Raw genomic sequence first — 72,089 nt, forward strand, 5'->3', positions numbered from 1 at the left:
GCAGGTAGGGCGATTCCCTTCGGGGATTAGCGGGCCGTCAGACGTGGCGGCTGGACGGTTCCTCCATCCGCTGTTGGGAGGAACGTGTCCCCACTTTGGCGGGTGTGGGACACCACTCCATCCGCTGTTGGGAGTGTGATATGAGTTTGCCTCCATCCGCTGTTGGGAGAACACAAACTCATCCCGTAGGATAAAGCCTCTCCATCCGCTGTTGGGGGAGTGCTCCTTCGGGTATTTGATATACGCCAATGGGATGATTGATTGAATTTTGATCATGTATTTATTTTGATTTGACTTTTGGGGTTCCTACTCAGCATTGCTGAATTTTCTTTGTTTTTGATTTTCAGAACAGCCTCCCTCTAGTACTAAATCGGATTCCAGTAGAGAGCGAACCTTCCTCTACCGCTAGGTAGAGTCACTTGGATGACTCTTGAAGTTAACTTTTCTATTTGTAATTTGATGAATAAATGAATTGTAATAAATGGTTATAGATGATGAATAAAGTGATGCTTATTTATTTGGCCTGTGTGAAAATATATGAAAAAAAAAAAAATCCAGGATGTGACAGAAACAGTGTAGGTGGTGGCACTGCCAGATTAGGCGGTGGCACCGCCCAGAACTCGAGAACTTAGCGGTGGCACCGCCAGCCTCGGGAACCTAAGAGAATTCAAAATTTGGAGCCCAAATTTGAATCCTCTTGGGGCCTATAAATACCCCTCAATTCTCAGCAGAGAATACAATATTTGAGAAGTAAGAGATTGAGATAAAAGTCTTAGCAAAGCCTTTAGCAAGCTTTTGTTTTCAATAGCTTGAGTGTTCACATCCCTCTTTCTCTTTGAAAATTTGTAAGAGTGTGAACCACTTGTAAAAGGTTGTAAAAGGGGTATTTGTCCTTCTCCTTCAAAGTGATTTGCTAGTGGAAGTTGGGAGCCTCTTCGAAGAAGGCTTCGCAAGTGGATGTAGGTCATTTTGACTGAACCACTTTAAATTGGTGTATTCTCTGGTTTGCATTTACTTATTGCTATTTACCTTACTGCAAACCTTCATATGTGCTTTACTTCCTCATTACTTTTGCTGCACACCTTTACGGACACGCTTTCAAGATAAGCACTTCCGAGTTCGATTTTTTATCGTACGAAAGATTTTTCCAAAACCGAAGTTTTAATCCGCTACACTAATTCACCCCCCCCCCCCCCCCCCCCCCCCTCTTAGTGCCGCTCCGATCCTAACAATTGGTATTAGAGCCACGGTTTTCTACTTTGGTTTAACACCCAAATAGAAATGGCTCTTTACGGCTTTCAAGAGGGTAACTCTCTCATTCGTCCTCCTTTTTTCAATGGGACGGACTACACTTATTGGAAACTCGAATAAGAGTTTTTTTTACTTTCTTTGTATTTGAATTTATGGCACATAGTTGAAAATGGATTTGAAATGTCTTCTCTTCCAATGAACCATTGGAATGATTTGGAGAAGAAGATGTTTTTTTTAAACGCAAAGGCTATGAATGCCTTATTTTGCGCTTTGGACAAAAATGAGTTCAATTGGATTTCTATATGCGAAACGGCTTTTGATATTTGGTGAACACTTGAAAGTTAACATTTTATTGCATGATTTTGAGCTTTTTCGAATGCAACCAAGTGAGACTATAGGCGACATGTACACCCGTTTCACGGATATCATCAATAATCTAAGAGTTCTTGGTAAATCTTCTTCGAATTTTGATCTCTTAAGCAAGATCTTAAGATCCCTTCCAAAAATGTGGGATCCTAAAATAACCGTAATATAAAAAACAAAATATTTAAATATTTTTCCACTTGAAGAACTAATTGGTTCATTGATGACATATGAAATGGTGCACAATACATATGATGAACATGATGAACAAAATCACCTTCCAAAGAACAGGAAGGATTTGGAACTCCGGACAAATGAATACCACTTGAGCGATGACTCAAGTGATGAGGACAATGATGAATTTGAACTTCGAACACTAAATCTTAATAAGTTCATTAAACAAAAATCTAAAATAAACAATGAACCTGAATGGAGGTCGAGGCCAAAGAAGAGGAAGGCAACCAAGGCTGAATCAAGAACTTTCAAAGGTGAAACGACGAATTGGGCTTTGACGGGCTTCGACTACAAGGTAAGTAACTCAACTCTCTTGAATTATTTTGAAATTACTTGAAGTCTTTCATGAGTGCTTAATTTAGAATAGGAAATAAAAAATTATTTTTTAAAAATTATATTATGTTTTTCTTTTTAGCATCTTTGAAAAATTAAAAATTTGATCATGAAAAGTATATTGCTAAGGTTTCATGCATGTTTTGTTTTGAAATGTTGAATGATGTATGCAACATTATGGATGATAATTATACGATATGTGATAGTGCTTAGGATTAATCCATGCATGTGTATCTTGATGATTTTACACTATTACACGTCTTAATAACATGTTAGAAATTATGTGTTTTGGATACAAAAATATCCATGATCATGAGCATTTTTAACTTCATGATTGAATTTGAAAATCTATAGCAAAACCATGTCCGAATGCATGAAAGTGTTAAATTTTATTTTCGGATTTTCTTGATCCTAACAATTCATTTTTGAGAATCTATTGATCTTGATGGTTTTATGATAAAATTCATTTTTCGATCCTAAACGTTGATGCATGTTTTTATTTAACATAAATGAAAAAGCATGCTAACATGAAATCAATCACTTAAAATGAAATACTTAAAAAAGAAAAAAATATATTATTAATGAAATCATGAATCTACTTATGTTACGAATTTTGTGAACCATAAAAAAGATTTTTGGTGATTTAAATTTGAATGAGTTTTATCCAAAATCATGATCTTGATTCCGTGATTTTTACAAATTAAGATTTATTATGAATCAAGATTTTTTTTTATTAATCGATCTCCTAAGATTTTCTTTTGATTAATTATGAGTAGGTTTTTTCAAAAAGAAATCATGTCTTTTGGTATTCACATGTTCTAATCTTTCATGATATGATTCCTTGTATTCATGAAATGTTTATCGCATCACCCAATTACTTTCTTCTTGATATTCCTTATGTGGTGATATAAAATTATGCATGAAATACCCTTGATATTATTTTGATGCATACAAATGGAAAGTTATGATTATGAATGATAGGATGAAATTTGACAAGTTAATACCATCATGATTTGAAACATTTATGATTTGAAATTATGCATGCAATTGCTTTTTATTGTGATGATATATGCATATAATGTGTATCATGAATACTTTATTATCATACATGAAAATAGTGATAAATATTTTAAAAATAAATTTTTGTATCATGTTAGATGATTTTACATTTTGTGCATGATGAGTTGTTTTATAAGATTTTGCCTTTACGTCTTGAACTTTCATGCTTATCTTGATTTGGCATATAAAGACTAAGGCATGCTTAGATGAAGAAGAATCACTTAAAAAATGCTTTTCCTATCTGATCAAGATTAATGATTTCATGATATTTTGTGAATCTCGAAATTGATTTTGATGACTTGATTATGAGTTTCAAGTTAACGATTTGATTTGAATGAATTTTATCTAAATCATAATCTTGATCTTGCAAAACTAGAATCACAAATAATATCTTTTGGTATTCATGAATTGATACTCACAATATGAAAGTATTGGTATTCATGACTTGAATTTGATTGAAATATTGCATGCTTAAATTAATCATTCTCCTATGTTTCAAAAATTCTTTAAATGCCTTATGTGATGATTGAAAATTAATTTGCTTTATGATGAATCATGAATCATGACTTGATCTATGATATTGATATAGTTTTCAAAATTTTTTCGAAATTATATTGATTTTTCGAAATTTATAACTTGAGATTTCTTATGCACGAATCAAGATCTCCTATATTTCTTTTATCCACTTATAAAAAGAGATTTATTGAAATAAATCATGACTTATGACATTCATGAAAAATTGAGACATTATGCACCCGGAATCTATTGAATGGACCGCATTCTGGATTTCACCAAGTCGCTATGCACCCGGAATCTATTGAATGGACCGCATTCTGGGTCCCTGAGGGATTATATGAATGGTTGGCAATGCCATTCGGCCTTAAAAATGCTCCTGCAGTATTTCAAAGGAAAATGTACAACTGTTTCAAAGGCACTGAAGATTTCATTGCAGTATATATGGATGACATCTTAGTCTTTTCAGAAATAATAAGCACAAAGAACTAGAGAAAGCTTAAATTGCTTACAAAAGTTTGGGCACAGAGGTGAGTACAAGGAAAGTTCCGCTTTTTCTTTCATTCTGGTATCAGAGCCTGTGTACTGTTTTCAATTTAGTTTCCGCCCAAATTATCCTGACATCTATGCTAAAATATGTTTGATAATAATATCTCTTACAATCTAAATCTGTGAGGAGCCCGAGGAAGGCAATCAGGTCAGGGAACCGTAGTAAGACCTTTGACGCAAGCCCTCAAGGTTAAGAAAGTAAGTAGATTTAAAACAATGCATATTTAGCGTATGTCTAGACTTTGGGAAGAAGCTATTCAAAAGTGGTATACAGATTCTCATACTTCTCATCTTGACTACTTGAACCTAGCAGAAACCATAAAACCTACCAAGAAAGAACTAGCTCATAATCTTTCAGTAATCTACGACCGAACTTGTTTATCAAGCAGAGTAAACCTTAGAAATTTCAAACTCCTGCTTGAAGAAAACCAAAATCTTGAAAAGAGGGTTAGAAACCTTGAATCTTCAGTCAAAACTTTATCCTCTCTGCTTATTGAAAATAAGCCACTCACCAAATCCGAAGTTCAGAAATTAGTTCTCGAACTATCTAAGCAACCCAGACTCATTGAAGAAGAAGCTATAAGACTGTCACAAAACCTGGATCAAAAGCTCCAAAGAATCGAAGTTCTATTAACCAAAATAGAAAAACAAATTTTTGGATGAACCATATATCCTCAAGGAGTACTGAATCATACAGAGAAGCCCTTAGAGCAACTGAACCAATAGAACCACCATCACTCGGCTTTCTCAAACCAGGTGATTTACCAGGAACCATCAGTCATCAAATAGCAGTAATAAAGCAACACAACGTTCAGATCCAACTTCTGGTACAAATTGCTGAGGATATAAAAGGAATACGCACGGAACTACAAAAGATCCGTGAATCACAACAATCCAAGACAACACAATCTCAGGTGGTGCCGGAGGAACTCATCACTAAATTGGCAAATCTTAACCTAGGACCTACAGAAAGGCCTAAAGAAATAAAAGGAAAAATCCTAGTCTTCAAAGATCCCATAAAAATCTTTCAGGAAGCAAAAAGATGACTTCTAGAACGCAAACCCAAGAGGTATCTACATCAACTCCTCTTGTGGAGGATCAGATCCGCAACTACAGAAGGAACCAAAGAAGAATATTCAACGCTGGAAGACGTTTGAGACAACTAATCTCCAGAGATTCAGACTCAAGCACACAAATTCTTGAGCAACAAATAGACCCTCAGGCACAATTGCAACTATCCATGAGGGAGAGGGCAGCGATTGCTCCGGCAGAAGTACTTTATCACTCAAGGAGGGACGATGTGCATCATAGGGTTTACGTGCATCGCTCAGAAGAAGCAATGTTGGTCACAAACAATCAAGAAGACAGATCTTTTATACAAGAACAAAGTTTTGACCAACTGATCCGAAGTGGAATGAGATACATTCATCTCGGGATCCTTCAAACAAGGATTCAGACACTCCACCGACAAGAAGAAGGAACACTAGCACTATTGGTGTTCCGTGACAACAGATGGGCGGACGACAGGTCCATCATTGCAACCATGGAAGTAGATCTAACAAGAGGAAGCCAGCTAGTCTACGTCGTACCAGACACAATGATGACGGTAGGAGACTTCTACCGTAACATACAACTTTCTATACTAACCCGCGGTTACGACACATGGCAAAATGGGGAAGCCAATTTGCTAATCACCAGGGGAATGGTAGGGCGACTTTCAAATACCCCGAATGTTGCCTTTGCTTATGAAATTGCAGGGGTGGTGGACTACCTAACAAGTCATGGCGTAAGGGCTTTACCAGGCAGAAGGTACTCCACAGCAGACATAAGAGGAAGGGATTGGACAATCAGACCCACTCAGGTGTCAATCCCTATACAGCCTGCTGAACTCAGAAGCAGGAACCTCATTGACGGAAGGATCTCCATCAGTTTTGACAATTATAAGGCGGCTTCAACATCAAGCAGAATCCACTACAGCAACGCTGATGATGAAACCTTCAGCGATGAAGAGGAGATAAGAAGCCACGTGATAGCTGTTAACATCCAGCTATCCTATGAAAGTGAAAATGAGGCGGAAGAACTACAAGAAAACCTGAACTATTACTTCCAAAACATCTACACTTCAAATGAGGAAGTAGAAATGCCGTATCCACAAAAACCTCAGAAGGAATTAATTGCGGCAGGGCTAGAAGAGGACCTAGTTATGGAATACCCACAACTAGCAAAACTGTCACATCAGGTATACTCATCATCCGCCATCTCAAATTACAGGCCACCAGCAGACTCAACAATGGGGCCAGTAAACTACCCTCCAGCGGTAAATATTGAATCTACAAGTCAACGACCTGAATACGAAGGAGGCTCGAGACGACCAAGGTTCAAAGCCAAAAGCTTTTCTGAAGCCTGGAACCTTCCCTCAGCTTTTCAGCAACAGGGAGCAATCTTCATAATCCCTTCTCAATTGGGTATGTTTGACGAGGTATTTATGAGATGGGAATCTATAACAAAAAATTTAGTATCTTTACAAGGATTCACAGATCCCCTAGCAAAAATGGAGTTCATAGAAAATCTTCTCGGGGAGGCTGAGAAATTGGCATGGATCCAATGGAGAATGGCATACCCAGAGGAGTATCAATTACTCATAGCCAATGCAGATGGAACGGGAGGTACGCAAAATATTCTTTCCCAATTAAGAACAATTTTTATATTAGAAGATCCGTTCCAGGGATCTACCACGGCTCAGGAAGAGGCCTACCGTGATCTTGAAAGGTTGTCATGCACTAACCTCAAATATATCATTCAGTTCTTAAATGATTATATGCGATTGGCATCCAAAACAGGAAGAATGTTCTTAGGACCTGAATTATCTGAAAAATTATGGTCCAAGATGCCAGGAGAATTGGGAAAAAGAATTAAAGAAGCATTCGAAACCAAGTATAGAGGAAACACTATAGGAGTGATCCCAAGGATTTTATTTTCCTACAAATATCTGGAGGCAGAATGCAAAGATGCCGCCTTCAGACGAGCACTGAAAGACCTATCTTTCTGCAGTGAAATCCCTATCCCGGGATATTATAATAAACCGGAAAGGAAATACGGGGTGAGAAGATCAACTACATACAAAGGAAAGCCCCATTCTTCCCATGCAAGGATTGAAAAGAGGAAGCATTTACTAAGAAATAAGAAGTGCAAATGCTATCTTTGTGGCGAAGAAGGACACTTTGCAAGGGAGTGTCCTAATGACAGAAAGAACATTAAGAGAGTAGCCATGTTTGAACAAATTGATATCCCTGAAGACTATGAGATATTATCTGTTCAAGAAGGAGAAAATCAAAGCGATGCTATATACTCAATTTCGGAAGGAGAAGACATTGAAGACCTACAACATGGTATTCACTCCTTTACTCATAAAATCTTTGCTTTAATAGAAGATAGTAGGATATGGTGGATTGGACCAGATACAGGCTACAGGGCAAGAATACAAGTTTCCCAGAAACAAGCGGAATGCAGGCATATATGGGAAATCAATACTGAACTACCACCAACACTGGAAGAATGCAAGTGCTGCAAAAGAAAATCACAAAGGAGGCATAGGAGACATTGTCCCCTATGCAAGATAACGTCATGCGGAATGTGCAGTATCTACTATTTTGACAAAAGAACACCCGTCATGATAGAAGAACCACCAAGGTATGAACCAAAGAACCTGCTTCAAACTCAGCAAGACTTTATTAATCACTGTGAAGCAGAGATAAGAAGACTCAAGCTAGCAGTCGAGTTTGAATAGCAAAAGTCCAAAGAGCTTGAGGAAATAAATAATCAAGCTATAATAACAGCACAAGAGAATCTTCAGCTGAAAAAGGAGCTTTCAGAACTACAAGAGAAATATGGAAAATTGGAAAAAGAAATACTAGAGGTAGATCAACTACGACTGGAAAAGGTAGATCTACTAAGAGAAATACAAAAGCTCGGAAAAAGAAAAGCTGAAGAAAATGAAGAAGATGAAGAGGCCTTTGTCCTCTTAGAAGACGAAACTCAAAAGATCCTCTCTATGGAGACAAAAGAAACAGGAGGATCAAGAAAGTCCAAGAACATGCTCTTCAACCTCAAGGTACAAATGGAAATTTTAAATATTCCTCCTTTTGAAATAAATGCAATACTGGACACAGGAGCCACAACCTGTTGCATAGATGAAAAGGCTGTACCAAAGCTGGCACTAGAGGAAAATCCCTATGTAGTTCACTTCAGTGGGATTACCTCCAAAACTACCGCCAATAAAAAATTAAGGGGAGGAAAAATGACCATTGGAAATAACAGCTTCAGAATCCCATACACCTATGCGTTCCCTATGAAGCTCGGTGATGACATCCAGATGATAATAGGCTGCAATTTCATAAGAGCTATGCAAGGAGGAGTAAGGATAGAAGGTAACACTGTTACATTCTATAAGAATCTAACGACTATTAACACTCTACCTTACATCTCAGCAGCCCCAGCAATAGAGGAACTGGATTTAGAAGAGGATGATTACATACAAATACAAGAATCAGTGTTATATTCAGCAGAAGCCCAACAAAGTCATGAAATTATAAGGGCTAAATTCGGAAGCCTACTAGACCAATTGAAGGCTCAGGGATATGTTGGGGAAGATCCCCTCAAACACTGGAAGAAAAACAAGATAATGTGCAAATTGGAAATAAAAAATCAGGATTTCACAGTAGAAGACAAACCCCTGAGGCATCTAACACCGCTAGCGAAAGAAGCTTTTTCTAAGCACGTAAAGGCATTACTGGAGATTGGGGTCATCAGGCCTAGCAAAAGTAAGCACCGAACAACTGCAATAATTGTCAATTCAGGAACAACGGTGGACCCCATAACAGGAATAGAAAGAAAAGGGAAAGAAAGGATGGTCTTCAATTACAAGAGACTCAATGATATCACTGAGAAAGACCAATATAGCCTTCCGGGTATCAACACGATTCTCAAAAAGGTTAGCAACAGCAAAATTTATTCAAAATTTGATTTGAAATCTGGATTTCACCAAGTCGCTATGCACCCGGAATCTATTGAATGGATCGCATTCTGGGTCCCTGAGGGATTATATGAATGGTTGGCAATGCCATTCGGCCTTAAAAATGCTCCTACGGTATTTCAAAGGAAAATGGACAACTGTTTCAAAGGCACTGAAGATTTCATTGCAGTATATATAGATGACATCTTAGTCTTTTCAGAAAATGAAAGGGAGCATGGACAACATCTCGCTAAAATGTTGGAGATATGCCAGGAGAATGGACTCATTTTGAGTCCAACAAAAATGAAGATAGCGGTAAGAGAAATTGAATTCCTCGGAGCAATTTTGGGAAATTCGAAAATAAAGCTCCAGCCCCACATTATCAAGAAGATTGCAGAATACAAAGAAGAAGACTTGACCACAAAGAAAGGCCTTAGATCATGGCTGGGCATTCTAAACTACGCCAGAAATTATATACCCAATTTGGGCAGACTCCTAAGCCCGTTATATTCAAAAACAAGCCCAACGGGAGAAAAACGAATGAATGAGCAAGATTGGAAGTTGATCAGAAAGATCAAAGGCCTAGTGCAAAACCTTCCGGATCTGGAAGTCCCCCCTGAAAATTGCTTCATAATCCTAGAGACAGATGGATGTATGGAAGGATGGGGAGGGATCTGTAAGTGGAAGAAACAGAAGTATGATCCCAAAAGCACTGAAAAAATATGTGCATATGCCAGTGGCAAGTTCAGCCCGATCAAATCCACCATTGATGCCGAAATGCACGCCGTTATGAAGACTCTAGAAGCTCTGAAGATATACTTCCTAGACAAAAGAGAGATTATTATAAGAACAGATTGTCAGGCCATAATAAGCTTCTTCAACAAGTCATCTCAGAATAAACCTTCCAGAGTCAGGTGGATGGCCTTCGTAGATTATATAACGGGGAGCGGCGTGGACGTCAAATTTGAGCACATTGAAGGAGAAAGTAATGTCCTGGCTGATTCATTATCTAGACTAATCAATATTTTGATTGCAGGATGGCCAAGCGAATCCCTGTTCCTAATCCTAGAAGCCACCCAGGAAGTACAGGCCAAGCCCAATGCTCGGGTATTAGCTCACCTGAGTCAGATGATAAATCAAGTGACCTCCTCCTACAGTACCAACAAGAATTGGATAAGCTCAGAGCCAGAACACGACAAGGAATTCCAATTGATGAAGAAAGATTGTCTGAGAGAAAACTTGGAGCAATCCAGAAAGAAGCCGCCCGACAAGCATGCAAGGTGCTTCAACAATTCAGGGACATCCACTCAATCAAAGCAGAAGAATACCAAAGAAGGAGTGGAGGAAGGAATAACTGGTACAAAGACTGGCTGCCAGTTGTCCTCAAACAGCAACAACAATTGGAGACGTCCCTATCTCTGGTAAAAGACGTCTCACAAAGAACGACCAGCTTCAGCCTTTAGGGAATGGCGGACCCCTACAATCAGCTGAAGGAATCTGCTTTCTCTTCGCTGCCAAATAAAGACAAGTGAAGCTTCCTGGAACCACTTGTAGTGTCCACCAGCTGGCAACAGCTGGATGTATTTACTTTCCTTAGTGTCTAAGCAAGAAAGAGCTGAGCCTCGGGGAGCCGCTCGTAGTGTCTACCAGCTGGCAACAGCTGGATGTACTTACTTTTCTTAGTAACTAAGTAAGAACGAGCTGAGCCTCGGGGAGCCGCTCGAAAGCTGGCAACAGCTGGACGAAGGAATATAAAAAAGGAACGGATATAAGTGCGATGGGGCCCAATGAGCACCCGGCTCTATCCTTTCCTTTCCTTCTATATAAATCGAGTTCTTATGAGAATCTATTTACGTTGTCTTCATTAAGTTTTCTTAAAAAGATATTGATGATTTTGATGATTTAAATTTGAATGAGTTTTATCCAAATCATGATCTTGATTCTTTGATATTTACAAATTAAGATTCATTATGAATCAAGATTTTTTCATTAATCGATCTCCTAAGAATTCTTTTTGTCATTTTATTTAAGAGGAGATTTGTTAAAATGAATTATAATTTCTCTTGATTTTTTAGAATTATAACTTGAGAATTTTTTTTTATAAATCAAAATTATTTACTATGATTCGTTCTTTTCGTTATTTGAGTTATCTAAAAAGAATCATAATATGTCTCTTGTTATTCACACTTTCTCTTCATGATTTGTATATCTCATCACCAATTTTTATTGTTAATTTTCATGTGATGATATAAAATCATACAATACTCATGATATTATACAAATGAGAAATTATGATCATGCATGATAGAATATAATGACATTTATATATCATCATGATTTGAAATACTATGATTTGTTGCTAAAATGATGTATTATGAATGTCTTAGTATCATGTATGATGTGCTCAAAATAATGATGAATATTTTAAAAATAAATATTTGTATCATGTTTGATGATTTTATATTTTAATAATATGCATGATGAATTGTAGTGATAATTGATTTATTTTTGGTATCATGCATGAAAAATAAAATATAAGATTTTAAAATTATACATATTTCAAGTTGAAACCATAATGATGCACAAACATATTGAAATAAGAATGACACTTTATCTTTGTCATAATTTGAAAATTGTTGTAAAGGGAAATAGAGATACAAAATTGTATTCATCCCTTCATTTTGACAATGATAAAAGGGGAGCAAAACTTGCTATAAAGCAAATTTGCTAGCATGCACTTTGCAAAGGAAGCAAAAAAAAAAATGGCATCTCTCAAATGAGAAGAAAGAGCTTGCTATCTTTAACATCACCAAGAATTGCTAGCTTGAAATCTTAAGAAGATGCAAAAAATATACTATCTTGCACATCGCAAAGAAAAACAAATATGCCAACTTGCACATCTTTAAATTTGCTAGCTTGTATGTTGTACTACCTTGCATATCTACAACTTGATAGCTTGAATGTTCTAAGTATGATGTAACACTTGCTAAATTTTCTAACTACAAATTACATAATGATAAAACTTGATATTATGTTTTTCATGCAACGATTTAAACTTGTATGTTTAAACACTTGATAGTGGTACTTCTCCTTTTTGTTGATGATAAAGAGGGAGAAGTATGTTGATGTTATGTATGATTTGATCATGATATGTTTGCTTGGATTTTTTAATCCAAGAGTTTTATCAATATGATATATTGATAGGGGAAGTTTGTTTAAACTCCGAGAGTTAAGGTTAACTCCATCATCAATTGGTTGTCATCATCAAAAAATGGAAGATTGTTGAATCTCGTATTTTGATGATGAAACCAATTGATAATTGCTTATAATTTTAATCTACATTTTGAGTGACGTCGGATGCTTCGATCAGGATGAGACAATTAAAGCAGGAAGAATCATATTGTGCAAAAAACATGTTAGAAGATTGGACGTCGGGCCAAAAGATCGATCGACATATCGACAGAAGGCTTCGGGCCATGGATTCGAGCATCGGGCCAAGAAGAGTGGATATTGCACCAAGGATATCGGAGTTGCGAAGTCAACAGGCCGATTGGGCAATAGGCCACAAGAGAGGACGATGCGTCGAAGAATCGGACGAAGCGTCGAGGGACCAATGACATGTCGGATGACATGATTAATGCTTAGTATTAATTGTCTAGATCGAAGTATATTTTATATGTACAGGATTAACTACGATAGCAAGGCATGAAGCAAAATGAAGTCCCGGAGTCAAGGATGCAATTTTGTTGGGAGTTCGAGAGTTCGTCGGAAGTCCGGATGTTCGTCAGAAGTTCTGTCGGAACCAGTCGAGAAGTCTCGGAGCTTGCCAGAGAAGCTCGTCGGAACTCGCCAAGAAGATCATTGTGAAGTCTAGGAGCTTGCCGGGAGTCTACCGGAATATCGTCGGAAGATCGCCGGAAGAAACCAAGACATAAGGACTTATTTAGCTTAGCAAATGTCTTAGGAATCGTAGTTAGCACGTAATTGGATTTGGATTTGGATTTGGGCCAACCCAATTAGGGGCCAGCTAGGCCCATGTAAAGACTATGTTGGGCCCAATGAGAGACCCAAATAGTGCCCCAAGAAGTGGCACCATCGTGGCACAATATTTGAGACTGTATCAGGCGGTGGTACCGCTAGTCTAGGTGGTTGTACCACCTCTAGCAGGGTGTCAGGCAGTGGTATCACTAGTTTGGGTGGTGGCACCACCCAACACAGATCCCGGGCGGTAGTACCGCCAGACTAGGCGATGGTACCGCCCAACGCAGTGTCAGTGTTAGACTGACACTAGCGGTGGTACCGCCCGTGCCCGAGATACCCGGAATGAGATATTTTTAGGCTCCAAGTTTCAATTAACTTGAAGCCTATACATACCTCTCTCATCCCTGGTTAAAAGATACAAGCACAAAGAGTTTAAAAGAGAAGAAACGCTACTACAATCTCTTTAGAAATTCCCTCCTCCATTCTAAGTTTAGATTTCTATAAGAGGAGAGTGAGTGCTTATAAGGGTTGTCTTCTAAACCCGTGAAAAGGAGAAGAGGGGTGTAAAAGATGGTTGGTCTTCACCTATTGAAGGAAGACCGATAGTCGATGCCGGTGGCCTCAATGGAAGAGGAATCAACGGAGTGGATGTAGGTCACGACGATCGAACCACTATAAAATTGACGTGTTCTCTGGTTTGCATTTACTTACTACAAACCTCTTTAATTGATTACTATCTTCAATTCATTTACAATCGTATTTCAAGTTAAGTTTTCGAAGAATCAATTTTCAACGTACGAAGGTTTTTGAAGCCTGATTTTACCGCTGCACTAATTCACCCCCCCTCTTAGTGTCGATCCCTGATCCTAACACTATCAAAGAGACCAATCTTGGATCGATATAATGTAAAAAGTTTACGAGCAAGAGGCGTCGTGAGTGAGTCAGCTAATTGATCAGCCGTATGGACATGAGAAACACGAAGTTGATAGTTGATAACTTGATCGCGCACAAATTGGAAGTCAATAGCAATATGTTTCATGGAGGAGTGGAACACCGAATTAGCGCATAGATAGGTAGCTCTGACATTATCATAATATATTGTAGTAGTGGAATTGATGTTGAGTTTCTAGAGTAGATTTGTGATCCAATTGAGTTCTACAGTAGTAGTGGCAATGGCATGGTATTCAGCTTCAGTTGTAGACCGTACAATTGTCTTTTGCTTCTTAGAACTCCAACTGATTGGATTAGTACCAAGGAAGACAATATACCCCGATGTGAATGTTCTATCATCAAAGTTGTCTGCCTAATCAGCATCAACAAAGGCATGAAGATGAAGTGGAGAGTGTTTACGAAGAAAGAGACCATGATTGAAGGTCCCTTTAAGATATCGCAGAATTCATTTGACCGCAAACCAATGTATAGTAGACGACCTCTGCATAAACTGTGATAATTTATTGACTACAAAAGAGATACCTAGACGGGTGAGAGCTAAGTACTGTAAAGAACCAACAACTTGGCTGTATTAAGTGGGTTCCGTAGTAGGACTTACATTAGATAATTTGAGAGGACTACTAGTAGAGAGAGAGGGGTTGTAACCGCATTTGCATCCTGCATCTTTGTCTTTAATAACAAATCTTGAATGTACTTTCATTGTGATAAAAAGAGACCTGAAGATGTGAATATAGCTTCAACGCCAAAAAAAAAGTTCACGGGTCCTAGATCTTTAAGCGAGAATCGATCTGCCAACTGTTTGATGAATGCTTAGATTTTGATAGGATTGTTGCCTATGACAATAATGTCATCCACATATACCAGAATATATATTATGTCTCCATAGTGGTGTTGTAAAAATAACGAGGTGTCAGATTTGGAGTTCAGATAGCCAATGAAAGTAAAAAAGGAGCTAAGTTCAGTGTACCAAGCTCTTGGAGCCTAACGAAGTCCATAAATGGCTTTCCAAAGTTTGTAAACATGCCTTTTGATACTGAGGATAAGTGAAACCAAGAGGTTGTTGCATAAAAACATCTTCGGTTAGAGACCCCTATAAAAAGGCATTATTAACATTCAATTGTTGCAATTGTCGGTCTTTAGTGGTGGCCAGACTCAAGATAAGCCGGATTGTAGTGGGCTTAACAATGGGACTAAACGTCTCAGTGAAATCAACTCCAGGACGTTGATGAAACCCTTTGGCAACGAGACGTACCTTACATCGGGCAATAGAGCCATCTGGGTTCCGCTTAATTCAAAAGACCCACTTACACCCTATGATGTTTTGTGAATGATGAAAGAGTATTAGATCTCACGTTAAGTTATGAAGGAGGGCATTATATTCCTCGCACATGGTGGTATGCTAATGCGAAGACTTTTGGGCTTGAGTGAAGGTGGTGGGTTCTGCTAGTCATAGGTGCCCAATAAGCCAATCACATGAGTGATGACACGTGTGACTTGACACAGAATCTTTTTGCTTATTATATTTTGACATTTATCACTTTATATTGACTATTGCATATATGTATGTATATATTGTGATGTCCTTGGATTTGTGCAATGGGAATCGGATCGTGATAAGATCACGATAATAAGACTGATTCACCTTTAAACACATATCCTAAATAATCCCGATCATAGGTTACTCGAGAGGGACATCGAGATAACTGGACAGACTGGTGTACTGTATACTCGTCCATATGATGGATGCAGCTGGTCTCATAGCTGCTCATGTGGGGACACTAGGGATACAGTATATATGCTTATTGGAGAATGAGTTCACTGATTGATCTGCTTATGGAATGCTGGATGGTTGATGATACCTTATTGTTAGACAATGATTCCGTAGTCCCAATGGGGTATTTGGTCCTTAGACTTGAGACACCAAGGATGTCCTATATGAGTGCTTCATTCTTCGATACTGGACTTATAGGTTTGGATGTCTCATATCTTGTACAGCCGGTCATTGGGAGTGGTAGTCAATCTTACGAGAGTTATTGAGTGTCGATAGAGGATCATGCACTCTCGGTGTCATGAGAGGAATATCTCATGTATTCTTGTTTAGACAAATCCCTGGCCAGGGTAATTCGGATTGAGAGAGAAAGAGTTCTCCAGGAGAATCTGATTAGAACGAGACTCGAGTAAAAACCGTATGGGTCTGACAGCACCATGCCCGATATACGGTCTTTAGGATATTAGATGGATGAGAGACTATAGGTACACGGTAATTAAAGACAGATAGGTCGAATGGATTGGATTCCCTTATATCGTCTAGGGATTACGGCGTAGTGGCCTAGTACATTCGTAATCGATGAGTCGAGTGAATTATTATGGAGATAATAATTCACTAAGCCAAAAGGAGTTCTGACAGGTATGACTCACGGCCAGCTCGATATTGGGCCTAGAGTGTCACATACATATAGTAGGCACTACGATGAGTAGAGGTACGGATATGAGATATCTGCTGGAGCCCCTGTTTTATTAGATATCCAATAAACCCCTAAATTATTGGATCATATAGATGAGATCCAATAAGAGCCCATGAGAGATTATTGGATAGAGATCTAATCTAAGAGGCTTGGGTAGTTGGATGCAGATCCAATACCCAATAGGGGATTAGGGTTTGACAAGGAACCTCTATAAATAGGAGGGATTAAGTAGTTCATAGGCTAGAGCTTTTGCTTGCCTCTCATATTCTCCCCCCCCTCTCCATCTCAAAGCAGGCATGGAGTTTTAAGGAGCATCGTCGCAGCCCTACTGTGTAGATCATCGCTAGAGAGGAGGGTGCTTGACCTCCTTTACCCTCTCTTAGATATATGCAAGGATTCAGGGATATATGATCTCCCTAGGTAACACAATATATTCTATACGCAGTTTTAAGTTTCGCGAATTTTGTGCACCAATCTTTGCACGATGACAAACATCACTTTGGGAATAGAGGATTTTGTTTTCTGTTCTTCCGTTGTGCATGTGATGTCACCCCAAAGATGTTCTTCAGTAGTATCAGAGCTAGTTTGTTCGTATGATAGATTGATTTTGAACTACGTGTATTGTGTTTTGGAAAAACTTTTGACGTCAAAATCGTTAACGCAAAAGCGAGGAAGGGCGACAAAAGTTGCTGCCCTCGATCTACGTATGTGTAGCCACCTACAGCGACAGCGGTAGCCAGGCAGCATAGCGTCGGCGCATGCGCACGTGCTGTGCTTGTAGCAGCCGGTGCATGCGCAAGCGCTGTGCTTGCAACAGCCAACCGGCGGCCTGCTTGCAGTAGGCTTGCGACTGATGGGGCTAGCAGCCCGAAGGGCAAAGGCGCCATGGGGCAGCGGCGCCTGCGGTCGCTTCTCTTGCTGGGTGAGGCGTGTAGGGCAGTGGCGCCTGCGGCCCCTACTCCCGCGAGCAAAACCCCCCGTAGGGGCGACCGCCCGGTAGAGCAGCACTGCTTGTGAGTGCTGCCCCGCGGGTAGAACCGCTTGCCGAGGCGACGGCACCTGCATGGGCTCCCATCCATAGGGTGCCCACCTGTAGGGGTGGTGCTGTTGGGCTGACAGCCCATATTCAGCCCAAGGTGGGCTTTATCATCCAACAGCTCACCCTCTCTTAACCTAACCCTAATTTATATTAGGGGGGTGTGGTGGCTATAAAAAGCGACAAAAAAAAGCAATAATAAGGTAGTTTTTGATAGCCATGGGATTCCAAAGAAAAGGAGGAGAACAAGGTAGAAAATGAAGAGAAAGAAAGGGAAGAAGACAAGGAAAACACAAAGAGACTATTCTCAATCATCTAGCAATGCCTTCATCTCAGGTTAGGTCAGATCTACAGCAGACTCTTACTGTGATTACTTAGGGAGAATTAAGAAGGATTTAGATATTGTGCACAGTGACATGATCCTTGTATCCCAGTTATTCTCTTATGATTGTTGTTAGGGTTTTGGGTAACAGATTAAGATTTATATATTTATTATTATTATAGTGGATTATCTCTAGTTTGCCACATGATTTTTACCCTTCACATTGGAGGGGTTTTCCACATATATCTTGGTGTTATATTTGATTGTGATTCTATTTAATTTCACTATATGTTATGGCCTACTAGTATTTGTTCATATACAAAAGTTATTTCTCTTTATATCCAATCAACGGGTATTAGAGCTGGGTTGTGATGATTTAATTTTTGTATTTGAACAAATACTATCAGTTTTGGGCAGAAATAGTTGCAACAACAGTTTATTTATTAAATATTTCACCAATAAAGGCTGTTATAAATCAAACTCTTTTTGAAGTTTGGCATGGTATAAAACTAAGTGTTCGACATCTAAGAATTTTTTGTTGTATTACTTATGCTTTGGTGAATTCACAAAATCATCATAAGCTTGATGAAAAATCTAAAAAATACATCTTAATTGGTTATTCCTTACAATCGAAAGCATATCGATTATATAACCCTGTTAGTGGCAAAGTTATCATTAACAGAAATGTTATGTTTGATGAAAGGGCAAGTTTGAATTGGGAGACCAATAAAAATAGAACACAAATGCAGATTCCAACAGAACTAGACACTCCACAGAATCAAATGATCCTGCTCCAACAAATTCATTGTCAACCTCATCAAGTAGTAGTTCAAATTCTGAATCCTAAGATGAAACCCCTCCAAGAAATTTCAGATCACTAACAGAAATTTATGACTCAACATTTTCTTTGTTTATTTCATATCCAATAACTTTTGAGGAAGCAATTAAAAAAGAAGAAAGAAAAAAAACAATGAAGGAGGAAATCAAGTCAGTTGAGAAGAATGGAACTTGAGAGCTAATGGATCTATCGAAAGAAAAGAAAGCTATTGATTAAAATGGGTGTTCAAAACAAAGTTTAATACAGATGAAAGTATCCAAAAGTAAAAAGGATATTCACAGCAACAAGGTATTGATTTTGATGATGCTTTTTCTCCGGTTGCTAGATTCGAAACCGTGAGAAATTTCTTGGCTTTAGCTGCTCACTTGAGTTGGCTTGTTTATCAATTTAATGTGAAATCTACATTTTTAAATGAAAATTTACACGAAGAGATTTTTATTGCTCAACCTAAAAGTTTTTTGGTTAAAGGACATGAAAAAACAGTGTATAAGGTAAGAAAAGCTCTTTGTGGGCTTAAACAAGCTCCAAGGACATGGTACAATAAAATTGATTATTATTTTCTTTAAAATAGATTTAAAATGAGCAATAATTAACCTACTCTTTATCTAAAGAAGGAAGGTGAACATAATATTCTAATGGTTTGCCTCTATGTTGACGATATTATATATATGGATTCATCTAACTCTTTTGTAGTAAAATTTAAAAAATACATGATGAATAGTTTTGAAATGTCAGATCTAGGTTTACTGAACTATTTTCTTGGGTTGGAAGTGAAGCAAGGATCAAATGAAATTTTTATTTCACAAAGAAAGTATTCAATAGATTTACACAAAAATCTAACATGATTAATTGTAAAGTTGCAGCAACACCCATGAATGTAAATGAGAAATTAAAACTTAAAGATGGTATAAGTTTGACAAATGCAAGATACTACAAAAGTTTGGTTGGAGATTTGATTTATCTAACTCATACTTGACCAGATATTACATTCTCTGTTGGTGTAGTATCCAGGTTTATGCATAGCCCAAGCAAACATCATCTCATAGCTATTAAAAGAATTCTACGTTATATTACTGGAACTACAGATTATGGTATTTGGTATTCTCATAATTTTAATTGTAAATTATTTGGTTTCATGATTGGACAGGAGCTTTAGATAATCGAAAGAGTTCAGGCAATGTTTTTAGCCTCGGATCGGGAGCTATATCTTGGAGTTCTAAAAAGCAAGCAACAACTGCGTTGTCGACATCGGAAGCAGAATATGTAGCCATAACATCAGCAGCTTGTCAAGCAATATAGCTTAGAAGACTTCTTGAAGATTTTCATCAAGAACAGAAAGAAGCAACGAAAATATTTTGTGACAATAAAACCACAATTGCAATGACGAAGAATCCAACATTTAATAAAAAAAACGAAGCATATAGAGATACGTTATCATTTCATCCGAGATCTTGTAGCAAGTAGAGTCATAACAATGAAGAATTAATAGATAAACAAGTTACGAATATCTTGTAGCAAGTCGCTTCCAATTCAAAAGCATGTTTATTTCATGTCGTAAATCGGTGTATGTAACTATGAATCAAGGGAGAGTGTTGAGATTTGATTCATAGTTATCTAGGTAGTTATCATGATCTAGTAGTTATAGGGTGGTTTCAATAACTACCTCAATCATGATCTAATAGTTATAGGGTAGTTTCAATAACTACCTCAATCATGATCTAGTAATTATATGATAGTTTCAATAACTACCTCAATCATGGGTGACATAAGGAGTGAGGTAGTTACCAATAGGTCCTATAAATAGGACCATAGTTCATGAAGCAAGGGATATAAAGAGTGTGTGCACTTGGGAATATCTTGTAAGTGTTCGTATCAATCCTCTTGTTTTAAATACTACATCGCTTTTCCTGAATCGAATGTATTCTTTTACTTGCATCGTAGTATTCTGTTTTTTCCTTGCTCCTCTATCCCCAACATTTGTGGTATCAGAGCCTAATTTCAATCTGAACAAGGCATTATGGCTTTCAATGGCAATTCTATGTCTCAACCCCTTATTCCCATCTTCTCGAGCAAATGCTATGAATTTTGGAGTATCAAGATGAAGACTTTATTCAAGTCTCAAGATCTTTGGGACTTAATAGAAAGTGGATATGTAGATCCAGATGACGAAATCAGGCTGAGGGAGAATAGAAAGAAGGACTCAAAGGCATTGTTCTTCATTCAACAAGCTATACATGAGACAATATTTTCGAGAATTATAGCAGCGATAACCTCAAAGCAAGCTTGGTTGATACTTCAAAATGAATTTTAAGGCTCATCAAGAGTGATTACGGTAAAACTTTAAACCCTTCGTTGTGAGTTTAAAATTTTATTCATGAAAGACAATGAATCAGAACAAGATTTTCTTTCTCGAGTGATTGAAATTGTTAGTCAAATGAAATATTATGGTGAACATCTTCTTGATCATATAATTGTTGTAAAAGTTTTGAGAAGTTTAACTCCGAAATTTGATCATGTTGTTGCCACAATTAAGGAGTTAAAAGATTTATCTACATATTCATTTGATGAACTAATGTGTTCCTTACAAGCACATGAAGCAAGGTTGAACAGGTTACTTAAAAAAAGTGAAGAAAAAACATTTCAAGTTAAGGAGGAGTCTTCTACTTCAAAAGAAGATAAAAAATCAACAGGAAGAGGACGTGGTAGAGGAGGATTTCATGGTAGAGGAAATGAAAGAGGAAGAGGAAGAGACACTTTGATGGACATGATGAACAAAGATAATCAAATTATGATAAAAAAAATTACAAGAGTGAAATTCAATATCACTATTATGAAAAGTTTGGTCACATAAAGGCAGATTACTGGAAAAGAGAAAAGCAAGCAAGCTATATGGAGGAAAATGAAGAAAATAGTAAATTGTTTATGACTCATTCATAAGTTCATGATATCTCAAATAATATTTGGTTTTTGGATAGTGGATGTTCTAATCATATGTCAGGCATAAAATCAAAATTTAGAGATATTGATGAAACTTACAAGTTGAAAGTTAGGCTTTGAGAAAACAAGTACATCCAAGTTGAAGGAAAATGAACAATTGAGGTGAAGACAAATCAAGGGAAGGTAAAATACCTTGATAATGTTTTCTTTGTTCCTACTTTATTACATAACTTGTTGAGTATTTGACAATTGATAAATGATGAAAATTCAGTTATATTTGATAATAGTTCATGCACTATTAAAGATAAAAAAATATGGTTTGATTATAGTAAATGTCTGCATGATGCAAAACAAGATGTTTCCACTTGATGTGTCAAATATTGAAAGGCATGCGCTTGCCACAACTCAAAAGAATAAGTCTAATTTATGACATTTAAGATAACACCTTAACATTAAGGGTTTAAGGTTATTAAGTAAACAAGGAATGATTTTCGGATTGCCCAAGATTAATACACTTGATGTATATGAAGGATGAATTTATGGTAAAGAAAGTAAAAAACCATTTCCTATTGGAAAAGCATGGAGAGCATCTAATTGTCTTGAATTAATTTATACTGACTTATGTGGACCTTTGAATACAAAATTATTTAGTGGAAGTCCATATTTTTTATTGTTTACTGATAATTATAACTATATGAGTTGGATATATTTTCTAAAATTTAAATATGAAATATTTGATAATTTTTTAAAATTCAAGATACTTGTTGAAAGACAAAATGATAGACACATAAAGACACTTCGGACAGATAGAGGTGGTAAATTTTTATCTAATGTGTTTAATTTTTTTTGTGAAGAAAATGATATTCATAGCGAATTGACAGCACCATATACACCAGAGCAAAATGTTGTAGCTGAGCGTAAAAATCAGACTATCGTTGAAATGGCAAGAAGTTTGCTTAAAGGAAAACAAATTCCAAATCAGTTTTGGGTAGAAGTAATTGCAACAGTAGTTTATTTATTGAATATTTCACCAACAAAGGTTGTTATGAATCAAACTCTTTTTGAGGCTTGGTATGGTATAAAACCAAGTGTTAGACATCTAAAAATTTTTGGTTATATTGCTTATGCTTTGGTGAATTCACAAAATCATCATAAGCTTGATAAAATATCTAAAAAATGTATTTTAATTGGTTATTCCTTACGATCGAAAGCATATCGATTATATAACCCTGTTAGTAGCAAAGTTATTTTTTGAGTAGATCCATTGCATGCTTTCTTTGTGAAATAAAAATTCCATCTAATCTTTACTTCACTTGCAATGGATCATCAAATATAATATTTCTATTAATAATAACTTTGCATTAATAGGGTTATACAATCCGAAAAATTTCTTCATACCATAAAAATCGATCTCGAAAGATTGCTTGAAAAGTAAAAACCAAGGAGGAAGAGAAGCAATTGCAAAGTAAAAGACAATAATAGAAATGCAAACCAAAATTTCTAATGATTCAATCGTTATGACCTACATCCACTTTTAATTCTCCTCCGTCGAGATCACCGGTGTCCACTAATGGTCTTCTTTCAATAGATGAAGACCAACCATCTCTTTACAGCGCTTCCTCCTTTTCACGGGTTTAGGAGGTAACCCTTACAAGCCTCGCACCTCTCTTGAATAATCACAATACTAGAAAGGGAGGACTCTTTGTACTTTTACAACATTTTTAATACCCCAAGAAAAGATATTGTTCACACTTTCATGTCCTTTCATTCAAAAAAGGGTCGAGTATTTATAGACCCCAAATGACTTCAGAATTAGAACAAAAAAATGTCACACCTCGGATTTCAGGATACTAACAGTACCATCACTATTATTAGGCGATACCACCACTTGGGGTCTATAAATACTCGACCCTTAATAACATTAACTATCGGTAGCACCACCACACAATCTAAGCGGTACCACCGCCTAAAGCACCTAGGAGGCCGAGTCATAAGCAGTGCCACCGCTGGCCCTAGGTGTGCCACCGCCGATCGTGACTTTAGGTGTTAAATAAGTTATTTCAACCGGCCAAATTCAGCCATATTAAGGGCCCAATTGACACCTAACTGAGTTAGTGAGATTACCTCTCAATCCTAACTCAACTTAAGGTCTAATTACGATATTTAAGACATTTAAACAAGCAAACTCTATCAGGTGTGTCGATTGTTCTTCTAGCGAGCTTCCGACAAACTTCCGACGATCTTTCGACAATGATCCAACGGATTCCCAACAAGCTCTTGGACTTTACGACGATCTTCTTAGCGAGTTACGACAAACTTCTTTGACAAGCTATTAGACTTCTCGGTTAATTCCGTCAGAACTTCCAACGAATGTCTGGACTTCCGACGAACTCTCAAACTTTCAACGAAATCTCGATCTTAACTCCGGCTCAACATCTATTTCATGTCTACCACTATCGTAGTTAATCCTGCACACTTATCTCAACATATATATTAGATCAAACAATTTACCAATTGATTTCTTCATCAAAATTTAAAATTCAATAATTAGGAATTATGAGCTTATTCATGAATAATCATTCAAAACAATTCAAGATAAATTCACAAATGATCTACATTCATAAATTTAAAATATAAATATTATTTAATATATTTAATAGATTTATCCCCTTTATACTTGGCCTTGTATTATATAAACAAAGCTGACTCCCTTTGTAGGGAGGCAATTAAAATGTATAATCATCTTTCAACACTGGTGAGTATTTTATTTTTAAGTTCTTGTAAGAACTTTAAAACTTATCAAGCTTTTCTGCTTGTAACATTTTAAGGAAATCAAATTACTGTTCCAATTATTTCATTAATTTTTTATTGATAAAATGATTAGAATAATTTTTCTTACTTCAATCTTAAACGATCCGTCTTGTTACAATTCGCTAGATGATGTTAATTTGTATTTTCATCATTTGATATCAAAGCACGACTCATAAGTTTGAGTATCCATTTATTTGTTATCTTTTAACTTTTCCTTTTCTTTTTTTTTTCTTCTTTCAACACCGTATCTATAATTGATATTCTTCCTTTATCTTTGCTTCGTGTCTTATTACTATTTTTCATTTATTTTTTTCACACTTCATAATATAAAAAAAATAAAAAAAAATCAAAAAGTAAAAATATTGTAAAAAATATCAAAGAGAGAGAGAGAGATCAATGGTAAAAAAAAAAGAAGAGAAAGAGATCAAAATTAAAAAAAAATTATGAAATCAAGGAATTCTTATCAATTACGAAATTCTATCTTTCGTTCGAATTCTTGATTCGATATGAAAATCTTCCTTTATTCCAAAAATTCTTCTTTCATATTTGAATTCTAATATTTGCTTATGAATGAAGTATATTTCACATATCTTTAAATTAGCCTATCTTTTAATTTCTTTTATATCTGTCTAATTTTACTATCCTCAAATTATCATAATTTAAATTATTTATTTATGTATATTAGTTAATCTAAGAATAGAACAAAACAAAAAAGGTACAAAACAAGAGTGGTGAGATCAATATTGAGATCGACCAAAAATTGTGTGAAACACAAGTGGAATAAATCAAAAATTTTAAGTGAACCACGTGAGGAAATATCGGTGAGGTTATTCTAACTTTGTTTTTCTAAACATGTCTAAAGATAAAAAAATGAATTCTTCATCAAATAATTCTTGCATCAACAATTTTAACATATGTTCAAAGTGATGGGAGATGTAAAAGATCATCTAAAAAGACATGATGTTACAATTAATAGATTATAATGTGAAACATAACATGAGAGAATCAACCTTTGTTGATAATGAAGATGATGGTGGAGATGACATTACAATAATTGATCAAGATGTTAATCCTACGAGACAAACTAAGAGAGGACATTTTGATGGTGTGGATAAAATCATAAGCGGCAACAAAATGAAAATTTCATCTTTTCAAGAAAAAAATAATCTAGATGCATATTTAAAGTGGGAACAAAAAAGTGAAGTTAATCTTTGAATATCACAACTACTCCGAAGAGAAAGATAAAATTAATCGTTGTTGAATTTTTTAATTATGTTACTATTTGATGGGATTAATTATGTAAAGACAAACATAAAAATGATAAAAAGCCCATGGAGATTTGGTTGGAGATAAAACAAATCATGAGGAGATGTCTCTAGCTATTACTATAGGGATTGGCAAAAATATGTAGAGATTAAGGACATGGTGAATGTACCCATAAAGATTGAGAGGCAACTCAAAATAAAAGGCACAAGGTATGATTCAAAACCTTATTCGGATTCTTCTTGAAAATCACATTAAAGTAAAAATGATGATAAACCCATTAATTATTAAACTTAAAATTAATAAAACTAAAAACAAAAATAAATCAAACAACAAAGACAAAAATGAATCAATTAGGTAAGAATCAACATAATCAAACTAGAGGCATTAAATGTTTCAAGTGCCTTTAGTATGAACATGTGACACGTTAATATCCTAATAAAAGAGTTATAATTATGAATGATAAAATTATGAAATCTGAAAGTGAGAGAAGATGATGATGACATTCTATGTATAGTATACTAAAGGTGAAATACTAATTGTTCAATGCACACTTAGTAATTAAAATGATGAAAATCTTTTTCATACTTATTATTTGATTACTAACAAATTATGCAATGTGAATGTTGATAATGGAAGTTGAATAAATGTGACAAGCACCTTGCTCGTGGAGAAGCTGAAATTACCTATTATCGAACATCTAAAACCTTACAAAATACAATGATTGATTGATAATGTACTACAAATAAATCAAGTGTTAATTTATTTTTCAATTCGTAAATATAAGGATGAAGTTTGATGTAATGTAGTACCTATGTATGTTGGTTATATGTTAGGAAAACCTTGGCAATATGATCAAAGGATAATATATGATCGGTTCAAGAACCATTATTCTTTGATCATAGGCAAAAATATCAGCTTCGACCATTGCCTCCAAAGATAATTTTTTAAGATCAAATATATAAAAAACAACAATATGAGGAGTTTGAGTCTTCATTAACCAAAACTTTAGGGATAAAATAAGAAAAAAAAATTTAGTGATAAAAATAAGAGTATTAGGAAACACAAGAAGAGAGAACAAAAAAAGGTTAAGAAAAAAAAATAAATATTTACACCAAAATGAGTGATGTAAATAAAATCTTAACCATGAAACAACCCTTATTTGTACTTATATACAAAGATATTTTAATTATTACTAATAAAATTGATACGAATTTGCTTAATGTTATTATTGATCTTTTGAAAAAAAAAATAAAAATCTCTTACCCCAAGAAGTTTTTAATGATTAAACACTAATTTAAGAAATTGAGGATCAAATTGATTTTATAAGCATACTAAATAACCCAGCATATAAATACAACCCCGAAGAGACCAAGGATATCCAAAAATAAGTGTGTAAGAAAGTATGAATCCATGTATAGTTCTTGTTTTGTTGGGAATCAAAAAAGATAAATCTTAAAAAAATACATTGATTGCAAACCCATCAACAAAATCACGATATAGACATCCTACTCATAGGCAAGATAACATATTAGATTAATTACACAATTCCTATATATTTTCAAAAATTGATTTAAAATCTAGATACCATCTATTAAGAATGCATGAGCGAGACAAATGAAAAACTAAACATGAACCATATTTTTCAAAATTACATTAAAAAATTTATATTGATTTATTTTGATGATATACTTATGTATAGCAAAAGTTTAAATGAACATGTAATATATTTAAAAAAATTATATACTTAAAAAAAATTATATACAAATCTTAAAAAATATACTTTTTGTATTAATAAAATTACTTTTCTTGGATATGTTATTAACAATAAAAAATATATGTTAATCAAGAAAACATGAAAATAATTAGAAAGTGACCAAAACCCACTAGTGTTAGTGATGTTAGAAGTTTTTATGATTAACTTTTATAGAAGACACTTAACTTTTGAATGACACTCAAAAACATCTACTATTGTCCAAAAAAAAAAAGATCTCAGTACATCTATAGAAATATTACCCTAGAAAAAATTCTAATTTGATAAAACATTCCATTTTGAAAAGATATTATATATACAATGTACACTACACAGAAACCTCAAAGAGAAATATTATCCCTAGAGTTCGAATTTCTAAAACCAAACATGAGAGTCATACAAGTTGCTCCTATGGACAGGTTGAGCAATGCATTCATGTAGTGATACTCGCAGATCATTTGGATTGTTTACAACAGAGAGGTACCGATCAGCTATTGCCCCCTCCACGTTTTCTCATCCAGGATTGAAACATGCAATGACAGTGTCAAGCAATAAACCTAAAAATTATGTCAAAACAAACACAAATGCAACCAACAATAATCTCAAATTATAACAACAGAAACCCACGACCAAGCATTCACGTTCACAAGCAGCACATTACGATCGTCCACTCGCATGCATTATCTACAGCAATGCCCACCCCCTCTTATCCATTTAGACAATCAATGTGAAGACACAAAAGTTTCCAAATTATTACACAACTAGACAAAAGTATCCACTCCAAATTGAAGCATTTGTAACAGTGCTAAACATAACATTAAAGTCCTACAAAAGAAATTACAAACAATCAACGTTAAGCAACCACCAACCAACCAATATTATACTATAACTCCAAATTGAAGAAACATTGGAAAGAGGTAGTTTTGGTCATCCCGCATCTACAACAAAAGCATACAGAAACCAGAGAAAAATAATACATTAAAATACACCAAATACAACAAAATCAACAAAATGACAAAAATATTCAAAGACTAATGTTCGACAAAAAGAAAGAAACAAGCAAATTCCACTAAATTTGTATTTATACGAAAAAAAAATATGATCACACATTATTAGGCAACAAACAAAACCATCCAACACTGCTGAAACATAAAATAAATGCAAAAAAGTTTCAAGCCCACAAAAGGGCTACAGACAAAAGTACAAGGCATATAAGTGCAAAGGTACATACAATGACATATTTGTTCAGTCATTCCAATCTGTCAAACCAAACCTAATGTAGAAAACCATTGAAATAAGAACAACGAAATATAAAATGGTAGAGGTGGTCGATTAGCAAAACCCTCAAACTGAACCTTACCTGAGACAAACTATAATCAACATATGCCATTAGCAAAACGATGTCAAACCAAACTTAATATAAAAAAACATTGAAATAAGAACAAATACACATGGTAGGGGTGGTTGATTAGCAAAGCCCAATCAAACTGAACCCTACGACATCCTAAAACCTGCACCACTATTCCACAACTTCACCAACAAACAGTTCCAGTGCCATTATATGATGGCAGTCAAAACTATAAACTATAATCGACATCATGCTGCAGCATTATTCAACAGTCAGTCCCAACTAATAACTCAATGACTAGACAACCATCGGTCAGTCCCAACAAATTGAATCAACCATTCCAGTGCCATTGGGATGATCAGTCAACCAATCAACCAAACAAAGAACCATCAATCAAGTTATTAGCAGCTTCAACCCAATATAACAAGCTTCACATTTACATGATCTGCTACCAATACCAATGCTCATGTTGCCAACCAAGCAAGGAAATGGAAAAAGAATAATAATGAAACCAAGGCTTGTAGGCGAAGTGTTCTATTTCTTTACATAATAAAACCTGCACCATCTATCTGAACCTTGCACATCTAATCCATACCGCAAGATACTGATGGTTGTCAAGCAATCACAAGATCAACTTCAAAAGCCCAAACATGAAAAACTTTTTTGGCTGCAAAAAGAATTATAATTGGCATTCCTCCTAAACACAAACAAATTTAACAAACTTTGCAGTCAACCACGACCATTGCATTCTTCAAATTCAAAAGCACTGTTAATTAGCATCCCAGCCAATCCTACTAATTGCATGTTATTATAGGAAAGCCTATTCGACCAATTACAACAAATTATATTCTGCAATTGCAAATGCCCATATTCTAGCTGAGTATGATTCCCTTCCAGAAGAGTATCAGAACATTAAAACCATTTTTGACCAATCACAACAATTACATTCTTCAATTGCAAAAGCTCATATTCTAGCTAAGAGTATGGTTCCCTTGGAGAAGAGTATCAGCAAATTAAAAACCTAATCAATTAGAATAACCAGAGCTTGCTCATGACACTGACAAAATGCGGATCCAAAATCCAGAACCATTTCATGTATGAAATTGATGAACCAACCAGCTGAACTCATTGAAACTGACTATCAATGTCAGGACTCCCAATAATCTGACATACTATACATCATATACTACTCTTGTGCAGAATAAGATGACATACTATACATCATATACTACTCTGGTGCAGAATAAGAACCGATAGAAGAAACACTATAACTCATCCTGAGCAGACTAAGAATCAACTGAAGAAACTACAACTCATCATGAGCAGACCAAGAATCAACTAAAGAAACTAAGAAACCCAAATTCCGCTTTCCTTCTATAATTAATGTTTCAAACACAATGATAACTAACAGCCCAGATCTAAATATTAGCTATCATTATTGGCATAGTTCTCTGCCCGACCTTCTAGGTTCATAAAAAAATAGAATTTTATAACAATAATAAAACTACTAAAGGATGCTTAAGTTCATGACAGACCACATCTCAATCGATGATACCAGAGAACCCTAACAACATGAAAGAAGAAAAATCAACTAAGTAGTTTAGTAATATCAGGAAACACAAAACAGCTGAAACAACAAGGTGGTGCTTTTATCCCATGGCTCTTGAATAAGAGCTCGTAAACATATTGTTGATGCCCTTTTTTTTCCAGAAGATCACCCTTGTTTTCGTTTTACCCAAATAGTACCCCTAATTGTTGTAATTCTACCCTTAGCCCGTCCGTCGCCCTCGCCCTATGCTCCCACTGCAAGGCCTCGTGGCTCTATGTGTGATGCCTCACCCACACCCTTCCCCGCCAATATGGTTTAGACCTATACCAATGTGGGACTAAACAGATATAGGTCTAATACTCAATATTATTCTTAGACCTAAACTAGTGTCTGTCTGATAGTTGAGAAACAATTCTTTGGTTCGAATGGACGGCAAGACAATTCAAAATTATACTATCGAAGGGGAATAAAATGACATCACTATACAACATTGACAGTTTCTGTCAGTTAAGCGTGGAATGGATAACAAGTCAGAAAGAAAGGATGAAAACGGATCAAAAGTTGCATCATATAAAGTTATTGCTAATCTATGTAGTCAGAAAATAAATCTAGCATAAATACACATTACCAAATGCAACAACCAAGACATTCTCATGTCTTTCCAGTATGGTCATGTACAAGGAATTATAGACATTGCAAGACAGAACACACATCAGTTACGCAAGACATGCAAAAAATTCACATATAATTACAAAACAACTAGTACAAATACACAGTATAGGACAGTATAGGGCATACACACAATACATATACACAGTATAGGGCATACACACAATACACGACATAAAAAGGTAGTTACCCAAACAAGGCTACATAGTGCTTAAAATAACGTTTAAATACTTGAATGATCACTAAAACAGTGTTCTAACACCACAACAGTGCTACCTTTAAATCACTTAAGAACACTCTTTTGACATCACAATCAAAAAACATCCTAGTAAAAAATTACAACTAACAACAGATAAAAAATAAAAATTTCTTTGATGTCTAATATAAAAGGAATATACATGTCAGAGTTCTAAGAAGACAAAAAACAGATCCCAACATATTGAGGCACCACAAAAAAAACTTTCAACTACAAAAAATTTGTTAATGCCTTCCACCACCTTGAATAAATCAATGTAAACAATCGATGAGGTTCTTCACCACTGAAGTTTTTACAAGAATTTTGTATAGGGAGTTTGTATAACATTGATGCCACTGAAACATTTAATTTTGTGGGGACTCCTGAAACTTCTTTTCAACATTACCAAAAAAATAACACTTACGGCTGATTAGCTCAAGCTATAAGATAGACAATAATATGAAATTATGAATACCCCATTCTGTATCCATGTACCATGTAGGTTCACCAGTATCCAATTTAGAAATTCTGATGTATTTGCTCATATTAATGTGTGGCTTACATAACCAGAACAGCCCCTAGAGTAAGTTAATGGGCTTATTTAAGTCTCGAACTCAAAACACCAGTATCATTCATAAGCCCTGCCAGTAAAGAACAAAATCCAAGTTTTTCCTACAGTAGCTCTCAGAGAAGCTTATAATTATCATGATGATGTTCCCTAACATGCATTAGAATGCTGCCAACAAAATGTTCACCAATGGGCATGGTTTCTTTTTTCTTGAAAATACTCAAGAGGAAGTAGCTTTTGTGACAATACAAATGCCAAACAGAAAACATTAAACAAACAAATTATTAATTTACCGAACATACAAAAGACAAAAAAAAAAACAAGACAACTATAACTATGTGGATGTCAGTAGGAGCTATTGAACTCATTTATAACTCTTACACTCAAGGTTCGTTGTACCATAATGTACCGGTATGAGCGGTACATACCAGTCCAACAAGGAACCAGTATGGGTAGTATATCAATATGCCCCAATGTACCATGTTTCGATACATTCGATACAGCTCGATACGTACAATACCAACAACTAGTCAGCTCGATACGGACCGGTAAGATCTCTTTAACCATATTGAAATAGTTCATAACATAATCAAGATCAAGGTATGCAATTTCGAATAATACTGTTCGGTACGGGTAGTATATACTGGTCCGTCAGCTGACTGATACACGAACCGCCTGTTACCAGACAAAACGATATATATATATATATATATATATATATATATATATATATATAAATAGGCGACGTCGCATCGCCTTTTTTGACGACATCGCCTTTTTCGACGAATATTTATATATAAATATATATAAACTTTATATATATAATATATATATATAATATAAATATATAATATATATATATACATATATATAAACGAGACGACGTTGCTTCCATGACATCACCGAATTATATATATATATATATAAATATAAATATATATACCGAACGATATATCGCTCGTTATACAGTATCATACAGTACCGAGCGAACGTCGAAACTCTGGTGCGGTACGAAATCACGAACCTTGATCAAGATACAAAACCAAAAGAAGTAACATGAGATAGATGCATATAGGAATAAAAAGAAAAATTCAGAAATAATGCAAAAGAAAAAACTTCATATATAGAGTACATCTAAACATCCCTAGACTCGAACATGACTAGCAGAATGCTGCCACTTCAAAATATTACAGAAATCAAAAACCTGTTTGCCAAATGACCCAATTAATGAATATTTAATAGACCATCCAAACAAGTGAAAATTACATACCATTATTAGTCAAGATCACCAACCAAAGGTTTACCACATTCACTGTTAGCCTCATCCTAACTTCTGAACAATAGATAAAGCATAGAAGAGAATCAAGCACATATTTAGAAAAAGAGACGAGCAAAAGCTGAATAAGTGGAAAGAGAGCAACAGAGAGATTTAGTACCAATGGTTCACAATGATGAAGTGCAACATAATTTGTACCACCCAATACAATGTCCATAAAGTAACAACAAAAATTATGATATAGAATTGAAGGCAATGTACAACTAAAATCTACTTCAAAGAAAAAAAAGGATATTGTGAAAATTAATCTATAGGTTCTTTGACACTTTTATGATCTATTCCTACAATCAGACATTTTGATGACCTAGTTTGTATATAAAAATGCCCATGCTCATCATGATGGATGGCATTAAACCCCATAATCAAGATTCAGAAACTAAGACATCCCAAAATTTCAGAAACCAAAATATAATGACTTACAGATTGCTGCAACTACAAAATATAATAGAATTGAAAACCCAGTTCGCTGAGTGACCTATTGGTGAATATTTAACAGACTGTCAAAATTACATACCATTATTGCTCGAGATCACCAACCAAAGGTTCACTGCATTCACTGTTAGCCCCATCCTAGCTTCTTGAACAATAAATAAAGCATAGAATAAGAGAAACAGGCATGTGTCTCAAAGAAAAGAAAAGCAAAAGCTGAATAAAGGGAAAGAGACCACAGAAATTATGATGCCAATGGGTCACAAAGATGAAGCACAAAATAATTTGTACCACCCAATGCAATGTCAAGAGGAAAAAAAAAGGAAATTCTGAAAAATTAACCAAAACTAAAACACCAAAATCAGGACATAAAAATTATAGGCTCTTCAATAGCCAAGTGAAAAATAACAATGGATGTAATGAACTCATTAGAACAGAGAATGTACCAATTTCATTATCAGTATATCACAGAAAGTTCCAACAAAAACAGACATTTTGATGACCCCATGATCATGAAAGATCACATTAAAAACCCAAAATTAAGGTTCAGAAGCTAAGACACCCCAAAATTTCAGAAACAAAAAAGCTATTGGATGCCACACATCAAAAAATCAAGGAGGAGATCAATGTTCAGAAGATCTGAAAGACAACAAATGAATACATAAAGAGACCAGGTGTATTATGTAGAAAATAAGCAAATGTATCAGTCACCAGGCTTTATAATCTATCTGGAGAGAGTCAAGATAGATGTCATCATATCTCTTATATATGCAAAACCAGACTGCACCAGGTGATGGAACAATGCTTCTGGAATGTCACAACAGAACAGCAAAACAAGAAGCAGACTTCTCACAAAATGAACCAATAGATAACTACAAAGCCAACAGCTATCACATGGAAAAAGATAATGCCCATAATTCTCAAGCCAACAGCTATCATATGCCCAACATATTTGCCAATTGAATACCATTATAGAATTTATGATTAACAATAGAAAATTTACCAACCACCAGAAAAAATAAAGACAATTAGGGAAAAAAGAGAAGAAGAAAAATGTGAATACATAAATAGAATTAGATAAAACAATCAAGCAGTAAAGTAGAAGTCCAATGCAATCACCAAAAGTTGACAAAAGGAGAAGTTGATCAACCTCCCTGGAGAATACCTATCCAGCAATGAACTTCTGACCATAAAAAACATCCAATGCAACTACAAATCACATAATATCCAACTTTATAGTCTTCTTAGCTAAGCTTGGAAAACAACAATGATGGTAAAGTGGTTATTGCAATGTCCAATTTACCAGTCTTACTTCTATTCTTGTTCGTTTTTGTATTTAATTTTAAATTCTAAACAGAAAACCCATCTGTTTGATAAACGATAATCAATGCAAATCTCATACTAATTGTAAAATATGCTACAACCTATACGAACAACAAAATCAAATTACTAATAACCAAATAGCATAGTAGCTAAATATATCGACAAAGAAAATGTAGTCAAAGAAAATGTAATTTAATAATCATAGTAGCTTGGAAAATGTAGTCAAAGAAAATACCAAACATGATTGAACAGGAAATACATTCAACACAGTAAATTAGTCGTAAAAGCATGGAAAGTGTAATAATTAAAAAAAACAAACATAATTGAACAGGAATTGTCACTGAATAAGCTCTAAAATAATTCAAAGATGCAACACCAAGTAAAAAGTCTCACAAGTATCATAACATCCTCATAAACAGTCCAAGCAAATTCACAAGGGATAAATAAACACATGCTCTTTAATTTCAAGATAGCTATATAACCCTTTTCTCATATTCTTCAAGCTTCAAATTTTGTCTTCACATGTTTCCAAACATGCTTGCAAACAATCTCATATGCTTATTTCCCAATAGTTATATTTTTTACTAAATAATATTTTATTGTTACCTGAAGACAATTATGAACACCTTCCACTTATCATTTTCCAACTCAGCTTACTATCTAAACCTAGCAAATTACTAAAAAAATATAGACTACTGGAATAGTTTTGAAATATCAACAAACAATATAGAAGATAATCATGAAACAATAATGTAATACAAAAATTCACAATTCAATAAATAAATACAACCAAAATTAGATACTCCGAAATTCCTAATAAACAAAATTAAGATTCATAAACACCTCACCAACGAAGAAAACTGAGGACAAATTCCCCTCATGACAAACACTCAAAAATTGGTGATGAACAGTCATTTAGTCATGAAAAATCCAAGAATACACACAAATGCCAACTAAAAAACATTAATGTTAAAGCATGGAAGCATAACAATATCAGAAAAAGGGTCATACAATTGCAAGTCGCAAAAAAGCAAGTTTTGAGCAAACAAAACTACATGAACATGGCAGATATGCCTCATCAAAGATATGCCTTGTCAAAGACTCCTGTTCAAGAGAAAACCCAAGACATACAAATCTGAGACACAAAATAGAGTCATCCCCAACCAACATCATGCTACCCAATAACTGACAAAACACTACCAGAATCAGACAAAAAATAAAGCTTGTAAGCTACCAAATAATATTATATAAACTTCTTAGGAGAAGTATAATTACCAACACATCGAACATTAAAATTTTTCTTACAAACAATCATGAATTAAATCAATGGATACAATGTCAATTCATGGATGAACCAACTTGAAAGAACAATGTATCTGGCCAGCTTACCAACGCCAGCCACCATCACCATTGGAAGCTCAAAACATGCAACTTGCCACCTACATGATTCATACACAACCATATCAAAAACCTTGATCTGATAACTTATGACAAAATCTGAGTACTAGTCCACAATAATTTTTGGTACAACCAATTTGTGTAATAGATACAACATCCCATTGCACCATGTTTTCAACCAAAAACAGAACTTCCAAAGTTCTTTGGAACATACAAATATGTAGGCACAGGAAAATAAAACAAAATCCATCCATAAATTGCAGAGCATCACCGGTAATAGCAACTGAGACTTGCGAATCAACTAAAGAATCATTTTCCAACCTTCTCAATGCCCTAATCTCAATCAAAAGTCATCTTCCAATCTTTTCAATTTGCTAATCTCAATCCAAATGCACCACCCCCTTTCAACCAAACACAACCTTCCAGAGTTCTTTGAACCATATAAACATGTACACACAGGAAAAGAACAAAATCGAACCAAAACTTGCAAACATCATGGGCAATAGCAACAGGTACTAGTGGATCAATTCAAATGTCAGTTCCAAGCTTTTCAATCTAATGTTAATCCTGGGAAAACCAGTTAAAGCCAATAAAGTCTTTCCCATGAATTTCTGTTTAATCATGCTAGGCTTTCCGTAGATGTTCCAACTACATTGTTCACATCACCTGTAACAAAACATAAGCAAATCATTCAATGTGGGCACAGGAAAATAAAACAAAATCCAACAATGAATTGCAAAACATCACAGGCAACAGCAACAAACACAAGCGACAGACACAAGCGAATCAACTCAAAAGTCATTTTCCAACCTTTTCAGTGTCCTAATCGAACCTTCCACATTTCTTTAAATCATATAAACATGTACAAACCGGAAATTACTACAAAATCAAAACTTGCCAACAACATGGGCAACAGCAATGGGGACTAGCGGATCAACTCAAAAGTCAGTTCCAAGCTTTTCAATCTACTTAATCATGGGTCTTTCCTATGAATTTCCATTAACATTGATTATGCTAGGCTTTATGTAGATGTTCCAACCAAGGTTCGCAATACCGTACCGTACCGACATTTCGACGTTCGCTCGATACAGTACGAAACGATATACCGAGCGATATATATATATATATTTTTTTATTTTATTTATTTATTTATTTAAAAGGCGACGTCGCCTCGCCTCGACGACATCACCTTTTCCTTCCCCTCACCTTTTTCAAAAATATTTATATATAAATATAAATATATATTATTTTATTATTATTTTTTGTTCCGCCCGATAGCGAGCGGTCCGCGTACCTGTATGCCGTCAGACTGGTACGTACCACCCGTACCGGGCGGTATCATTCGGTATTGCCTATCTTGGTTCCAACTACAGTGAAGAAATTAATAATTAACTTTCAAACAGTAATTAGCTTTGCAAAAGGAAGTCGATCTTTTCATGTCTGCAATCCAATGAAGAAAACAATGACTATTATACAATGAAGAAATCAATAGTTAGCTTACAAACATTTTGCAATCTTGGTTCCTGGCATCATATATCTTTGCTTCATCATAGAACTCATTCAAGTCTCCAAATTCAGAATACTGGAATAAAAGAACCAACCAAAATTGTTTATTCTGTTGATATAAGAGAAAAGATGCACCTCGCCCTTAAAAATCTTCTTTTTCCCAAACACATTTGAAATACAACACATATAAGCAAAGAAATTATAAACTTATATACTCATTCAAAGCCATATAAGCCCATAATGCATCAAACACAGGAAACAACAGTAGTTCTTGACATTGTATGGTTATTAAAACCAAAATATACACCAAAATAGGAGTAAGCAAATTTTTTTATCTACCCAAACAAAAGAAAGTACACCGGGAGAACTAAAGAGACATCCAACCCCATCACTAGATTAATCAAATGACAAGTCAAAATCCATAAGAAGAAAAAATCCACCAACATGCCAACATGCAATGACCAGTAACTAATAAAAAAACAAAGCTAGAACATCAATGATTGAAGTGAAAAGGTGGAGCTGCAAGTCGTAGCTTATCCATCTTTGAAGGTTAATTAGCAACAAAATTCTTAAGCTCTCATAATAAAGAATCTCAGTTATAATCATTATAACTTGATAGGAACTTGCCTTCGCGCCCGATACCTGGTGGGCAATTGTTTACGGACTTGTATTTGTTCAATCAACCTTCTAAAGTCCTTGTTTCCTCTTTCCTCTCTTTTCTCTCTTGCACTCAAGGTGCTCACTGAATTGCTTGTAAAGCTTCCCTCTTCGTAAAATAAAAAGACTTGTCCTTAGCTCATTTTTAAACTAATTAACTTATGTTTTACAGGTCTTTCGAGACCTACACAAGGTTACAATTAGGTTGACCCTTTACGGATGCATATATCGTAATGGCACCTCATGACTTAGGAAATCTCAACTAAGTTTAAGAAGTTGACGTAAGGATGCTTCACGACTTAGGCAACTTCAGCTAAGTCCGTGACAATTGCTGCAATGGTGTCTCACGACTTAAGCAATTCTAGCTAAGTCTGTGACATTTTGATATCATAAACTCCCTAAGACCTAATGTTGATCACAATAGAACTAAGTATATTGTCTACACATACTATCAAAAACAACATGCAAATAATGAATTTTTTTGGGCACATTCCAGAAGATATCTCCGTCAAGAGTACAGGTAGAACTTCTATTCTCTTCATCATGCAAACCAAAACAACAATCTTGTAAACTTGTTTGTATCAGCTATGGTTGAAGAATCTTCATAAAGGAAATATATTCAATTAGCAATTAGGTCCCCACAAGAATATTCCTTGATGAAAATTGGACTCCTTTGTTTACAATATGAAGGCTCCATGCTGAAGAGAAACCCATCTTTCTTAACATGAAAACCAGCTCCCAAAACAAGCTTCAAGTAGACAAACAACACATAAAATGAGCAGCAAAAAGTACATCAGCCTGAGAAGATAACTTACTTCTCATAAAAATCAGCAATATAAAATGAATTTCAAGGAAAAACAAGAGAACACAGCATGTCTGTACCTCCCTCCAACTTGATACAAGAAAAAAGTAACAATGCATCTTAAAACCCACTTGTTTTTGAAGCCATCAATTGTGCTATTGAATTGATTCAAAAATCGATATAACAATCAAGTACAATTATCATAACCCAAGATCACCAACAAAGACACCTTAATAGCACAAGTACCTGTACGTAAAATCATTACCACGTCCTAGCTTCCACACAAGACAAAGGGAACATGATTCAAAAGAGAAATGGAAGTTAATTAAAAGGAAGAGAAACGCAGCAGAGAACTTTTATAAGCCAGAGGATCAAAAAGTCGGTGAAAATAATGACCTTTCAAATGTAACAACTTTGCACTGTTGGACTGCATTTTGGCAATAAATGAACAGCAATGACGCCAATGGAAACAATGACCACAGAATTCAAGTTATTCAACAAAATTATCTGACTTCCTCTAATACAACCAGCCAAGAACACCAAAGGATGTAATTAACCCAATTTAGAAATGTATTAACTCCAAAATAAAATCCTGCTACCAAACGTCATAACTAATTGTAGAAAACCAGGACAGAAAATCCAAATTTCATCTGGAAAGAGCAGCCAAGAATACAACTGGATGTAATAAACCAAATAGGCAAACAAAATAACCTTCCATATACCCAATTTAAATCCTGCAAACAAACAACATGATGAATTGTTTACGGTAAAATAATCTCTCATATGAGGCCACATCAGCATTATAGGGCAACATAAAAGACACCAGTCAAAAGTTACACTAGAAACACACAAGGACAAAAAGTTTACATGGAACAAAAAACTATAAATTGTACAGAGAACTTAAAAAATGCCAACAAATAAGAGATAAAGTAGAATAAAAAACAATAGAACATGAGCCAATCAAAGTAAAGACCAATCAAAGTTATTTACTCAAAGCAAAAAATGATTAAATGTCATACTAAAAAAACATCTACAAGCTAACTGAAACCAAACATCAGATGACCAGAGGCAGGTTAAAACAAAAAGATAATTAAGCTGCAAAATAGAAATCTAACAAAGAATCCAAGAAGAGACAAATGAGACATTAGTATGACCAAAAAGACTTGCCAAGCAAGTAACAGCTAAAAATTCACAACAAGAAGAACAATTAACAATTGGACAAAAACTTAATATCACAAACATGCATAAATTAAACACCTAAATCTAAACTATCCTTTTAAAACAGGCAAAACGTATGTCTCATACCAAAAATTCTATTCAAGAAAGGTCATAATCCTAATAACCAGGCTTATGGCTAATGCTGATACTGATGCTTCTGCAACTGCACACAAAAACCCTACAAATAGGACATTCGGAAAACAAAGAGAAAGACTGACTTCAAAAGTGCAAATTTATAAAATGTACCAAGCATGCCAATGGAATAAGTAGACAGACAATCAACAATTAGATAGCCAATGAAAAGTGAAAGGAACCTCTTCCATGAATGATGATAGAGTAGAACATATCGAAACCAAATACCATAGGAAGGTAGCAGAACACTCACATCTCACTTTCAAAAAAATGTCCCATGCCCATGCAAAACTAGATGTCCATCAGCTTCCCCTAGCAGACAACAAATAAAAACAAACAACCATACTTTGATGAGAACCATATCAAATGACCAACTTGTGCACGTAAGGGCAACAATTAATGTTTGAAAGTAACAAGGGCTGACTAAACCAGCACAAACCGGACATATCCACTGTTCAGATAATTTCGGAAGCCCTGGATCCATCATAATAAGCAACGTATGTCACAACAATGAAACCCCTTAAATATAACACTATCTAATGGAAAACCTATTTAAATCATTCAACAAAAACCAGAGCATCCTTAATTGGAGCATCCTTTACAAACTGCATCACAGCTACGTGTGGCTCCATACAGATAATAATCACAAAAACACCAGAGCCCCACCAACAGCGTCGATGACACATATAGAATCTGCCACAGAAACTAGCCTTATCAAAAATGTAAAATCCTAGGTCTGATACCAAAAACAATCCAACAAAGGTGAGTTACCATCTCTATTTAATAGAATCATGCCTAACGATGATGCTTCGGCAACTGCCCACAAAAACCCTAGGAATAGAACATTCAGAAAACAAAGAGAACTTAACTTCAATATATATAAAATGCTGACAAAAGGAGGACAGGAAAAATAATCAACAATTTAACAGGCAACCTCAAAAAAATGAGAAGTTGATGGAACTCTTCCCTGATACCCGTCTAAATCCAACTAGAGTATCCAAAAGACACAGCATTGATGCAGATACCGTTAGCGTATATCTCAAACCAAATATCATAGCATGGTAGCAAAACACACACATCTCTCTTTCAAATATCATATCCAGAAGCTTTCCCTTGCACACAAAAAATAAAAACAAACAAACATAACCAACTGGTGGACATAAATGCAACAAATAAAAGTTGAAAGTAACGAAGGCCAACTAAACCAGATCAAAAAGGACACATCCCTTGTTCAGATCATTTCGGAAAACCTGCATCCATGATAATAAGCAGCGTTCATTACAGTAAGGAAACCCCTTAAATAGAACACTATCTAATGGAAAAAATATTTAATCGTGCAACGCATACCAGAGCAACCTTCACAAATTGCCTCACAGACTCCGCGAGGGTTCCATTAAGATAATACCCACACAAACACCAAAGCCTCACCTACCGCTTCGAAAGTACATATAAAATCTGTCGCAAATGGCCTTAATCCGGCAAAATTGTGAAGCCCTCTGATAGATCGCAAGAAAAAAAAAAAGAGCGGTTAAAGAATAATCCACTAGTCGGATTCCAATAATCGGAACTCCTAGCCTCTCAATATTCCTATGGGAAAAAAATAGATCATCCAATTCGTTCAGAAAACGAAAACAACAGATATCAAACGCTTCCGATCCGCACCGATTGAAAATAGATCACCCGATTCGTTCAAGACCAATGTCCAAGTCCCCGAAAACGAAAGCCACATGAACAAAAGGCTTTTGATACACCCGGCATGGAAAGTAGATCAGTTTTCAAGTGCCGAGAACAGAACATCCAATTCGTAAACGAAATCAACGATTAAGGGATGGCTGAGGATTTGGATGCACCACCTATCCGAAAACAGATCATCCAATCCGAAAACGATCATCCAAACAGATCAGTTTCAAGGCTTTTGATACACCCCGCATGGAAAGTAGATCAGTTTCAAGTATCGGAAACAGATCATCCAATCCGAAAACGAAATCAACGATTAAGGGATGGCTGAGGATTTGGATGCACCACCTATCGGAAACAGATCATCCAATCGGAAAACGAAATCAACGATCGATGGATCGTCCAATCCGAAAACGAAATCATCGATTACGGATGGCTGAGGATCCACTTAAAGGACACCGCAGACGCGTAACCACGCAAGCCAACAACCAAAACAACGATCGCAAGTAAGGGCAGGGAGCCCGTCCTTTATAGGGTTGCGGTGAGGCAGCCAACGATCTAGATCAGAGAATAAAAGAAAGAAGCAACGGCTGAGATGGATCCTTCTTAGCTGTGGCCGACAAGGATGGGTCCGTGGAACGGTCGGTGTTGGGTAGACGTTTGCGTTGGATATACGCAATTGCCTACGCCGAAGGTGGACGAAGGTTCCCGAGTCCCGGACGCATCCTCGAGGCACTCCGTTGATTTCGTGACCCGAAACGCTGCTTGCCATAAGAAATAATAATAATAATATAATAAATAAATAAATAAATATCAGAATTCTTCTGTGGAAACGAGATAGCGGTGGATAAAGCTTCCGTTCGTCACGTGGTGCGGTGTGTTTTGTTGACCGGAAACGTAGCTCCAAACTTTGACCTCCGGAGGAGGTGGTCAAGTTTCACCATAACTTTGTGAACTCAGTCTTAAAAAACTAAAAATAAAAAGAAGGATACAATCGGAACCCAAGATGACCACCAACCGGAAATGGTAGACAAAGAGATAAATAGTATTTAATTAATAGACAAATTTTATAAAGTTTAAAATAAATAAATACCAGCATTATTTTTATATGCTAGTGAGCCATGGAACCTGGTGAGGAACGTAGATTGTATTTTCACTCTGAGTCGATATTGTAAGAATAACACGTATTTATGTTAGGAGGACTTATTAAATGATACATCTATTAGATTATGTCTTTATTTAATTAGGTTATATATATTAGACATAATTAAAGTTTGATAACGGTTATTGATCAATAGACAAAAAAGTCTAATTATAATAGGATTCCTTAGGAGATATTTTTGATAGAAGGAACGCTTCTAATTATTTATCTTAGATCCTCTACTATCGCTTATAAATAGATAAGACCTCTTGAAAACTTAACATAATAATAAAACATGCATAATTGAATATACGGATATACAAATACATAGGTACGAGAATGTGTGGATACATGACATGATTGAGAGATTATATATCTTCTCTCAACTCCCCTAGTCACGTGACATTTAAGGGATTATAGATCTTCTCTAATATTCTTTTTCTCCCTAAATTCATTGATCATATTGGTCCTATGAATGATAGGAAGAGAGGAGAAAGTGAGTTTAGTTCTTCTTGTAGATCGACATCACATAAATCTCAGATTTGATGATGGTGAGCTTATAGATCCGATAAATGATTTTTTGAACAATATTGAAAGATACACATCGTATATATTTTTATTTAATTTCAGATTTTTGACATTAAAATTCTTTCACTTAATAATAGCATATTATGTTTTTATGCTTACAATTGGTATCAAAGTTATAGTTTTAAAATTAGATACTTTTGATCTATTTGTTAACATCTTTCACTTGCAAAATAGTGTTAGATGTTTTTATTTATGATGCATAAAGGATTCGTTAGTATTGTCGATACGTTTTTCTATTCAATTTATCCTATCACCTGCTTGTAGATAATGTAAGGTTTCTTATGTTTGATTGATAGATCACTATCGATAGTTTGTTATTGGCGATAGTGTCATCGAGGGTGGTCGCCACTTGAGAGGGTCATGATCGTTGTAGTGTGCGACCGCCACTTGGGCGAGGCACTACAGCCAGTACGTAATGCGTCGTTGTTGTAATGTAAATCGCAACAATCATCGTTTGCACATGACACGACTGTCACCCACAACCACTATGCAAGGTGTCGCAGCTACCAGTCACAGCCATTGCGCGTGGTGCAATCGCCACCTACATGCAGTTGCCGGCATCCAATTAACATTGGCTTCTAGCAGCGATGCTATCACAACTACTACAATCAGTAACAGCAATGTTGCTGCAATCATTGTACACATTGACACTGCACAATCGCTACATCATTGAGGGTACAAATATCCTTTCATAACCTGAGATAGTAGACTTATGGGATGTGAATTACAATAAAAATCTTATCATTTATATGATATTTTAAATTTGGTTATGTAGCCACCAAAGTGATTTGGACCAATAACTTATAAAATTATATTAAAGAATTAGTCCTAAATAAAATTAAAAAATAATATTCAAAATATCATTCATGATTAGGAGATTTAGATAATCTCAAAGGAGAATCTATTTTGAATAATTATGTGATATGGTAGAATAATACTATTTTTGATACCCTTACAGTTTAGGGTTGTATTCCCAAAGGTAACAATATTATTTCATGACGATGGTATAAGTCATTCATAAATAATTTTATATGAACACTAACTATGCCAATATTTCACCCAAAATGAAATAGAGATTATAACAATAGTTCAATATTTATTGAAGAACTTAAAGCATTAATATTATATTATCATAGTGATACGTCCTTTATTGTATTCTTATAAATATCCCTATATTTTCTGAATTAAATGACTTGAGCATATGTAATTTGTATTTGGTGTATTAGACCTTGATCAGATTAGTGAAGATAACTATTGAAGGTATACTTGAGGATAGGCTTAATTACTAAAAGTTATGTAAAACAAACAATTGAGATAACTAATCATAAAAAAGTCTAAAAGACTTAGTTTTATGATACTTGCTAATAATATTTAGACTTAATTATAGTCTACAACTAATACATTAGAATATTTAAATATTAATTTAAATATACTACTAAGTCATTAGCTGACACTTTAATGAAAGAACTTATTAGGATCGTAATGGCACTAGGGGAGAGGTGAATTAGTGCTCTAGCAATTTTAATTGATTTTAAAATTTGATCAATAAATTCATATCGAAAATGCGATTAACCAAAAGTACAAGGGTTGCAAGTAAAGTAAATCAGTAAACAATAGCAAATCAAGGCAAGAGAAGAAATACAAACCGATTTATAGTAGTTCGGTCATCTTGACCTACGTTCACTCCCAATTAATCTTTTTACAAGGCCATCGGCTTTCACTATTAATCTTCTTTCCATTTGGCAAAAATCAACTACTCTTATTATAACTATTCTCCTTTTAACAGGCTTAGGAGAGAACCTTCATACTCACTCTATTTTAAAAGACCCCATCTTCTACAATTTTGAATCATATTTAAACTCAAGGAGGAAGAAACTCAAACAATACTCAAAGAGAGAGTTTACAATACTTTTATGCTCAAGAATTAGTACCCCATCAAGCAAGCATGAGGGAGACATTTATAGACCCTAAAAGGCTTCAAGAATATAGCAAAAAATTTAAATCCTTGAAATTTCGGAGTATTGACGGTACTACCATCGGCATCGAACAATATTATCGTCATCACGAGGCCAATAATCCAGGCTCTGGTGGTACCACCATCGGTCTAGGCAGTATTATCGTCGAAACTATCAAAAAAGCATAAATTGTGCTTTTTGGCTAACTCAAGCGGTACTACTACTTAGGCTTGGCAGTACCATTGCTCAGACCTGCTTTAGGTTACTGATTTGACCTTCTAACAAGCCTAATGGATTTCTTGACAAGTTAGCATAATTTCGGTCCAATACTAACCCAATTTGACTCAAAAAGACCTCGATTAAGACATTAACAATCCAAACACATATCTGACACAATTATGAAGCTTTCAGTATGTTGTATATCATTTTTGCTAGTTATAAATGCTTTGCAAGCCAATTACATGAGTGATGACATGTGTGATATGACATATAGTCTTTTTGTTTATTATTATTATGATATTTTCTTATTTTATATTCTTTAATGTATATATATATATATATATATATATATATATATATATATATATAATGATGTTCATGGCTCACTAGTATATAAAAATAACACTATGCAGCTCTCTTAAGTGCCTAATGATGACATTGTTAAGAACGAGTCGGCACTAAGAATTAGTGCAATGGATAAAAACGAGTCGGTTCGAAAATCTTCGTACGATAAAAATCGTTTCGGAAAGATATTAACTTTGAAAGCGAATAGAAGAGTGTAATGTGAAAGTTAAGCAAGTAAGGCAGTTTGCAATAAATGTAAATAGCAAAGCATAAATGCAAACTAGATTTTATAGTGGTTCGGTCGTCGTGACCTACATCTGTTAAATCTCGGATTTTGATGATGAAACTAATTGATTGTGTTTAGATGTTTAACTGCATTTTGAGTGATGCAGGTCTACTCGATCAGGTTTAGATAGTTAACGCAAGAGGAATTGATGTTGCGCCGGAGGAGATCATGTTAGGATATTGGATGGCAGAAGGCTTCGGACGTGGGGCATCGGGCCAAGAGCGGAATTGCGCCAAGGATATCGGGGTTGCGGAGGTCAACCATCGATTGGGAAACAAGCCGCAAGAGAGGACGATGCGCCGAAGAATCGGACGAAGCGCCAACCAATGACGTGCCGGGCAATAGAATGTTAATTCGCTTTGTAATAATTGTCTAGATCGGAGTAGAGTTTTGGCTTGTGTGTGCAGGATTAACTACGATAACGACGAAGACATAACACGAAACAAAGTGTCGGAGTCAAGCGCGAAGGATTCGTTGCGAGTTCGAGAGTTCGACGGAAGTCCGAAGATTCGTTGGGAATGCTGCCGGAACTAGCCGAGAATGAGTAGGGAGCTTGTCGAAGGGTTTTTCGGAAGGTCGCCGGAAGGTTCGTTGGAAGTTCACGGAGCTCGCCGAGAAAGATCGGAGCTTGCCGAAGAAGCTCGTTGAAACTCGCCAAGATCAAATCGTGAAGTCTAGGAGCTTGCCGGGAGTCCATAGAATGGTTTCTGAGAGTTTATCGGAAGACCGCCATAAGTTCATCGAAAGCTCGTCGGAAGAAGTCTTGACTTGCGGACTTTGTAATAGCTTAGGAAATGTCCTTAAATTCATATTTAGCACATTAATTAGGGTTAGGATTAGGTGTTAATCCTATAACCCAAGTAGGGGCCAATTGGGCCCGATTTCGGACTAGTTTCGGCCAAGTTTGGAGCCCAACCAGTGAGCTGAAATAGTGTAGGCGGTGGCACCGCCTAGAACCCGAGAATTGAGCGGTGGCACCGCTGGACTGAGCGGTGGCACTGCCCAGCACTCGAGAGGTCTGGCGGTGGCACCGCCAGCCTTGGAAATCCAAGAGAATTCAAAATTTGGAGCCCAAATTTGAATCCTCTTGGGGTCTATAAATACCCCTCAATTCTTAGCTGAGAGAACAACCTTTGAGAAGCAAGAGATTGAGATAAAAGTCTTAGCAAAGCCTTTAGCAAGTTTTTTTTTTCAATAGCTTAAGTGTTCACCTCCCTCTTTCTCTTTGAAAATTTGTAAGAGTGTGAACCACTTGTAAAAGGTTGTAGGAGGGGTATTTGTCCTTCCCCTTCAAAGTGATTTGCTAGTGGAAGTTGGGAGCCTCTTCGAAGAAGGCTTCGCAAGTGGATGTAGGTCATTTTGACTGAACCACTTTAAATTGGTGTGTTCTCTTGTTTGCATTTACTTATTGCTATTTGCCTTACTGCAAACCTTCATATGTGCTTTACTTCCTCATTACTTTTGTGAACACGCTTTCAAGATAAGCACTTCCGAGTTCGGTTTTTTATCGTACGAAAGATTTTTCCAAAACCGAAGTTTTAATCTGCTGCACTAATTCACCCCCCCCTCTTAGTGCCGCTCCGATCCTAACAATTGGTATTAGAGCCACGGTTTTCTACTTTGGTTTAACACCCAAATAGAAATAGCTTTTTATGGCTTTCAAGAGGGTCACTCTCTCATTCGTCCTCCCTTTTTCAATGGGACGGACTACACTTATTGGAAAACTCAAATGCGAGTTTTCTTACTTTCTTTGAATTTGAATTTATGGCACATAGTAAAAAATGGATTGGAAATGTCTTCTCTTCCAATGAACCATTGGAATGATTTGGAGAAGAAGATGTTTTCTTTAAACGCAAAGGCTATGAATGCCTTATTTTGCACTTTGGACAAAAATGAGTTCAATCGGATTTCTACATGCGAAACGACTTTTGATATTTGGCGAACACTTGAAATCACGCACGAGGGAACTAGTAGAGTCAAAGACTCGAAAGTTAACATTTTATTGCATGATTTTGAGCTTTTTCGAATGCAACCAAGCGAGACTATAGGCAACATGTACACCCGTTTCACGGATGTCGTCAATAATCTAAGAGTTCTTGGTAAATCTTTTTCAAATTTTGATCTCGTAAGCAAGATCTTAAGATCCCTTCCACAAAGGTGGGATCCTAAAATAACCGCAATACTAGGAACAAAATATTTAAATATTTTTTCACTTGAAGAACTAATTGGTTTGTTGATGACATATGAAATGGTGCACAATACATATGATAAACGTGATGAATAAAATCACCTTCCAAAAAACAGGAAGGATTTGGAACTCCGGACAAATGAATACCACTTGAGTGATGACTCAAGTGATGAGGACAATGATGAACTTGAACTTCGAACACTAAATCTTAATAAGTTTATTAAACAAAAATCTAAAATAAACAATGAACTTGAATGGAGGAAGAGGTCAAAGAAGAGGAAGTCAACCAAGGATGAATCAAAAACTTCCAAAGGTGAAACGGTGAATTGGGCTTTGACGAGCTTCGACTACAAGGTAAATAACTCAACTCTCTTGAATTATTTTGAAATTACATAATATTTTTCATGAGTTATTTTTAATTTAGTTTAGGATTAATTACATGAAAATAAAAAAATTAGAAATCATGCTTATCATTCTAGTAATTTTGAAAATAATCATGAAAATTGTATGTTTATGATAAACAAAATGATTTTGATTAAAAATGCGTTATGAAATATGATATCATGCCTAATAAATTTATTTTTTGAAGCTATGCATGATGATGATAAGTTTTGGGTAATTTATAGTTTATTGATTATTGATGATTTCCATAATGATCTTTTACGATTTATGGATTATCGATTTATACCATGATGAAAGTTGCTTTCGAAAATGATGCACGACTTTTGTATGCAAACTAAGCATGAAAAGATAGATTCACCTAAAAAGAAAAATGTATGACTACAACAAATAACAAATGATTTTGGTTGAAAATACTTTATACTCAATGAAACCATCATTGATGAATATGCTTTATGTTTAATAGTTTCTTTGGCTTATATGCTCTATCATGATAAATATTTTGAAAATAAATGAAATCATGTTTGATTTGAAGTAATGCCTGTTGGAATTCATGACATGAGATAATTGAATCCTTGACTTAATCTGGCTTGAAAATAGATGTTTAAAATCTTGCTTGATGAGTTGTTTTATAAGATTTTACCTTTACGTCTTGAACTTTCATGCTTATCTTGATTTGGCATATAATGAATAAGGCATGCTTAGATAAAAAAGAATCACTTAAAAAATGCTTTTCCCATCTGATCGAGATTAATGATTTCATGATATTTTGTGAATCTCGAAATTGATTTTGATGACTTGATTATGAATTTCAAGTTAACGATTTGATTTGAATGAGTTTTATCTAAATCATAATCTTGATCTTACAAAATTGGAATCACAAATAATATCTTTTGGTATTCATGAATTGATACTCACAATATGAAAGTATTGGTATTCATGACTTGAATTTGATTGAAACATTGCATGCTTAAATTAATCATTCTCCTGTGTTTCAAAAATTCTTTAAATGCCTTATGTGATGATTGAAAATTAATTTGCTTTATGATAAATCTATGTATACCATTTTGAATCTCTTGAAAGTAATGTTGAGATTTTGATGAATTTGAGATTTGAATTTGAATGAGTTTGTATTCGAATTATGATCTTGACTTCTTGGATTTACTACTTGAGATTTTTTTTTCACAATCTCTTCTTTGTACACCTATAATTTTTGTTATTTATAAAAAGAAGAGATTTGATAAAATGAATTATTATTGACTTAATGTTCGGTATCATGAATACTTTATTATCATACATGAAAATAGTGATAAATATTTTAAAAATAAATGTTTGTATCATGTTAGATGATTTTACATTTTGTGCATGATGAGTTATAGTGATGATTGAAACAATGATTGAAATGATATGAATGATGATTTGAAATCATGCATATAATGATGAGTTTATATGTTTTGAAAATATATATGATGATTTGGTATTATGCATGCAATAATGATGCACGCAATGATGAAATATTTATGATAAAATTATTATTTTGATATTCATGACTTGAATCTTCCTTTCTTTTTGCCAATGACAAAGGGAGAGAAAGAGTTACTAATGTGCTATCTTGAATTGATGTAAAAGGTCATCTCAAAGAGAAATTAGCTACCTTGCACAAGTCAAGAAAATGCAAAAACTTGCTTACTTTTTGCACATCTAAAGAAAAGATACAAATGTAACACTTACCAAATTATTTGCTTGCCTCATGTAAAACATGGTCCCTTGCTAGTTTGGTATTTTGCTAAGGAAGCAAAAATGACACTTCTCAAAAGAGAAGAAAGAGCTTGCTTTCTTGAACATCTTTAATTTGCTAGCTAGCATGATGTACAATTTGCTATCTTGAACATTACAAAGAAATATTATCATGCACATTGCAAAGAAAAGCAAATATGCCAATTTGCACATCTTTAAATTTGCTAGCTTGTATGTAGTAAAACTTGTATATCGTAAAAGTTGCTAGCTTGTAGAGAAGCAAAGAATTGCTATCTCGAAAGAAGCAAAAAATGCAAAACTTAGAAAACTTGCAATATAATTGATCTTGTCATGCTTTGTATCAAAAATAGGTTGATATCCTTAAAAGCATCGCATTAAATTTTTTAGTATCGCAATGTATCACATGTATCGTAAATTGAAATTTTTGAGACTATTATCATATCATGTTTAACAATTGATGCCTTTCATGACATGATTTCTTTGCATTTTTGTCTTGTATATATCATGTGATGATTGAAATATTGATTGATGCAAATTCATAATTTATGTAAAAGTCTAAATCATTGGTTCCTCTCCTTCTTTTCGGCAATGATATAGGGGGAGAAAGATTGCTAGCTCAAGGCAAATGTTGGCTAGCTTGTACTCTTCCATTCTTTTCGACAAAAACAAAGGGGAGAAAACTTTTGCTAGTTAGAACATGCAAAGAAAAGCAAAGTGCAATCTTGCACAAAAAGCAATTGTTGAATTGCCATGATTGAATTTAAGAATCTTACTATGCTTTTGTGCTTATATGTTGTGATGAAAATCTAGCTTTATGTTGCAAAAACTTGCATATCTTTTAAAATAGCTAGAGCTACTTCTCCTTTTTGTTGATGACATAGGGGGAGAAGTATATTGCTGACTTCATGCATTGAATTGAATATTTTATATATATTTGCATGATGGTTTAAATATTTTTTATAACATATGATGAATGTTACTTGGATTTGAGATAATCCAAGTGTTCTATCAATGACATATTGATATGGGGAGTTTGGTTAAACTCCGGAGAGTTAAGGTTAACTCCGTTAGTCATAAATTAGTTGTCATCATAAAAAAGGGGGAGATTGTTGAATCTCGGATTTTGATGATGAAACTAATTGATTGTGTTTAGATGTTTAACTGCATTTTGAGTGATGCAGGTCTACTCGATCAGGTTTAGACAGTTAACGCAGGAGGAATTTATGTTGCGCCGGAGGAGATCACGTTAGGATATTGGATGGCAGAAGGCTTCGGACGTCGGGCATCGGGCCAAGAGCGGAATTGCGCCAAGGATATCGGGGTTGCGGAGGTCAACCACCGATTGGGCAATAAGCTGCAAAGGAGGACGATGCGTCGAAGAATCGGACGAAGCGCCAACCAATGACATGTCGGGCAATAGAATGTCAATTCGCTTTGTAATAATTGTCTAGATCGGAGTAGAGTTTTAGCTTGTGTGTGCAGGATTAACTACAATAACGACGAAGACATAAAACGAAACAAAGTGTCGGAGTCAAGCGTGAAGGATTCGTTGCGAGTTCGAGAGTTCGACGGAAGTCCGAAGATTCGTTGGGAATGCTGCCGGAACTAGCCGAGAATGAGTAGGGAGCTTGCCGAAGGGTTTTCCGGAAGGTCGCCGGAAGGTTCGTTGGAAGTTCACGGAGCTCGCCAAGAAAGATCGGAGCTTGCCGAAGAAGCTCGTTGGAACTCGCCAAGATCAAATCGTGAAGTCTAGGAAGTTGCTGGGAGTCCGCAGAATGGTTTCCGAGAGTTTATCGGAAGACCACCGGAAGTTCGCCGAAAGCTCGTCGGAAGAAGTCTTGACTTGCGGACTTTGTAATAGCTTAGGAAATGTCTTTAAATTCATATTTAGCATATTAATTAGGGTTAGGATTAGGTGTTAATCCTATAACCCAAGTAGGGGCCAATTGAGCCCGAGTTCGGACTGGTTTGGGCCAAGTTTGGAGCCTAACCAGTGAGCTAAAATAGTGTAGGCGGTGGCACCGCCTAGAACCCGAGAACTGAGCGGTGGCACCGCCCAGCACCCAAGAGGTCCGGCGGTGGCACCGCCACCGATAGGCGGTGGCACCACCAGCCTCGAAAACCCAAGAGAATTCAAAATTTGGAGCCCAAATTTGAATCCTCTTGGGGTTTATAAATACCCCTCAATTCTCAATTGAGAGAACAACCTTTGAGAAGCAAGAGATTGAGATAAAAGTCTTAGCAAAGCCTTTAGCAAGTTTTTGTTTTCAATAGCTTGAGTGTTCACCTCCCTCTTTCTCTTTGAAAATTTGTAAGAGTGTGAACCACTTATAAAAGGTTGTAAGAGGGGTATTTGTCCTTCCCCTTCAAAGTGATTTGCTAGTGGAAGTTGGGAGCCTCTTCGAAGAAGGCTTCGCAAGTGGATGTAGGTCATTTTGACCGAACCACTTTAAATTGGTGTGTTCTCTAGTTTGCATTTACTTATTGCTATTTACCTTACTGCAAACCTTCATTTGTGCTTTACTTTCTCATTACTTTTGTTGTATACCTTTACGAATACGCTTTCAAGATAAGCACTTCCGAGTTCGATTTTTTATCGTACGAAAGATTTTTCCAAAACCGAAGTTTTAATCTGCTGCACTAATTCACCCCCCCCTCTTAGTGCCGCTCCGATCCTAACAACATCCACTTCGTCGATTCCTCTTCCGTCGAGGCCACCAGCATCCACTAACGATCTTCCTTCAATAGGCGAAGATCAACTATCCTTAAAACTCAATTCTCCTTTTGATAGGTTCATGAGAGAACATTTACAACCCCCTTCACTCTTCTCTTAAACAAGCATAACACTTAGAGTTTGAGATGAGTTCACACAAGATTACAATAGCGTTTTCTTTTCTTTTTTGCTCTCAGTTGTGTGTGTGTTTACTAGGGATGAGAGGGGTATTTATATGCTTCAAGTGAATTCAAACTTGGAGCCTAAAAATATCTCTCCTCGATTTTTAGGGTCCTGGTGGTACCACTGCCTGTGATGGGTGGTACCACCATTTGCAGCACTAACATTGGGCGGTACCACCGCTTAGTCTAGTGGTACCATCGTCTAACACCCTGCCATTGGGTAGTACCACCACTTAACAATCTCTCGAAGACTATGTCTGGGCAGTACCACTGCCCAGACCGACGGTACCACTGCCTAACATAGTCTTAGAGAGTGTGCCATGACGATGCCACTTGTTGGGTCACTATTTAGGCCTTCAACTTAGCCCGACACAACCTAATCTTGGGCTTAATTGGCCGCTAATTGAGTTGACCCAATTTCAACCCAATTATGTGCTAACTACGAATTTTAAGGCATACACTAAGCAAAATGAATCTGATTAGTCTAGGTTTCTTCCGGCGAGCTTCCAATGATCTTCTGCCGAACTTCCGATGATCTCTTGACAATATTCCAGCGGACTCCCGACAAGCTCCTGAACTTCATAACGATCTTCTTGGTGAGTTCCGATGAGCTTCTTTGGCAAGCTCCTAGATTTCTCGGTCAATTCCAGCAAAACTTCTGACGAACGTCCGAACTTCCGATGAACTCTCAAACTCCCAACGAAATCTCGTTCTTGACTCCAGGACTTATTTTGCTTTATGCCTTGATCACTGTCATAGTTAATCCTACACACTTAAAGCCTACTTCGATCTAGACAATTATTACTAAGCTAATCAAGTGTTGTCCGATATGCCATTGGTTCATCGAGTCTCGTCCGATTCTTTGACGCATCGTCCTCTCTTGCGGCCGATTGCCCAATTGACTAGTTGAACTCCGTAACTCCGATTTTCTTGGTACAATTTTTGATGTCCGATCCCATTGCCCGAGGTCTTCTGTCGATACGTCGATTGATCCTTCGGCTCGACGTCCAATCTTCTGACATGTTTCTCTCCGGCCCAACATGGTTCTTCCTACTTTAATTGTCTCTCCTTGATCAAAGCTTTCTGCATCACTTAAAACACAAATCAAATTATAAACACTATCAATTGGTTTCATCACCAAAATATGAGATTCAATAATCTCCTTATTTTTTTATGATGACAATCAATTGATGACGGAGTTAACTCCGGGACTTTATTTTACTTTATGCCTTGATCACTATCGTAGTTAATACTACACACTTAAAGCCTACTTTAATCTAGACAATTATTACTAAGCTATGTTGTCCGGCATGTCATTGGTTCATCGATGCCTCGTTCGATTCTTCGGTGCATCATCCTCTCTTATGGCCTATTGCTCAATCGGCCAGTTGACCTCCGCAACTCTGATTTCCTTGGCACAATTTTCGCTCTTCTTGGCCCGATGCCTGATCCCATAGCCCGAGGCCTTCTGTCGATATGTCGACCGATCCTTCAGCTTGACGTCCAATCTTCTGACATGTTTCTCTCCGACCCAATATGATTTTTCCTACTTTAATTGTTTCTCCCTGATCGAAGCTTCCTACGTCACTCAAAACGTAAATCAAATTATAAATACTATCAATTGATTTCATCATCAAAATTCGAGATTCAATAAACATATGATTCTAAACTTTAGCCCTTCAAGAAGCACTTCAGCAAGTAGTGTCAATATTTGTTTCAACAGAGGGTGAAGCCTCAGGAAAAATAAGTAGTCAGGCTGCAAGATGATTTAGCAACTTAAAATGGCTCCTAAAGTAAAAAGAACGTTTCTTTGCCACCGTTTCCCAATCCCTTTATGACTTTTAAACATTCTTCACTACTAAGTTGATCATTGTTTCCTTTGTAATATGGATTCTGATGCTTTCGATCATATCTTTCATGCTTTATCATTTTGGGACCTACTCCATTTTATGCTCTCTTACCACTTCAAATGGTTTGATACATAACACGAGCTTGGTTGGAAGAAGGTTCTGATATTGATAGATCTTCCAAACTTTGCTATAATGCTACTGGTTTTTAATTCCTTTGAAATAATAGAAATAATACCAAACATCACAATCGCTCGACCAAACCTTCCTCTTTGGTTTTTTGTGTTCTATTCATTGCTGATGATAGTTGGTAGGTTGCTTCATTTCCTTTGATCATTAGAGGCAAGATAGCTGCCAATCCCTCTAAGTTGTGATCAATTGTAACATATAATTCCTTTAATATGTTCTTTAATCATGAAGAAAAGTACATTGACATAGCTTTAACTTTATATAAGGAATATATTAATGAGCGGCTGAGTTGAAGACTATGAAGTAGCATTGTGGGTTGAAAAAAACACCACAGCATCGAATAGATTGTAGCAAATTAGGCATTCCCATGTCAAGCATTTTTCATTAATTATAGACAAATAATCTTATTCATGCTACTTCTCTCGAGCAATCAATCGCACTCCACTATTTCTGGTATTGACATATATATGTTTAAGAGCTGCTATCTAAGATCTGCGTTGGTTCATGGGATAAAAGCACCAACTTGTTGTTCTTTTAGTTGTTTTGTGTTTGTGTCACTAATTTATTTTTGTGGCTACTATTTAGTTTCTTATAGTTTTTTTTTTGGACCCAAAGACCACAAAACAATAAATCAATTGATCATAAGGCCCTTATTAATAATTGACAAATGATCTTATTCGTGCCCCATCTCTTGGTTGCAACCAAACTAGGTTCCATATTTAAGGAATAGCACTCCGCTTTCTCTAGCATTAACAATATGTTTAAGAGCTTTTTTTTTTTGGGTAAGTAAAAGTAAATGAATTAAGTATGAAGTTTGTGCAAAGTAGCTCTGTCTGTATAAGTCATAGACAAAAGCCTGATATCTCTTTAAAGCAGTCTAAGAGAGTGCACCCCACCTCAAAAAGGCAGAATTGTCTCATTCCAGCAAACTCATCTCCAAGAGTAGTCAAACAAAAAGGTAGTCATGACTATACATGCCGTAGACTATGACTCCTTACTATACTCAATAAATGAAAAATAATATCTAGACATGCCTAGACTAGCTGTGAGTACATCGTATTATTAAAGTAGATAACTACGGGATACATACAATATTCCTGAGATCATTAACTGATAGCAGATAACTATAGGATATTTTCTTCTTGTTGTATACAAAGGGAGCATCTGTTAACAATATAAATACTTCTCTTTATATTATATATTGTAGGTAATTTGATAAGAAGGATCTGTCATGTGTATAAGGAATATCGTTGTGAGCCCATGTTTATGAGCTCTTATGCAAGAACCATGGGATAAAAGCACCACCTTGTTGTTTCAGCCGTTTTGTGTTTCCTGATATTACTAAACTACTTAGTTGATTTTTCTTCTTTCGTGTTGTTAGGGTTCTTTGGTATCATCGACTGAGATGTGGTCTGTCATGAACTTAAGCATCCTTTAGTAGTTTTATTATTGTTATAAAATTCTATTTTTTTTATGAACCTAGAAGGTTGTGCAGAGAACTATGTCAATAATAATAGCTGCAAGAAAGGGTTTAGTGTTTGCTAATATTTGAAACATTTGTTGTGAAAGCAAAGCTAATCAGTAAAGGTAAGATCTGGGCTGTTAGTTATCATTGTGTTTGAAACATTAATTATAAAAGGAAAGCAGAATTTGGGTTTCTTAGTTTCTTTAGTTGATTCTTGGTCTGCTCAGGATGAGTTCTAGTATCTTCAGTTGATTCTTAGTCTGCTCAGGATGAGTTCTAGTTTCTTCTATCGGTTCTTATTCTGCACAAGAGTAGTATATGATGTATAGTATGTAAGATTCTTGGGAGTCCTGACATGATAGTCAGTTTCAACGAGTTCAGCTTGTTGGTTCATCAATTTCATACATGAAATGGTTCTGGATTTTGGATCCGCATTTTGTCAGTGTCATGAGCAAGCTCTGGTATTCTAATTGATTAGGTTTTTAATGTACTGATACTCTTTTCCAAGGGAACCATACTCTTAGCCAGAATATGAGCTTTTGCAATTGAAGAATGTAATTGTTGTGATCGGTCAAAAATGGTTTTAATGTTCTGATACTCTTCTAGAAGGGAACCATACTCAGCTAGAACATGGGCATTTGCAATTGTAGAATGTAATTTGTTGTAATTGGTCGAATAGGCTTTCTTATAATAACATGCAATTAGTAGGATTGGCTTCATGTGGGATGCTAATTAACAGTGCTTTTGAATTTGAAGAATGCAATGGTCGTGGCTGACTGAAGAGTTTTGTTATGCTCATGCAAAGTTTGTAAAATTTGTTTGTGTTTAGGAGGAAAACCAATTATCATTCTTTTTGCAGCCTCAAAAAAGTTTGTCATGTTGGGCTTTTGAAGTTGATCTTGTGATTGCTTGACAACAATCAGTATCTTGTGGTATAGATTGTTGAATCTCGGATTTTGATTATGAAACTAATTGATTGTGTTTAGATGTTTAACTACATTTTGAGTGATGCAAGTCTACTCGATCAGGATTAGACAGTTGACGTAGGACGAATTGACGTTGCGCCGGAGGAGATCACGTCAGGATATTGGACGACAGAAGGCTTCGGACGTCGGGCATCGGGCCAAGGAGAGCGGGATTACACCAAGGATATCGGAGTTGCGGAGGTCAATCGCCGATTGGGCAACAAGCCGCAAGAGAGGACGATGTGCTGAAGAATCGGACGAAGCACCAACCAATGACGTGCCGAGCAACATAATGTCAATTCGCGTTGTAATAATTGTCTAGATCGGAGTAGAGTTTTGGCTTGTGTGTGCAGGATTAACTACAATAACGACGAAGACATAAAGCGAACAAAGTGTCGAAGTCAAGCACGAAGGATTTTTTCAAGTTCGAGAGTTCGATAGAAGTCCGAAGGTTCATCGGGAATGCTGCCAGAACTAGCCGAGAATGAGTAGGGAGCTTACCGAAGGGTTTTTCGGAAGCTTGCCGGAAGATTTGTTGGAAGTTCGCGGAGCTCGCCGAGAAAGGTCGGAGCTTGCCGAAGAAGCTCGTTGGAACTCGCCAAGATCAAATCGTGAAGTCTAGGAGCTTACCGGGAGTCCGTAGAATGTTTTTCAAGAGTTTATCGGAAGACCGCCAGAAGTTCGCTAGAAGCTCGTCGGAAGAAGTTTTGACTTACGGACTTTATAATAGCTTAGGAAATGTCTTTAAATTCGTAGTTAGCATGTTAATTAGGGTTAGGATTAGGTGTTAATCCTATAACCAAAGTAGGGGCCAATCGGGCCCGAGTTCGGACTGGTTTGGGCCAAGTTTGGAGCTCAACCAGTGAGTTGAAACAGTGTAGGTGGTGGCACTACCAGATTAGGCGGTGGCACCACCCAGAACCCGAGAACTTAGCGGTGGCACCGCCCAGCACCCGAGAGGTCGGGCGGTGGCACCGCCAGCCTCGGAAACCCAAGAGAATTCAAAATTTGGAGCCCAAATTTGAATCCTCTTGGGCCCTATAAATACCCCTCAATTCTCAGCAGAGAATACAACATTTGAGAAGCAAGAGATTGAGATAAAAGTCTTAGCAAAGCCTTTAGCAAGCTTTTGTTTTCAATAGCTTGAGTGTTCACATCCCTCTTTCTCTTTGAAAATTTGTAAGAGTGTGAACCACTTGTAAAAGGTTGTAAGAGGGGTATTTGTCCTTCCCCTTCAAAGTGATTTACTAGTGGAAGTTGGGAGCCTCTTCAAAGAAGGCTTCGCAAGTGGATGTAGGTCATTTTGACCGAACCACTTTAAATTGGTGTGTTCTCTGGTTTGCATTTACTTATTGCTATTTACCTTACTGCAAACCTTCATATGTGCTTTACTTCCTCATTACTTTTGCTGCACACCTTTACGAACACGCTTTCAAGATAAGCACTTCCGAGTTCGATTTTTTATCGTATGAAAGATTTTTCCAAAACCGAAGTTTTAATCCGCTGCACTAATTCACCCCCCCCTCTTAGTGCCGCTCCGATCCTAACAATTGGTATTAGAGCCACGGTTTTCTACTTTGGTTTAACACCCAAATAGAAATGGCTCTTTACGGCTTTAGAGTGTAACTCTCTCATTCGTCCTCCTTTTTTCAATGGGACGGACTACACTTATTGGAAACTCGAATGAGAGTTTTCTTATTTTCTTTGGATTTGAATTTATGGCACATAGTTGAAAATGGATTTGAAATGTCTTCTCTTCCAATGAACCATTGGAATGATTTGGAGAAGAAGATGTTTTCTTTAAACGCAAAGGCTATGAATGCCTTATTTTGCGCTTTGGACAAAAATGAGTTCAATCGGATTTCTACATGCGAAACGGCTTTTGATATTTGGCGAACACTTGAAAGTTAACATTTTATTGCATGATTTTGAGCTTTTTCGAATGCAACCAAGCGAGACTATAGGCGACATGTACACCCGTTTCACGGATATCATCAATAATCTAAGAGTTCTTGGTAAATCTTTTTCGAATTTTGATCTCTTAAGCAAGATCTTAAGATCCCTTCCAAAAAGGTGGGATCCTAAAATAACCGTAATATAAGAAACAAAAGATTTAAATATTTTTCCACTTGAAGAACTAATTGGTTCGTTGATGACATATGAAATGGTGCACAATACATATGATGAACATGATGAACAAAATCACCTTCCAAAGAACAGGAAGGATTTGGAACTCCGGACAAATGAATACCACTTGAGCGATGACTCAAGTGATGAGGACAATGATGAATTTGAACTTCGAACATTAAATCTTAATAAGTTCATTAAACAAAAATCTAAAATAAACAATGAACCTGAACGGAGGTCGAGACCAAAGAAGAGGAAGGCAACCAAGGCTGAATCAAGAACTTCCAAAGGTGAAACGATGAATTGGGATTTCACGGGCTTCGACTACAAGGTAAGTAACTCAACTCTCTTGAATTATTTTGAAATTACTTGAAGTCTTTCATGAGTGCTTAATTTAGAATAGGAAATAAAAAATTATTTTTTAAAAATTATATTATGTTTTTCTTTTTAGCATCTTTGAAAAATTAAAAATTTGATCATGAAAAGTATATTGCTAAGGTTTCATGCATGTTTTGTTTTGAAATGTTGAATGATGTATGCAACATTATGGATGATAATTATACGATATGTGATATTGCTTAGGATTAATCCATGCATGTGTATCTTGATGATTTTACACTATTACATGTCTTAATAACATGTTAGAAATATGTGTTTTGGATACAAAAATATCCATGATCATGAGCATTTTTAACTTCATGATTGAATTTGAAAATCTATAGCAAAACCATGTCCGAATGCATGAAAGTGTTAAATTTTATTTTCGGATTTTCTTGATCCTAACAATTCATTTTTGAGAATCTATTGATCTTGATGGTTTTATGATGAAATTCATTTTTCGATCCTAAACGTTGATGCATGTTTTTATTTAACATAAATGAAAAAGCATGCTAACATGAAATCAATCACTTAAAATGAAATACTTAAAAAAGAAAAAAATATATTATTAATGAAATCATGAATCTACTTATGTTACGGATTTTGTGAACCATAAAAAAGATTTTTGGTGATTTAAATTTGAATGAGTTTTATCCAAAATCATGATCTTGATTCCGTGATTTTTACAAATTAAGATTTATTGTGAATCAAGATTTTTTTTTATTAATCGATCTCCTTAGATTTTCTTTTGATTAATTATGAGTAGGTTTTTTCAAAAAGAAATCATGTCTTTTGGTATTTACATGTTCTAATCTTTCATGATATGATTCCTTGTATTCATGAAATGTTTATCGCATCACCCAATTACTTTCTTCTTGATATTTCTTATGTGGTGATATAAAATTATGCATGAAATACCCTTGATATTATTTTGATGCATACAAATGAAAAGTTATGATTATGAATGATAGGATGAAATTTGACAAGTTAATACCATCATGATTTGAAACATTTATGATTTGAAATTATGCATGCAATTGCTTTTTATTGTGATGATATATGCATATAATGTGTATCATGAATACTTTATTATCATACATGAAAATAGTGATAAATATTTTAAAAATAAATGTTTGTATCATGTTAGATGATTTTACATTTTGTGCATGATGAGTTGTTTTATAAGATTTTGCCTTTACGTTTTGAACTTTCATGCTTATCTTGATTTGACATATAAAGACTAAGGCATGCTTAGATGAAGAAGAATCACTTAAAAAATGCTTTTCCTATCTAATCAAGATTAATGATTTCATGATATTTTGTAAATCTCGAAATTGATTTTGATGACTTGATTATGAGTTTCAAGTTAACGATTTGATTTGAATGAATTTTATCTAAATCATAATCTTGATCTTGCAAAACTAGAATCACAAATAATATCTTTTGGTATTCATGAATTGATACTCACAATATGAAAGTATTGGTATTCATGACTTGAATTTGATTGAAACATTGCATGCTTAAATTAATCATTCTCCTATGTTTCAAAAATTCTTTAAATGCCTTATGTGATGATTGAAAATTAATTTGCTTTATGATGAATCATGAATCATGACTTGATCTATGATATTGATATATTTTAATCATGATCCTTGGTTGTATAATTCTTTTGCTCTATTAAAAAGATTTGTCGAATGAATCATGTCCTTCTTGAATTTTCTTGATATCATGACATGATTTTGTAATATGACTTGTATAATGATTAAAATTTTTAGCCATTGATTTCTTCCTTCTTTTTTATAATGATAAAGGGGGAGTTAGTTTACTAGCCTGCATATTTCAAAGGAAGGAAAATTTGCTAGCTCGATCATTTTATTGAAAGAACTTGCTATCATGAACACTACCAATGAATTGCAAATCCTGCAATCTAAAGATAAGTAAAGAATTGCTATCTCGAAAGAAGCAAAAAATGCAAAACTTAGAAACTTGCAATATAATTGCTCTTACCATGCTTTGTATCAAAAATATGTTGATATCCTGAAAAGCATCGCATTAAATTTTTTTTTAGTATTGCAATGTATCATATGTTTCGCAAATTGAAAATTTTGAGACTATTATCATATCATGTTTAACAATTGATGTCTTTCATGACATGATTTCTTTGCATTTTTGTCTTGTATGTATCATGTGATGATTGAAATATTGATTGATGTAAATTTATAATTTATGTAAAAATCTAAATCATTGGTTCCTCTCCTTCTTTTCGGCAATGACATAGGGGGAGAAAGATTGCTAGCTCAAGGCAAATGCTGGCTAGCTTGTACTCTTCCCTTCTTTTCGACAAAAACAAAGGGGAGAAAGCTTTTGCTAGTTAGAACATGCAAAGAAAAGCAAAGTACAATCTTGCACAAGAAGCAAGTGTTGAATTGCCAAGATTGAACTTAAGAATCTTGCTATGCTTTTGTGCTTATATGTTGTGATGAAAATCTAGCTTCATGTTGCAAAAACTTGCATACCTTTTAAAATAGCTAGAGCTACTTCTCCTTTTTGTTGATGACATAGGGGGAGAAGTATATTGATGACTTCATGCATTTAATTGAATATTTTACATATATTTGCATGATGGTTTAAATGTTTTTCATAACATGTGATAAATGTTACTTGGATTTGGGATAATCCAAGTGTTCTATCAATGGCATATTGATAGGGGGCGTTTGGTTAAACTCCGGAGAGTTAAGGTTAACTCCGTTAGTCATCAATTAGTTGTCATCATCAAAAAGGGGGAGATTGTTGAATCTCGGATTTTGATGATGAAACTAATTGATTGTGTTTCGATGTTTAACTGCATTTTGAGTGATGCAGGTCTACTCGATCAGGATTTGATAGTTGACGCATGAGGAATTGACGTTGTGACGGAGGAGATCACGTCAGGATATTGGACGGCAGAAGGCTTCGGACGTCGAGCATCGGGCCAAGGAGAGCGGGATTGCACCAAGGATATCGGAGTTGCGGAGGTCAACCGCCGATTGGGCAACAAGCCGCAAGAGAGGACGATGCGCAGAAGAATCGGACGAAGCACCAACCAATGACGTGCTGGGCAACATAATGTCAATTCGCGTTGTAATAATTGTCTAGATCGGAGTAGAGTTTTGGCTTGTGTGTGCAGGATTAACTACGATAACGACGAAGACAAAAAATGAAACAAAGTGTCGAAGTCAAGCACGAAGGATTTGTTGCAAGTTTGAGAGTTCGACAGAAGTCCGAAGGTTCGTCGGGAATACTACCGGAACTAGCCGAGAATGAGTAGGGAGCTTACCGAAGGGTTTTTCGGAAGCTCACCGGAAGGTTCGTTGGAAGTTCGCGGAGCTCGCCGAGAAAGGTCGGAGCTTGCCGAAGAAGCTCGTTGGTGTTGAATCTCGGATTTTGATGATATAATCAATTGGTGGGTTAATTGATCTAATCCATATTATTGAGTTAAGTGTGCAGGATTAACTACGATAACCAGAAAACATAAAGCAAGGATACCGGAGTCGAGCTCGATGGACGTTTAAGAGACCGTAGAATCATCGGAGATGCTGCCGGAACCAACCGAGAAGAAATCGGGAACGTGTCGGAAGTTCGCCGAAGAAATCGTCGGAGGCTCGCGGAGATCACCGAGAAGGCTCGGCTACTCGTTAAAGTCATCACAAAGATTGGGAGCTTGCAGGGAGTCCGTCGGAAGGAATTCGTCGGAAAGCTCGCCGGAACAAGACTCGACGGTCGCGGTTGAAAATTTGCTTAGGATGTTTTTGTGTTATGTAGTTCACTTGTAATTAGGATTAGGATTAAGAGATAATCCTATATCCTGGTCAGGGGCCAACTGGGCCCAAAGTCAGATTTGGTTTGGGCTAAAATTAAGCCAAACCAATGAATCGGAGAGCCAGGCGGTGGCACCGCCTGGCTGGGCGGTGAAACCGCCCAGCACCTGAGAGCTGGGCGGTGACACCTCCTTGGCTGGGCGGTTGCACCGTCCAGCACCCGAGCGCTGGGCGGTGGCACCGCCTGGCTGGGCGGTGGCACCTCTAGCACCGGAAACCCTAAGAGAATTCAAATTTTGGAGCCCAAAATTTGAATCCTCTTGAGGCCTATAAATACCCCTCAAATCTCAGCTGAGGTTACAACTTTTGAGAAGCATTTTGATTGAGAGAAAAGTCTTAGAAAGTCTTAGCAAGTCTTGTTTTCAATTTGCTAGAGAGTTCTCCTCCTTCTTTCTTATTGAAAATTTGTAAGAGGTTGAGCTGCTTATAAAAGGTTGTAAGAGGGGTGTTTACCCTTCCATTTCAAGAGACTTGCTAGTGGAAGGTGGGAGCCTCATCGAAGAGGGGCCTCGCAAGTGGAGTAGGTCATTTGACCGAACCACTCTAAAAATCGGCGTAATCTCTGGTTTGCATTTTATTATTGTCATTTACATTACTGCAAATCTTCTTACTGCTTTAGTTCCTTATTACCCTTGCTGCGCAACTTTAAGAATACGCTTTCAAGTTAAACTTTTCAAGTTCCGTTCTTATCGTACGAAAGATTTTATTAAAATCGAAGTTTTAATTCGCTGCACTAATTCACCCCCCCCTCTTAGTGCCGCTCCGATCCTAACAAGTGGTATCAGAGCAAGGTTATCTCTCATATTTGGTTTAATACCCAAGAGAGATGGCTTACTTCGGCATGCAAGAGGGCCATTCTATTGCACGACCACCTTTGTTTAATGGGTCGGATTACACATATTGGAAGACTCGCATGAGAATCTTCCTCATTTCTATGGACTTTGAGCTTTGGTCTATTGTCGAGAATGGATTTCAAAAATCTTCTCTTCCGATGAGCGAATGGGATGAATCGGAGAAGAAGGTTTTTGCTTTAAATGCAAAGGCTATGAATGCCTTGTTTTGTGCACTAGACAAAAACGAATTTAATCGTGTTTCAATGTGTGATTCGGCTTTTGATATTTGGAGAACTCTTGAGGTCACTCATGAAGGCACTAGCCGAGTGAAAGAGTCCAAAATCAACATCCTTGTGCACTCTTACGAACTTTTCAGAATGAAACCAAGTGAGTCCATCGGAGACATGTACACCCGGTTTACGGATGTCATCAATGGACTCAAAGCTCTTGGTAAAGATTTTACTAACTTTGAACTAGTAACTAAAATCTTAAGATCCCTCCCTAAAAGTTGGGATCCAAAAGTTACGGCCATTCAAGAGGCCAAAGACCTTAAAGCATTCCCTCTTGAAGAACTCATTGGGTCTCTAATGACCTACGAAATGACATGTCAAGCTCATGACGAGCTCGAGAACCCTCTTCCAAAGAACAGGAAGGATATGACACTCAAATCACAAGAAGACCACTTGAAAGGAACATCAAGTGATGAGGACAGTGACAATGACTTTGCACTTTTGACTCAAAAATTTAAAAAATATTTAAGAAAGAACAGATTTAAAAATAATACAAAAAATAAATTTGAACAAAAGAAGGACCAAGTGATTTGCTATGAATGCAAAAAACCAGGACACTATAAGAACGATTGTCCTCAAGCCAAAAAGAGAACATCAAAGAAGAAGGCGTTCAAGGCAACGTGGGATGATTCAAGCGCATCCGAAGAAGAGGAGTCCAACACCGAGCAAGTTGCTCATTACGCGCTAATGGCGTTAGGAGAAGAGGTATGTGATTTATTTAATGAAGATTTATCTTTTGAAGAACTATCTATCGCTTTTCATGAATTATTTGATGAATGTAGAACTGTTAGCAAGAAGTTAAGTATCTTAAAGAAAGAGCATGCTTTGCTACAAGATAAGTTTGATAGTCTTCAAACTCCTCCATGCTCTAAGTGTGAGCACTTAGAAGCAATAAAAAATGAAAATTTGCTTCTTAAGGAAACCTTAAACAAGTTTAAGGTTGGTAGCAAAGGATTAGATATGATCCTTGCACACAAGGGTCACATCGTAAATAGAAATGGAATTGGATTTGTAAAAGGATTACATCAAAATCCTACCACTTTCATAAAAGGACCTACATTACATGTTTCCTCTTATATGAAATGCAACTTTTGTTGCAAATCCGGACATATTACCTACAAATGCCCATTTAGGAAAATTAGTTCACAAAAATTAATATGGGTTCCTAAAGGAACTATAAAGAATTCAATAATAAATAACAAAGTTAGTGGGTCAATTTTTGAGGCACCCAAAATCAAATGGGTACCTAAAAATCATCCTCTTTTGTAGACAAACCCACAAGCTAGGAGCAAGAGATGGTATCTCGATAGTGGATGCTCAAGACATATGACTGGAGATCCATCTCATTTCTCTATGCTCACTAGCAAAGAAGAAGGGTACGTTACCTTCGGAGACAACAACAAGGGCAAAATCATTGGCAAGGGAACTATTGGTAACAAATTTAATTTTTCCATTGATGATGTCTTACTAGTTGATGGATTGAAACATAATCTCTTGAGTATTAGTCAACTATGCGATAAAGGTTACATCGTTAGATTTGAATCAAATATGTGCATTATTGAAAAACCAAATCATAACATGACTATGATTGCTTTAAAACAAAATAATGTCTATACCATCAATCTTGATGAACTAAGTAATGAAATGTGCTTCTCCGCCGTAAATGATGATGCTTGGCTTTGGCATAGAAGATTAGGCCATGCAAGCATGAAAACAATATCTAAGATCTCATCTCAAGAATTAGTACGAGGAATTCCAAATATAAAGTTTATTAAGGACAAAGTATGCGATGCATGTCAACTAGGCAAACAAATAAAAACAAGCTTCAAACCAAAAAATCAAATTAGCACTACTAGACCATTACAATTGATCCATTTGGACTTATTTGGACCAATTGATACAACAAGTCTAGGTGGAAGCAAATATGCTTTTGTGATTGTGGATGACTACTCTATATACACTTGGACCTATTTCTTAGCTCACAAAAGTGATTGCTTCAAGTGTTTCTCTAAATTTTGTAAACTCACTCAAAACGAAAAAGGCTTCATGATTTCATCAATTCGGAGTGATCACGGTGGTGAATTCCAAAACCGTGACTTTCAAAATTTTTGCGAAAGTAATGGGTACAATCACAACTTCTCAACTCCAAGAAATCCTCAACAAAATGGAGTAGTTGAAAGGAAAAATAGAAACCTACAAGAAATGGCAAGAACTATGTTGAATGAACATAGTTTACCTAAGTACTTTTGGGCCGAAGCCGTAAATACGGCTTGCTACATCATGAATAGAGTCCTAATAAGACCATCCTTATCCAAAACTCCCTATGAATTATGGAATAACAAAAAACCAAACATCTCCTATTTTAAAGTTTTTGATTGTAAATACTTTATTTTAAATGAAAGGGATGCTTTAGGAAAATTTGATGCTAAATCCGATGAAGGCATCTTTCTTGGTTACTCTTCCGTTTCTAAAGCTTTTCGGGTTTTTAATAAAAGAACTTTAGTAATTGAAGAGTCTATTCATGTAGTTTTTAATGAAATTTCTGATTTAAAGAAAAAAGATTTTGATGATGATCTTGGTTTTGATAATTTGAATTTAAATGAACCCTCTCCTCAAAATAGCCATTTGAATGCATCTTCTTCCGAAATTTCTTTACAAAAAGAATGGAAGTATGTAGATGCTCATCCAAAAGAGCAAATTATAGGAGATACATCAAAAGGGGTTCAAACTCGTTCTTCTTTCAAAAATTTCTGTGCTAACGCCGTTTTCCTTTCTCAAATTGAACCTAAATGCCTTGACGAAGCCTTAAAAGATGATTTTTGGGTCATTGCAATGCAAGAAGAATTGAACCAATTTGAGAGGAATGAGGTATGGAAGCTTGTTCCTAGACCAAGTGACCACTTAGTCATAGGTACTAAGTGGGTCTTTAGAAACAAGCAAGACGAAAATGGTATCGTGGTTAGAAACAAGGCTAGATTAGTGGCCAAAGGTTTCAACCAAGAAGAAGGTATCGATTACGAAGAAACCTTCGCTCCCGTGGCTCGATTAGAAGCCATAAGGATGCTCCTTGCCTATGCTAGTAGTAATAATTTTAAACTATTTCAAATGGATGTTAAAAGTGCTTTCTTGAATGGTTTTATTTCCGAAGAAGTATTTGTCGAACAGCCTCCCAGATTTGAAAGTTCTCTTCTTCCTAATCATGTATTCAAATTGACTAAAGCTCTCTATGGCTTAAAACAAGCTCCTAGAGCTTGGTATGAAAGGCTTAGTTCCTTTCTTATTTTAAATAATTTTACCAAAGGCAAGGTTGATACTACATTGTTTATTAAACATTTTGAAAATAATTTTCTTTTTGTGTAAATTTATGTTGACGATATTGTGTTTGGCTCTTCGGATGAATCACTATGTGAATCATTTGCCAAATGTATGAGTCTTGAATTTGAAATGAGTTTAATGGGTTAATTAACTTTCTTTTTGGGATTACAAATCAAACAACTTAGTGATGGTATATTTCTTAACCAATCTAAATATACATTAGAATTGTTAAAACGATTTAACATGGATAATTCAAAAGCAATAAACACCCCTATGAGTACTGCGACTAAGTTAGATATGAATGAAAATGGTGAAAGTTTCGATCAAAAAACATATAGGGGAATGATAGGTAGTCTACTCTACCTCACTGCGACTAGACCGGATATTATGTTTAGTGTAGGACTTTGCGCTAGGTTTCAATCTAATCCTAAATTATCTCATCTTAAGAGTGTTAAAAGAATATTTAGGTATCTTAAAGGAACTCCAAATTTAGGATTGTGGTATCCAAAATCTGAAAAATTCGATCTAATAGCTTATGCAGATGCCGATTTTGGCGGATGCAGGATAGATAGAAAAAGTACATCCGGAACATGCCAATTTTTAGGACATGCACTTGTTTCTTGGACTTCCAAGAAACAAAATTCAGTTGCACTATCTACGGCGGAAGCCGAATACATTGCTGCAAGTGCATGTTGTGCACAAGTAATTTGGATGAAAAATACATTAGAAGACTATGGAATTCACCTTGAAAATATTCCCATAAAATGCGATAATACTAGTGCCATATGCCTTACTAAAAATCCAATTCCGCACTCTAGAACTAAGCACATCGACGTTAGGCATCATTTCATACGCAATCATGTTCTTAACAATGATGTTGTTCTAGAATTCATTGACACAAAGCATCAATTAGCAGATATATTTACAAAAGCTTTGAATGAAGACCAATTTGAATTCATCCGAAGGGAATTAGGCATGCTAAATTGTCCCTAAAATGAACTTCACAAAAAAGGACTCGTTCTTTTCCCTTCGTTTATGAATTTGAATTCTTCCTTCTTCTTCAATTCAAAATGATCCATTAAAGTATAAATTATGATCTTGAGGGAAGAAGCTAAACAAAAGGAAGGAAGAAAAATTTTTTTTTTTTCTTTCCTCTGCGTGATGCCAGCGGTGGCACCGCCAGATCCGGTGGTTGCACCGACTGGCGCTCGGGCGCCAGGCGGTGACACCGACCAGTTTGGCGGTGACACCGACCGAGTCACCCTTTTAACCCGAGGGGTTAGGGCCGGCGGTGACACCGCCCCCAACCCGAAGAAAAACCTCTCAAAAACCCTCTCCCATTCCCTCTAACCCTCATTCTAACTCTTAGAAATATTGGAGAAGGATTCTTGGTGGTCCAAGCTTTCCATCTCTCAACATAATCTCCACAAGGTAACACTTGAAATCCCTCTTTTCTTTTCTCTTTCTCTTGCTTATTTTTCACAATTTCATCATCATCTTGTCTAGAACATGGCTCCTAAGAGATCAAAAGGAATAAGGATTGAAGGAGATTCATATAACCATGACCTTTTTAGATCAAAAGAGGTAGCCCTTAGCTTTCCAAAATTTGAAACACGATGTGTCCATAAGGGAAAATATGTTGATTTGGATGAACTAGAGGACTTAGATCCCATTAGGTGGTTTGCACACCTAGAAGCTCTACCTCTACTACAAATAGAGGAACCAATCTATCCACGGTTAGTGAGATTATTCTATGCCAACCTATATGAGGACAATGATAGCCTAAGCACTTACATTCTAGGAACACCCATTAGAATATTTGACAGCACCATTTGTGAGCAAATTGGCATAACTGAAAAAGATAGGGGATGATATTTTAAAGGTAAATGGGACGTCAAAAAAATAGGAGCAACCTATGCCGAAGCCGTAAAAATAATTTTTGCAAATCCAAACCTTGACTTCTTACCCAAGAGCTGTGAACACTTAATGCCTTTCAACTCTAAAATTCTTCATCACATTATCACAAGCATCATATTCCCCAAACAATTTCATCTTGACGAAGTAAGTCAAATAGAGATAGGAACCATGTATTGGATTATGACCGGTCAGCATAATTGTTTTGGGTACTTAATTCGCCAACACATGCAGGAAATTATGACTAAAGATACTATATTGCCATATGGGAGGTTAATCACTAGAATTCTTCATGCCTATGACATTTGCATTCCACCCGATGAAGAATCTATTCAAAATGATCGATATAACATAATAAATAAAAACCTGCTGAAAAGACTTAGGTGCACTTTTAGCAATGGCATATGGGTTAGGCAGCCTAGAAGGACGGATCCAATTCCTACACCAATAGAACAACCCGAAACACCAATTCTTATGGGAAATGAATCTCCTCCTCCTAGTCCCTTTGGCGCAGCACCTTTAGCTCCTGTTTCCTCCTCTGAAGATATCATTATGGCGGAGCTATCTCAAATCAAATCACAGCAAGAACAAATTCAGAATCAACAAGTTGAAATTTTG

At 35.9% G+C, this 72,089-nt stretch overlaps 1 long non-coding RNA gene across 27 annotated transcripts; it reads right to left on the reverse strand.

Annotated features, from left to right (window-relative positions):
* Positions 1 to 27,935: 27,935 nt before the first annotated feature.
* On the reverse strand, positions 27,936 to 43,025 carry LOC135595551 (uncharacterized). Of its 27 annotated transcripts, XR_010480460.1 has the most exons (9): positions 42,866 to 43,025; positions 42,188 to 42,336; positions 41,775 to 42,090; positions 41,612 to 41,671; positions 41,094 to 41,533; positions 36,517 to 36,566; positions 33,890 to 33,952; positions 33,310 to 33,372; positions 27,936 to 28,608 (listed from the first exon to the last, which is right to left on the reverse strand). It is a non-coding gene; the product is annotated as an uncharacterized LOC135595551 (long non-coding RNA). The 27 variants fall into 27 exon arrangements; XR_010480462.1 differs by lacking the exon at positions 33,310 to 33,372; XR_010480458.1 differs by having other exon boundaries at positions 33,310 to 33,952.
* Positions 43,026 to 72,089: the final 29,064 nt, after the last annotated feature.

Source organism: Musa acuminata, chromosome BXJ1-2 (genome assembly GCF_036884655.1).
Source record: "Musa acuminata AAA Group cultivar baxijiao chromosome BXJ1-2, Cavendish_Baxijiao_AAA, whole genome shotgun sequence".
In the NCBI taxonomy this organism is placed as follows: Eukaryota; Viridiplantae; Streptophyta; class Magnoliopsida; order Zingiberales; family Musaceae; genus Musa; species Musa acuminata.